The sequence below is a fragment of the Ochotona curzoniae genome, unplaced genomic scaffold (genome assembly GCF_017591425.1).
Source record: "Ochotona curzoniae isolate NIBS_2020 unplaced genomic scaffold, NIBS_Ocur_1.0 scaffold_3223, whole genome shotgun sequence".
In the NCBI taxonomy this organism is placed as follows: domain Eukaryota; kingdom Metazoa; phylum Chordata; class Mammalia; order Lagomorpha; family Ochotonidae; genus Ochotona; species Ochotona curzoniae.
In genome coordinates, this window is record NW_024467108.1 from 1,251,557 (window position 1) to 1,312,504 (window position 60,948).

The following is a 60,948-nucleotide window of genomic DNA, read 5'->3' on the forward strand; positions in this document are numbered from 1 at the left end:
AGGAATTGATGGCACAGCAGATACTATGCCACTTGTTGTGCCTATCGGAATGATTTGGTCTCTGTCCCAGCTCTGTGCTCAGCTCCAGCTATCTGTTTATGCACATGCTGGGAAGCAGTAGTGATTGTCCAATTACTTGGGCCCTTGCCATTCATGTGAAATACCTGGATTGAATTTTAGGCTCCTGGCTTCAGCCAAGCTCAGCCCAGGCTGTTGTGAACATGTGGAGATTATTCATCGAATAGAATAGAACTCTCTCTCGCCCTCTCGCTCTCTCTCTCTTTATGTGCCTTTCAAATAAATACATATTTTATTGTTGTTTATAACTCTTTTCTATATTCCTGCTAAACAGTGGCCTTTTCACTTTTTACTCAATAAACTTTATTCACTGAAGAAAAACCTGTGGCTATAAAGTAAATTAAAAATATGTTGTTACAAAAACTAAAAATGAAATGAAGGAAGGAAGGACAGAAGGAGGCAAGGAAGAACAAAGCATGGAAGGGAGGGAGGGAAAGATGAAGAGAGGGAGGGGAGGCACAGAAGTATCCTATTCATATAATTGTATCAATGAACTGTTTATATGAAAGAACTAAAACAATAGAACATAAAAGAAAGTAACTAGAAAATAGTATATAAAACAACAGGAATAGTTTTGATGGTGAGATAAGCATAATGAATATAAATGTTAAACTTTCCAATCATGAGATTTGGGAGTTGGATCAAAACGATCATTCTAAAACGTAATGATTTTTACAAAAAAAGAAAAAAACCCTTAATACAAAATACATAGAAAAATGCAAGCAAAAGAAAGAAAATGTTACAAACAAAACAAAAGTAAAATCAAAGTAACTCAGGATAGTCAACAACAACAATAATAAAACCATGCCGCAAGGTTAATGTGGAGCAGAACAGACCCACTCTGAACAGTTCACTTCACATCTGGGAAGGAGTGCTTGCCAAGACTCGTTACAGGCATTCCCAACTCTTCCAAAATCAAGATCATAGTCTTCCTGATTGGAATCCCAGGGCCTGATCATGTCCATGGGTGGATCTCCATCTCCTTGGGTACCTAGTGACCATCCTGGTCAATTGCATCATTCTCTGTGATCAGAACCAAACCCTCACTCATAAACCTAGGTACATTTTCTTTATGTGCTGGCTATCTCTGTCCTGGGCCCACCCTTTCCATGTTCTACTGTAATGAGAGCCTTAGTGTTCAGTGCCAAGGAATCTCCATAAATGTCTGCTTTTTTCGGGAGTTCTTCACTCCTGGATTCACAGATAAAGAATTCTCAGTGCTTTCGAACCCTCTGAGATACAACTGTATCTTCAACAGCACCAGATTTGACAAAACAGATAGAGCGTGTTGTAAGGATTAAGCCTCCACCTGCAATGACAGCATCCCATACAGGAACTGGTTAAAGACCCAGATACTGTACTTCCAATCTAGCTTTCTTGTGGTCCACCTAAGATGGCAGTAGAAAATGGCCCAAGTGTTTGGGGCTCTGAACCCACATGGGAGACCTGCATGAAAGTTGATTCACCTGGCTTTGGCCTGGACCAGTCCAAGCAGTTGTGGCAAACAGTGAGTAGAACAGTAAGTGGAAGATTCTTTCTGTTTTTTTCCTGCTACACACATTAGAAAACTAGATTGGGTTTCAGGGGCTCCTGGTGTTGACTTGGCCTATTTGGGGAGTAAACCATCATATAGAAGAAGATTTGTATGTCTATCTATCTGTCTCCCTTGCACATTAAAAACTACAAAAAAATCCATCTATATCCATTTTGTAACATATAGTCAAAAGATTAGATTATACATCATACAGTTCATTAGAACTGTGAATTTTTTATTTCTGAAATAATTTTCTCTGTTCTAATTATAGCTACATGTTTTATTGTGTTTATTCTGCATGGCATTCTTAATAGAAATAATCTCCAAATATATTGCAATGCTTAAGAAACCAAAACCACAAATTAGCATCTTCTTTACATTCACTATGTGGATGAAGTGTGTTATTGAAAATATGTCTGGTGTTGAGTAGGCAGGATGCATGTTAATCCAGGTTATGAAAGTACACTTGTAGTAGTAAAAGATGGGCATATATATGGCACACTGCTTTAAGCACTGTCAAAAAAATGAGAAAGAAAATAGATGTCACACTTCCACACATTTTCAGAGCCACTAATCAAAACCCCTTGAAGTTCTTTTTTTTTATTTTAAAAAGATGATACATTCGTTGATGCATATCCTATGTTCAAATAGAGTGAATTTCTTAGGAAGGTTTGTAAACATTTACATTATGTGGAATTAAATAATGACTACAAAAGTAATAATGACCACAAATATATTTACAGGTTCATATTAGATCTTTTTATAATGAAGATTTATTTAGTTTTATATGAAAGGCAGATTTTTACACAGGAAAGGAGAGACAAAGACATAGATCTTCCATTGCTAGTTCACTCTGAAATGTCCACATTGGCCAGAGCCAAGCCAATCCAAAGCTAGGAGACAGGAGCTTCTCCTAGATCTTTCACAAGGGTGCAAGGGCCCAAAGACTTGGGCTATCCTCCACCGGTTTTCCAGACCATAAGCAGGGAGCTGAATGGCAAGTGGAACAGCCAGGACATGAACTGACCTCCAACAAGATGGCGCTTTCGCAGATGGAGGATTAGCGTCTACACTACCAGTGTGGCCCCATGTTATGTTTTTGCCCAATTAATAGTAACATCAAATATATAAAAGCTAAAATAAATGTTTTTCACTTCTGAAATCTTGGATATGGAATGGTGGATCTGCAAAAGAAAACTAGAAAAGACTTTGAAGAGGCAATTAAATGACATGGACACTTGTCAGAACTGAAGAGGACCCAGAGAGATGATTGTTCTAGGATGTGACCTGGGATGCCCACCCAGCACAGGTGAATTTTAGCATCACTATCAACCATGCTGTAATTCTTCCTAGTGACAATAATCTCCTCTGTTCAGTTTCATATCATGTTATTGCCACTGTGCCTTGTAAGCTGTGTTGTTAACCCTCTTCCAATTCCAAGAACATAAATATTTGGACAAAAAACATCAGAATGGGAAAATATTCTATAGTATTTTATATCATTCTCTCAAGTCCTCAATTAGTGCCCAATGACCTTATCACATGCCCTGTGACACTGTGACATGAATACTGTGACAGTTATCTATGTCCCATCAATTACTCAAACACTTTTCTTTTTAATTATATTTGTTCGAAAGGCAGAAAGACAAAGACATAGACAGAGAGATAGCTCTCATCTGCTGGCTAAGTCCCCAAATGCACACAATGGCCAAAATTAGGAGCTCTTTTCTGGTCTCCCATGGATGTGGCATACTTGAACCTACATACTTGAACTGTCATCTGTTGCTTTCCCAGGGTGTACATACGCAGGAGGCTGGATCGAAAGTGGAGGTGGGACTATAACTCAGACACTTAACCATTATCAAACACTACCACTCCCACCCCATCCCAACCCAATCTCATCGAAATTCAGTCTCATACAGATAGCACTTAATGATGTGATTTTATTCTAACAATCTACTATCCACAGAGAGAGCTTCAATCTTCAGTTTATTCTGGAAGATATCTGGAGACTAAATGTATTATAGTACTCTGAAACTATTGCATCTAACAGTTGTTTGAGTATTATGCATGTTTCTTTGTAAAGGGATAAAAACCTAAAGAAAAAAATAAAACTTAGGGAACATTCATTTGGCAGCAAAATAACAACAGAAATTTGAAACATGAAACAAAATTGTGGTATAATGCAATGATAAGCATCCCCAAAAGTTCACAGGTTGAGAATTTTCAGCTGCGATATTTTACTGGGAGTCTAAATTGAATTTTGTTATCAATCATACCGCTTTCTAGAATGATCATAACACAATTTTTCCCCACTTAAAACACTAGCTTCTGTCACACAATTTTTGTACATATTTTATTTTTGATGATGTTTACATAGTTGACCAGAGTGGAAAGGTTCAAGAACTAGGGAAAAGTGGGTGAAACTATTATGTCTAAATTTTCCCTTTCTTCTTCCTGTGTCCGGGGGAAGAGGGAAGATGGGAAAAAAAGCCGCACCAAACTTCCCAGCTGCCTCAGTACCCAGGGATGGGGAACAGTCACCTGGTGTCATCCCAGAGTCCCCAGTGTGGAGTATGCTCTGAAGGTTCTGCTCAAGTGGTTTTGATAATTCTGAAATGTTGTTAGATTTCACCACTCCAAGGATGAGGAAATTCTTCCAAGGGCCATTGACTGACATGGTCCACCTAGAGTCTCCATTGCCCAAATATTTGCTGTCATTATTTGGTTGAGATAGCTGACTGATTTGTTCCCTCTTCCTTCCTCTGCTATGACACCACGTGTTTTCTGCAAGCCCCAATGTATTGTTATATTCTCCATGTGCATCTGAATATGCTGTCCACAGCTCCATCCAAGCCACTGGGGAGACCTAGTTGTGACAGATGCATTGCACAATCAGACCACAGATCCTGTGATTCTCCCCTTGGTTAGAGTTCTGAATCCAGCAGTTCAATTGGGAAGATCCCCAAAAACACTTCATCTGAAGTGATTCCAGACCTGACTCTTGTGTGTTCTGATCAGTACAGGGTCCAGCTCAATACATCATCCAAATCAGCCTACATATACACTGGTAGTTGCTATTACTGGATCAGTTCTGTCTCAAGCCCGATCTCCTACACAAACCTATGGGTTTTGCAGCCCAGCCCGATCCTGCCTACCACATATTTGGCTCCCATGTACACCAGAGAGCTGCAGCCTAGTCAGAACAAGCCCTAATAATCCCCACTAGGCCCTCCTTCAGGCCTGGTTCTTGTGCTTACCAGTATGTTCAGCAGAATGGCCCAGTCTGTCCCACATTCCATTGAGATCTTATACATGTCAATGGTGTTGAAGCCTAGCTCAACCCAACCAACCCCACTATCCAGCCTACACTCATACCAGCAGGTACCACCACCTGTGTAGCCAGGCCCACTCCCATCCCTGATTCTCATGTTCGCCAGTGAGAGTTGCAGCCCATCATGGAGATGCCCACAGTTACCCTACTGGGTCCACTTCCAGATCTTACACTCTCCAGGTGTAACACATTTTTGTGTAATGTTTAAAATAATACTAAAAAACATAGAGCAACTGAACAAAGAAAACTAAAACAGATCAACCAGACTTGGGAACTGCCATTTCCCTCATCCTAGCAATATAAAGCTGTCATATGGGAAGAGAAGGGCAGCTTGATTCATAATATTTGTTTTGTGCACTCAGCTCTGGGATGAAGCATCCTAGGTGGAAATGAATTTCCATAATTCAATGAGGGGCAAAAGTTCTGAGAATTCTTTTTAACCTGTTAACCCTCATGCCTTCACAAACCCTTTGCTTTTCACAAAATAAATGCTCTTAATAAAGGTAATCTGACCATTTCCAAACAGCAACGAAGCTACTGACTAAATAGCATCAGTTAGTGTGTGACTTTAAAGTGACAAATACATTAGAAGATGCATTTGCAGCTAACAACAGTTTGAAAATTAACAACTCAAATAGCATTTAGTGAATTTTGAAAATTGCAGTTAGAGAAAAGGAGCAGTTTGAGATCATGTCAGCTCTGAGGGGGGAGCTGCGGAATCAGAATTAAAGCTACATTAGAATACAGGTAGAGCTAGCATTTTGGTGTAGAGGATAAAGCTTCTGCCTTATCCCATATAATGCTGGTCTAGGTCCCGGCTGCTCCATTCTGATCTATTTCCCTGGTAATGACCTAGGAATACACAGGTGCATGGGCCAAGTGCTTGGGCTCCTTCTTACCAGGTGGGAGATCCAGTTTCACCCTGGCCATTTGGGGAATGAACCAGCAGATGAAAACTCTCTCTGTGGCTCTCCTATCTCTCTGTAACTCAGACTTTGAACTAGATAAATATTTTAAACAACCTTACCATAGAGAAAATGATAAAAGGTGATACATCATTTTATATATTGTATTCAAAGTACCCTTAGAATTGTTAAAGTGTTCTTTAAATGCTAATTGTTAAGAGTCCCTTTTTTCCAAGGGAAAAAGGAGTATGGTTTTAAAAAAAAAAAAAAAAAAAAAGAGAGGTACAGGGAGTGCATCTGTAAGGAGGCAGCGCTCTCTAGCAGCACCTCTGGGAACTGCAACCAACATGCAAAAACCTCCAGTTTTACTTACAAAAGCCTTGGTGAATATCATTTAGACTTTTGGTCTAAGATTTACTGCTTTAAAGCTGTTAAATTGTCCCACTGAGCTTATGTACTTTTATTGCACTCTTAACACGCACGCATAGACAGGAGTCATGTCATTGCTTTAAATGTTCGAGGGACATATACACAATTAAGGTCGTTTTGAATTAACCGTGTACTTTAAAGTTTTGACAAAATCAAGAGGAAGGGGGTAAATTCCCTTTTTCTCACTCCTGTGATTCAATTGAAATTGCCTCCAAAGCCCAGTAATCAAAATGCCTGTGAATGATGCTTTTCCAAAGTCTCCTTTTATGGGAGTCTACTTCATATATATGCCATCAGTTTTCTTGATTCAGTCTCACCTTCTAAGACCTCTCCCACCGAGAACCTGTGAACCCCTGGACCAGAGCCGCTGTAACATTGCCTGGCGGATCGTCTTTGTCTTCAAACTGTAAATGATAGGATTCAGGACAGGTGGTAAGAGCAGATAGGTATTAGCTAGAACACTGCAGATCACCTTTGGGGTGGAACTGAAAAGGCGGTGTGCCAGAGAGAGGCTGATCATTGGCACATAGAAAACAGTAACAGCACAGATGTGACAGACACATGTGCTGAGAGCTTTCTGCTGCTTCTTGGGGGCCACAATACTCAGAACGGTGCGGAGGATAAGGACATAGGAGAAAATAATGAACAGTAAATCCGTGCCGTTCAGATAGAGCAGAATAAACATGCCCCAGAAACTGCTGATCCAGTTGTTGGAAAGCGTGTATTTGATCATATCTGGGTGGTAGCAAAATGGGTGGGAAAGTTCTTGTCCTCCATGGAAAGACATATTCTTCAAGGCTAGAATACAGGGAACCATGAAAATGACTTCTCGTATGCAGATGACCAGTCCGATGACCAGACTCATCATGTCTGTGAGGACAGTAGCATACTTCAGTGGGTTGCAGATAGCCATGAAACGGTCGAAGGCCATGGCTACCAACACGGAGGACTCCAGGAAGGAGAAGATATGCAGAAAGAACATTTGAATGAGGCAAGCTTTAAAGCTGATCTCCCTGGCATGGAACCAGAGAACCCCAAGCACAGTGGGAAGGGTTGTGATGGTCAGACATAGATCAACAGCTGACAGCATGGAAAGGAAATAGTACATGGGCTTGTGCAGTCTCCGCTCATTGATGATGACAAGCAGGATCATGCTGTTTCCCAAGAGGGCAATGGTGTACAGACAGCAGACAGGAATGGAGATCCAGACGTGATTAAGTCCCAGCTCGGGGAAGGCAGTGAGGAGGAAGTTTGAGGAGGATGATGTGGTGTTATTGAACATGGACATGGTGAGTTGAGGACACACCCTGAAAAGGAAGACAATAATGATGGTATCTCTGAGTTGACCCTTTTAGGAATAGCCCTACCGCTCTCATAAATCCTTTGTAAACTACACATGTTTACTGCTGAACTCCCAAACTAATCACTGTAGCTATTGCATAATTCTGCAGTGCCTTGTAGGATAATTACATCATTGCACACGTTTCTACTCTATCCTTTCCTGATTATGATTAGCAGTCTTCCTAGGCTCACGTCCAACCTACTGCCCAGGAGACCCTGACTTGTAGGTCACACATATGCAAATAAAAGAGCAATCCTCACCTTACAGCTTGATGGGATTTGTAAGGATTCCAAGCCTTACAAATTGTTTCAGAATAAGAAAGAAGTTCGTAATACCACCCTGGGCACCGTTGAGGGCACCCATGATGTCTTTTTTTTTTTAAATAATTTTCTTATTTTAACAATCTTTACATAGTTAATTAGGGTAAGAAGGTTCAAGGGCTACAGGAAAGTGGATAATACTAGTATGTTTTCCATATTGTTACCTTCATGTTTAAAAGGGGGGTATTAAGGGAGAAGGCCCACCCAATTTCCCACCCTCCCCAAGTCCCGGGTGTAGGGCATGCTCTGAGGTTCTTGCTCAAGTGGTTTTGATATTGCCACAGTTATGAATCGCTGCCAATCTTGCCACTCCAAGCACTACACCCATGATGTCTTATTCCCAGGATACTGTCGTTGGCAGCTGGGCTAGGGGATTGTGCTAAGGGTTGACTTAAGGATCACATGCTCCTCATAGTCTCTCATTTAGACTTCTTCTTCTAGTATGTAAGTTTCTCTATTTCATTTCCTTTATTGAAATAGTTTCTACACTGAACCCTTCTCCCGTCAAAATATCTATGGAACTTTGCCTCATCTTGACCTGCACTTTTTATTTTCTGTATCATTTTCCAGGTCTGCCAAGATAACTGGTTACTGTTATTATTCCTGCCTTATAATTTGCATTATTTGTTTCTTCCCATGGATAACTGCCATGTGACACTCAACCCATTTGCTGTGAGTAGACTACTGTACTGAATCCTATTGATATTTGTAATCATTTTTTTGGAATGTATTTCAAGCACACTAATCCAGGGTTTTAGGTAACTTGTCTCAGTTCTGATATTTCATTATAATCATAATTAAAATTCAGGAAGTTATGCCTTGCTTCATTGTCTCTGTTTTAATGGAGCTGTGAATATGTGCACCATTTTACATTATTGGGAGAATCCAAGAACAAATTTTGCATTTATCTTCCCTTTTTTTTCCTCTCATCTTGTTGAGTAAACCAATTGTGCCAGTATAGATATCAATCCCAAATAAGTTAGTGACATTCTCTCTTCTAAGGTCTGGTTGGATCCCTGGCTATATCCACATGGGTGTGAGTTTCAGACTACTAACAGATCAGCGAAATGTATGGGAAATGTGCAACAGCATAGAAATCATGAAAAAATTTTGAGTTGGATGGAATCAGGGATTAATAAAAAGAAAATCAGGGACAAGCAGTCTGAAGTGAAATTCCATAGTGGAATGCTAAGTAGTTTAACAGGTGAGGAAATCCCAAAATGACAGCTGCACAGAAAACATAAATGGAGTCGGTGAGAGGCAGAAGGCAGAAGCACAGGGCCTGTGCATAAGATGATGCCTGCAGGAGCAGCTAGGACATAGCTACTGAATGCTGGTCAAAACTCATGTTGGCTAATTTTTAAATTTTATTAACAAGAAGCTGCCTAAAAGGCTTTGCCATGTGAGCCTGGTCAGCCCGAAGCATCTGCACCTCTTAGTCGACCGGGCTTGCTGACACATTGACAGAGAAAATACAAAAAATATTCTGACATCAGCACTTGCCATTCCTTATGGAAGGATTAATATATGGAAACACTAATTATTTTCTCTCTGTCCTCCAGTCTGCTGAGAATGGTGATAAAAATAATCACTTATTATCCCAATATAGGATAAAAGACTATTGCTTTCTGCTATAATATGTAGTAGCACATTATACATCTCCAGGATTAGACGTACTCTTAGTGATAATGTTAATACCAATCACTGCCCAAAGGACCAGCAAGATTAATGAGGAAAGAACAATCTCAGTATGCAAAATTCTATGGATGTGGCAGAATTGAATGAGGTGAGAAACCAAAGTAACACAATGATGAGCTGTGTGAGAGTCTGCTATCATATGGTAACAAGAGAAGGCCAAAGAGCTACGTAAAAGTAGAAGGCTACTAAGATTCCTAATCAGTTTTTTCTCAGTCCAATTAATGTACACACTAGCAGAATGTGTTTTTCCATAACATTGTGTCTAGCAATCTCTGAAGCACAATATCTATTGAAACTTTTTCAGGAATGTAATATAGGATCAAATACAAATAGTTGCACACAGATTCAAAATTAAAATCATTCTATTTACTCCAAAGCCCATTATTTATTATAAAATACACACCATCACAAAGAACAGGCTTATGACATAGCTTGTATAGTTGGGCATTGTGTTTTTCTTCTTTAAAACACAAATTGTCTATATTTCTTTTATCTCTATGAGCTGTGTGATTCAGAGGAGGAAACGACATTCAAAAATCAATCAGGAAAAGAAAAACCCACGTGCTGGTAGCTCTCTAAAGACAAGTGCCTGTGAAGTCCAGTGACGGACTGCTGTGGCCTTGTGATGTGTATCTGTATATGCTAATGTATACAGAGAGAGATGTAGGAATGAAAGAGCATAAGAGAGAAGATGTTCATAGAGTAGACAGCAATTATTTCTGTTCTATGGCATCCCATATAGAACCAAAAAATAAAACAAAAATCCCTGAAAAGTGGGAGGACGTAGGAAGGAAGACAATAGTGGTCCACTCTGCTGCTGAGCGGAAACTGGAGATTTGCAGACAGAAGGCACAGACGGTGGATTCAGTGAGCCCACACACTCTGGAGCCTGGTCCCTCCCCCCCATTCATCAAGGTTTTCTCTACATTTCTCGTTAGCCAAAAGAATACATTTATGCCTCCTGTTTTCAAGTACAGCTCTGTATCAGACTAGCAAGACAGAAAGTGATACCTGTCCTTTCACAAAAAGACTGGAAGATGAAATGGCTTGGTTAAGACACATCAAACTCCACTTAGTCAAACAAAGGATGAGTAAAGTCCCCATGTTTTCAGGTCTCAATAGTGACACGTATACCTCCTCTTCCTTTAGAGGAAGATCTTACATTTTCCTCAATACTGTAGTGTTTTCCTTCACAATCCAAGCCCTGCCTGAGAGTTCCAGGACATTCTAAACTGACACTTCCCTTCTACTTCTGAATCACTGTGCTACTGAATGCTTGGATGTCTGACCCTAAGTAATGATCCACAGCTGATACTAATCATTTAGATCTGCAAATACCACTCTCCTGCCCATAGTGTGAATTCCTTGAAAGTTAGGAAATGCTTTTCACCTTTCAATATCAACTTCGAAAGCATGTTCTGGTGCAATAGAAAGCTTCAACTATGTTGATTGTTAAACAATCATAGCTACAAGAAAAGAGTTCTGGATCCTAATTCCTTCTCTCTCTTATTCCCTTGGTTTCCTTCCTGTTGTTCGCTTTGCCTTCTCACTTTCTTCCAGGATCCATTATACAGTTCCATTCTTTAACATCCAACTTACTTGTAACTTCTATCAGTTCACCAGTTTTCCTTTCCCCCTTCTCGTCCCCTCCCCCGCCACTTATACTATTCCTCATTCTCTGATTCTTTCCCATATACGCACACTCCTTACCTGGTCACATCAACAGGAAACACCATCAAATTCTTTCAACCTCATCGCTGAACAGGGACTAAATCAGCTTCCAAGGGTGGGGGCTTTTTAAGGCAGCCTGGTGGAGTCACCAAGCAATGGGAATAATTTTTATTACTAAGCGGATTAGTTGGAAGAAGAGTGATGGGGCCTATTTAAATATGATCCTCCACAGCTACTCAGACACAGCTTCAGACTCTGCTCCCAGGCCCCAGCAAGCTCCATCCATCAGAGGCTAGGAGAACAGTCCTGGCCCTGGGGGCTGACAGTAATCGTGTGAGCAAATATGGCCTGCCAGCATCCATAACTGTACCCATTCCTCTCTATGCAGACATTGTTTTATATTCTGTCAGGAAATCCCTAAACTGTTAGGTCAGGATTAGGAAAGGGAAGAAAAAAATCACTCCTCTATATTCTGGTTTCAATATATATTCTTCCTAATAGGTGTCATTATCTAGCCATTTTCAGGGTCCTTAAATTATGCAATGACCCCTCCTAAGAAAGTCAAGTCATATATTCTATTCAAGTCACATATGAAGCCCACCCACCTGCCAAGCATGTTACTCAACATTTAAAGAACCTATCATATAAATGGAATCTGTGCTTTATCCTTTGAAGACATTGTTGTAGCAATTAATACTCAATTTAAATTGTATTCTCTGTTATTTCACAGGAGAAAAAAAAAGAACTTTAAAGGCTTTGATCATTTAAAAGTTTTCAGTTTACAAAGTCAATATTCAAGCCCACACCTGTATTTCTCCAAAGCTTTAAAAAGGTTTATTTATTTTTATTTGGACGGCAAACATACAGAGAGAAGGAGAGACAGAAAGATCTTCTGTCCGATGATTCATTCCCCAAGTGGCCACAAAGGCTGGAGCAGAACTGATACCTGACCAGGAGCCAGGAGCATCTTCTGGATCTTCCATGCAGGTGCAGGGCCCCGAGGGTTTGGGCCCTCTTCTACTGCTTTTCCAGGCCACAGGCAGGAAGCTAGATGGGAAGTGGAGCTGCTGGGACACGAACTACTACCCATATCGGATCCCTGTACATGCAAGGTGAGGACTTCAGCCACTAGACACACTGAATCCTCTCCAAAGCTTTTTAACCAATATGCTATACCTGTTCATCAGTTCATACTTTCAGGAAATATGTTATCAAGATATATTTATCGGGCCCAGTGCAGTGGCGCAAGTGGTTAAGGTCCTCGCCTTGCATGCCCAGGATCCCATATGGGCGCCGGTTCTATCCCGGCAGCCCCGCTTCCCTTCCAGCTCCCTGCCTGTGGCCCGGGAAGGCAGTTGAGGACAGCCCAAGGCCTTGGGACCCTGCACCCGCGTAGGAGACCTGAAAGAGGCTCCTGGCTTTGGATCGGCATAGCACCGGCCGTTGCGCTCACTTGGGGAGTGAATCATCGGATGGAAGATCTTCCTCTCTGTCTCTCCTCTCTGTATATCCGCCTTTCCAATAAAAAATAATAAAAATAAATCTTTAAAAAAAAGATATATTTATCGATTAGTCTGTCTCATACGTAGCTTGATTTTTAACTATATGTTCACATCTGGTTTAACACTCACTGTTAGCAAAATCCAATTCATGACCATTGACGGTGAATAAAGGATTCTGCTCATAATTAACATTTGCCATCTTTCCTTCTTGAATCATTTTCCCACCCATGTTCTGACTGTATCTCAACATGGCACAGTAAGCAAGTAATCTTCATATTCCAAGTTCAGTAGATCAAACCGTTCAGATCAGACCCTTCTATGAACTATCCATATTCCTTTCCATGTGTGACAACATTCTCAAAGAAGATTCAACACCCAGGTTTGCTTCACACCCTGCTTGGTTGGAGAGATGGGGCTGTTTTCTGACACTACAGCCACAGTTGATCAAAGGGTTAAACCAGCAGCAGTCTAGCTTGGCGTTCTGTGGAGTGGGATCCTCTGGAGTCATGATCATTGATCTTCTTGGAGATACGCTCCTAGGGCATACAGCTAGATAGACCCAGGCCTCCTTTGTGATCCCATGTCCCAGAGGACTTCATTTTTCCTAAAGCAAGTCTGTGATGTCAACCAGTCTCAAAACCAATCCCAGTGTTAAGTGAATGATGCATCACCAGCCAGATCAAGACATGACTCTGCCCTGGTGCTTAGTTTTACAGTTCTGAAAAGCTCACCCTTGCTTCATTTCCTTCTACTCACTATCCCATTCTTTCTACACGCTATCAGTACTGTGCTCTTCCAGATCCACGTCAGTGAGAGGCACTTCTCACCCACAGAAGCCCTCTTGGCAGGTGTCTACACGTGCCTGCTTATTGCTTGGTTGGTCCAGAGAACATTCCTTATCTTACTCTCAGATTAGATACAGTGAGAAATTGCCATTGTTAAATTATATTTTTCCTTGGTTTCTGTGGAATTATATTTGCTTAACTTTTCTCCTTATTACATTTCCAGTCTTCAATATCCGTTGATGGTTTCTCTTCTTCCTGGATTACCTAATGTGTCTTTTATTTGGACTTTTTCCATATTCTTTAATCGAATACCACAGCCTCACACCCAAACTCTCCTTGACCACAAGATCTGCTTTCTCCTAAATAACTCCACCTGACTGTCATCTAGGAAATTCAAAGCTATCAAGACAGTTACCATATGAGGGATGTTCAGAAAGTTTATGAAAATGAGTATTATGAAAATATTATGCACAAACTTCAAATTTATTGTCACCCAAATGAATTGAACTTTTATAATTTTTCAGTTAGTTTATTTGTTTGAAAAGCAGAAAGAGATAGAGGGATCCTTTTTCTCCTCCATCTCAAGGTATGTCTGCCCCCCTAATAATACTGATTTGTCAATTGACCTAAACAAAACAAAATTACTTCTTATGTTTTTTACAGTGTCAGAATAATGACATTCTTGCTTCAAGCTGCAAGAATGAATGTTTCTGAATATTTATCTTTAGAAAGACAGAATTACAGAGGTTGGGGTGAGGGGGAGAGATCTTTCTATTAAAAAAAGTTTCCTTAATTTCTTCAAAAGGCAGAGACAGATTTGGGGTAGGGATGTGGCTGTTAAAACTGAGAAAGAAAAATATTCCATCTGTTGTTTTCACTCTCCAAATGGTCATAATAGCCAGGGATAAGCCAGGCTGAAATCAAGAACCAGGAGCTTCTTCTAGGTCTACCACATAGGTGCAGGGCCCCAAGCACCTGGACATCTCCCACTGTCTTCCCAGAGGCATTAGCAGCAAGCTAGATTGGAAGTGGAGAAGTCGGGATTCAAACCAGCACCGATGTGGGATATCAGCACTGCGAACAGCAGCTTCATTTGGTATACCACAAACCTTGTCCCTAAAAGTAAGAAAAATTCCATTCACTGGTCCTCTTCCCAAATGACTCACTTGAGTCATCCGTCATTGCTTGCCCATGCTATTTGCAGAGATATGAATCAGATGTTGAGCATCCAAGAATCACACTGGCACCCATATGGAGTGATAATCATATACAATGTTGACATCTAAGGTATCAGCTTTGCCTGCTACACCACAATGCTGGCCATGAAAAGCCTACTCCTTCTACTGGACATTTTCATTCTGGAATTGGAGAACTTTGATGGAACGGTCTGGGATTATAGAGGAAGAGCCACTGTTTTAGCGGATGTATCCATCAGTTTCTGTGCCTGTGGATGGGACAAGTCTTCACATTCTCAGAGGCGTTCAAGTCGATGGTTACGCATTCAGAAAGCATGTGATGTACTTTCTGTATGGGTATCTAATTCTGCTCCCAATGCTACTGCAAAGAGATTGGGAAGCATTTTCATAACACTAGAGAAGTTCTGGGGGCCAAGATTTGTTTTTTAACTCCTTGCCGTAATAACTAGGGGTACCTAAAGATGCTTTACAAAATTAAAATCAAATTTATAGATACGTACACATGTATAACATGAGTGATATTTCACAACATTTGAAGTAAAGTTAAATTAAACATAAATCAATTTTAGTGAAAAATATTTTGAGATCCTTGTATAATTCTTTTCATAATTACCCACTGATGAAAAGAAGTAACAGAGAAACACATTAAAATCACTAGCAGAAGTTATATGTATTAGGTTGAAATGACAACCCAGGGAACAAAAGCAAATTCAAAGAACTTCATCTCTATGTTCTTGATGGACAGGAGACCAGGCAGTAGTTCCCTCCATCCTGGATCCAGACCGCATTTCAGGGCATAGGGTGTAAAATGTGCTCTTTGAGATTTGTACTGACTTATGAGTCAGGAGACCTGAACCAAAATTAAAATCATTTATCTTCTGGTTTAACATGAAATACATCTGTGACTGGGGGTGTGGGGGTCAGGTGGTGCAATGGCGTGAGGGGTCGGTTTATGTTCTTCGAACTTGGCTGAGACAAATATTTGCTAAACAAAAAGGCCATCTGACTCATACAGGACCTGATTTGAAGTTTGTAGAGAAATCAGGATGGAATTGCCCAGAAGCACTTCTCAAGGGATTTTTCCCAGAAGCATTGTAAATTCTCTGTAGTGGCCTAAGCTGTCCTCATATGTACTCCACATGACTGTCTCAAGGAAGGAAACGAACAAAACACTGAACTATAGCACTGAAGTTGATACAGATAATACATTATTCAGTTTCATGTTCACTACGTGGCTGGGATTGTACATATATGTTATTAAATTCTCACAGATGAGAAATCTTTATAGAATACCATGTAATGATCAAAAGTGACTATGAGGGGAAAAAAAGTAAATTTCAGGTTTTGTCATTACCAATATAACAGTGCATTTGCGATAATGGAATACACTGTACATGGAAAAGTATGGAAGAAGAGGGAATTAAAGGAATTCCACTTAACAGCTAAGCAATATGGAAAGCAGAAGTCAAGTCAGAAAATAGAAGAATGAGAAAAACAAGGCTGGAAGGTTATACATTTATGTTATAAAACAAAACAGCAACCAGAGTGTAAACCTAAAAACAATGAAGATGCAAGAGGAAAAAAGAATCAACTATTTGCATAGAAGAGTGTCTCTGCGGGTACCAGGGGACTAAAGGTAATAATGGTAAAGATTTTTCAAGATTCCTCCCAACTGAAAGGCATCAGAATTGCTGGGGTGGGTGGTCTCAATGAATATGTAAAGTTTAATAAAATCAGTTCCTCAAAACTGCAGCTGGAGGGTTAGATTGGCACCACAGGATGCTTCTTTTACATCAGACTACTGTCTTATTGCATCCAAGTTTGAAATATGTTCGCAAAACAGAACACACTTCTGTTAAGTGGATTACACTAATTTTCAAAGATCCTTTCATAGCTAAAAAATAAAATCTCAAAGGAACTTTGGTAGTCACATCTTACAAACAGCAAATTCTTCCAGAGCAGAGGCAAGAGTAGCAAAACCCACCTGGACAATGATCTCAGAGTTACCAAACCAGGTCTGGAGAACTTTTTGCTTTTTTGTTACAGGTACCAGGGTGTATAAAAGGCACTATGGTGCCTTTTAATGAATCTCAACGTTTTGTGTGTGGTTAACGATGTTTTCTATGTACTTGTAGACAATTGGAGAGATTTGAATCAGTTCAGTATTTCTGGAAAGAATATTGAAAACCACTCATTCGTGTCCTTCATCCAACACATACGAAAATGTTAATGTGTTTAGTACAAGCTGTATGAACTGATTCAACAGAAAGTATTTTTCCTCTGATAGAATTTAACTTCTACTGAGAAAGTGTGCAACAAATGCTTAAGCAAATTTAATTAGATAAAATGGCTTGTAAAAAAGAAAATTCTATAATGTGTAAACATCATAGCATGAAGTCTTAAAATACAGATGTAAGATACAGATGCATAAGAGATAATAGAAAGTAACAAATATTGTTGGAAATTTAAATGAAAGATTCACCTTGTGTTAGTGGAATAAAGAAGCAAATTAATACTAAGCCTGAAAATTTTATTTTATTTTTAGTGGAATTCCTCAAAAATTGGTTGGGGTTGTAAAGAATATAAACATGCATATGTGGAGATTAAAAGAGTAGCTTTATATCTGCATTTAAACAGATGGCACAGGGGCAGGCTTGGGCACCATGAGTAAGTTGTCCATTGAATGCCTTTAGATGATGACTCCTGGTCTTAAATCCTTGGCATCATGTGGAAATCCAGGTTGACTTCCAGACTCCTGGTTTAGTCCTCACCCAGTCCTGGCTGCTGCAGTCATTTAGAGAATGAAATGGAAGTTCTCTCTCCATCTTTCTCTTTGTCTCTGCATCTCTTCCTTTCAAATACACATGAAAATAAATAGATAAGTAGACACATATGTCCCACAATGACTCTATTATAACCAATTGACCTACAAAGAGAATATAATAGAACTTAAATTTGTATTTATACCTTCCTTCAGAAATTATATTTGCCCTTATGTGTCATATACACAATATCTTGTTACACTATTCCTATATATAGTTTTTCAATAAAAATAAAATTATAAATATATTCAAGTATGTCCTCATTCTTATTTGTGTTTGCTTATACAGATTCATAACAATTGAAAGCTACCATTCTACTGCATGTATAAAAACCAGACTTTATGGAACTATGTTTATAATGCTCACATACTATAACAACAGAAGCTGAAGTTGCTCTGTCAATTCTTGTATTCCTAAAGGGATTATGAAAGGCACCATCAAAAATTTAAATTCTTCCCACACCAATCTGTATATGTAGTCCACAATGTTATTGTTCAGGTTTTGTACATGAAATGATATATTTCTTCACAACTTGGAAGTCAAATTACTACCAAAACTTCCAAACCAATACTTGCTTTCTGAATTAGCCTCTGCACAGATAGGTAAAGAGTTTCAAGACCACAGTGGCACTTAGAGCTCACTTTCCACAAGACTGCACTGAATCACTCTCTCCTTTACCTTCTATCCTTGATATATGAGTTGAAGTTGAAACCATTCTTCTTGAAGGACTAAGTTACACGCCCTCATTTTTAGAGTATTATACAGATTTTTGTCCTCAGAGAAAAAAATGCCCTGTAAAAGGGAGAGGGGATAGAATTGAGACATTTTGGGACTCACCATGAATTTCAGAGTGTATGTGATGCTGTTCAGATTGCTGCTAAGCTCACTTATTTATTTTTGGAGCTTGGTTATGTTATATAAACTTCATGTCCATCAGCATTTTTGTAAGTGTGAGTTATAATCATAACAGTTGATATTTATTCTTCTCAGCTCCTGAGTTAAGCCTTAGGCATAACATCCCTATATCTCCACATCTATATGTAATAAATAATATCCCTAACCAGATTTTATGGATTAAAAGTTATCACTGAAGTAGTTACTAATCATCCTAGTCTGGGCAGATAGTTGGAGGCATATGACACCTAAGCCCTCAGTTTAAATAAATACACTCCAAAATTAATTCTGGCAGCATTAACCAGATTTCCATTATTTTAATTAAAATAGCTAAGAGGAGCTTTTCAGGAAAGACCCATTTTGGATCACAGTTTTGGAGTTTCAAAATCTAAAGCTGGGTGGTGCCATTAGTGAAGTGGAGCAATATGTGCAGAGAGTATGCCTCAGTGATCCAGGAGGCAGTGAGTGGGAGTGAGGCCAAACTTGGCTAACCTGTCTTCAGAGGGTGTGCCCTTGTTGACCTAAGGATACTCCCTATGCCCACTCTCCAGACACCATAATCAGATCATTGCCTAATTCAGTAACCCTGATTATGAGACTCTGGAGACAAGGCTCCAACAGATAAGCTTCTAGAATACACCCAAACTATCACCCAAACCAAAAAGCTGGAAAACACTAAGTCGTATCTGATGTACCAGTTGTTGTGGATAGTAGATGACATTGTGGCCACTACTGATAGTGCCTACACAGCTGTCCTCTGAGTGAAGAAGTTAGGAAAATAATATAGGAAAACACACACACTCCTTTACAATTACTTATATGTCCGAGGCCAGTGTTTACGCAACTAAGACCTCACAAACACATGATAGGATAACACATGCTATCCCTCTAGAACATGAAAGTTGACTTAGAATTCTTTACTATTGCCAGCATTTCAAGTGCTCTGTGTGGGTGAAGACACTTAAGACCTAAACGTTCCAACAGACACTTGCTCATCCTTTGAGAGTATTGATCTTCATGATGGCTTCTAGATTTGCCAGATCAATTTGGAGAAAAATATTTCTGGGCATATCCTGCTCACCAGGGAGCTGCAAAGAGTTCATAGAAAATGGAACTAGAAGATTTGTCCATTTTGATGAAAAGTTAGTGAAATTCATTTAAATTTATAACATGTATGTATCATAATATTTTGAAGACTCCTTCATAACTCTATTCTTATGCAGATTTTGTTGAATTAATCTCACACTTCTAAAATAATCTCTAATTTGAGTAATAGCTAATGAGCTACAATTTTAAAGAGCCTATATGTTAGATTACAACAAAACCTTTTTTTTTTTATTGGAAAGGTACATTTACAAAGTTAAGGAGATACAGAGAGAAAGATCTTCCATCCACTGATTTTTCTCCTCAAATAGCCACAACAGCCAGGGCTGAGCCAATACAAAGCCAGGAGCCAGGAACTTCTTCTGGGTGTCCTAGGCAGATGCAGTCTCCCAAGGCTTTGGGTCATCCTTGACTGCTTTCCCAGGTCACAAGCAGGGAGTTGGATGGAAAGTGGAGCAGCCATTCATCCAGCACAGGCTGGAATGGGGAAGATCAGGCCAAGCTGGGCTACACCACCTGCTGGCAAATGCTGAGGTGAGACATACCATACCAGACTGGGCCAGAGCACCCACCATCACATGCGAGACTGGGACAGAGATTGAGCCAGATAGGGACAAGCCATGTCAGGCTAGACCACAGAATTACCTGGAGAGTGCAAGATTCAGGCTGGAGAGTGGGTCCAGTGGGGAGGTTGTGGGCTCCTCTCTGATGGGCTGAAACTCACACTGGTGAGTATGAGAACAAGGACTAAGGTGGGCCTAACTGAACAGGTGGTGGCATGCACTGGCATGAGTATATGCTGGAGGGTGCAGTCAGTTGGGTTGAGTTAGGCTTTAATGCCCAATCATATATATGAAATCTCAATGGGATGTAGGGCAAACTGGACCAGTCCACTGCACATGCTGGCAGGTACAGGAACCAGAGTTGGGGGCAGGGGAAGGAGGTAGTCCAGTGGGAATCATTTGGGCTCGCTCTGACTGAGCTGCAGCTCTTCCTGTGGTACATGAGAGCTGAGCTTGAGTTAGGCAGGGCTGGACTTGGCTGTAGCACCCATTGGTTTGCTGAAGATGGAGGTCAGAACAAATTGATCAGCAACTACAAGGCAATTTAATAGCTAACTTCTGGGCCAATAGAAGTAGACTATGATAGCCAATCGACCTTAGAAAGATTTCCTCATCCTTGGAACAGCACTATCAGCAGCATCTCAGAGCTATAAAAAACACATGAACAGAACCCTCAGAAAATGTTCCTTAATGGGGAACTTGGGATGACATTGGGTGGCAGTTCCCCATCCTGTGGGTAACACGGCAGTTGGAAGGCTGGCAATAGTTTTTCTTCTTGTATTCTCCTCTCCTCCATTCATGGGAAGAAGAAAAATAAAATGTGTAAACAATGATCTCATGTCTATGCCCTGATCCTTGACCCTTCCCACTTTGATCAACTATGTAAACATCATCAATAATAAAATTGAGAAAAAAAAAGAAAGAAAAAAAAGAAAGTGAACCAGCTAGGACCTGAACCAGCACCCACATGGGATCACAGTGGATACAAGGTGAGGATTTTGCAGCTAGGCTATTGGCTGGGCCCAAAACCTTTCTTTAAAAAGCTATCTGACCATGTAGACAGATAGAGGTAGCTGAGTGTATATGTGGAGATTGTTCTTTCCATTTTCTTATTTAAGCTGTCTTCTAATGAAAGGCATAATGATTCTTCAAATCCTTCTATGAGTATCTCCCTGGCTAACCCAATTCATCTATTTACCATGACTCAGATGGTACTCAACACTTGCTGGAAATCTTCTAAGCTGGGCCTTGGCTAACACATCAACTGTTTTGCTCACTGATACATTCATCTGTAAAAAGTGGGTAGCACTCTTTCATAGGGATGCTGCAACTTTCAAATGTGATAACATATAAAGTTGTGCTATTATGTCTTGTTTAGTACATTGGATATATATATCAAGTTCTTATTACATTCGAAGTTCTAGAAAGCTATTTTGGTTGCATTTTTATAGTTGTAAACTTACTTCTGCTTACTGATTAAATAGACAATAAAGATATTTCATAGCAATGCTAAATGCCAGATAATATAATTTCACTAGAAATTAAGAGAGTGTCAAGCGCCACACAGCTCTTATATAGAAGAACTAAATTTCACACTCAATATTTTGATACCAAGTTACACAACACAGTTAGCCTTATTCATTTAGGTGTGTTTATGTTCTGGATTGATCACTTTTATTTCATACTTTATTATAATAATGTTTTCTCTGGGTGTTATAATGTTTAGTATTTTTTCCATTACTAAATTCATGGAAACTATTTCTAATTCTTGAGTTCGAGAGTTAAATCTATTGGGTAGTAGGCTAAGCGTCTGCCTGTGGCATTGGTAACCTATATGGGCACCAGTTTGAGTCCCAGTTGCACTACTTCCAGTCCGGTACCCTGTTAACATGCCTGAAAAAGCAGTGGAAGATAGCACTAGTGCTGGGTTCCTACACAAAAATGGGGGACCCAGATTTAGCGCCTGGCTCTTGGCTTTAGATTGGCCCAGTTCTGGTCATTGTGGCCATTTGGAGAGTGAATTAGTTGATGAAGAGTCCATATCTCTTCTTCTCTCTCTGTAACTCTACCTTTTAAATAATGTTTTAGCAATAATTTAACTGATTTTAACTCACAATATACAAGATGATGGTGTAACAAACTCCTAACTTTTAATGGAATTAGTAGTATTCCCTATCTTCAATGTTTTGAATGTAGTGCTACAAAGCAACTCTCACAGTAGATAAAAGATGATTTGGCACAGCAAAAAAGAATATTTCCCATAGGTGTGAGGGATACTTCTCTCTTTGCTTAACTTAAATCACACGGAACATGTAAAAAATAAATACATATTTATTTCTCATCATTATAATTTTTTACAGAATAGATTCTTTTTCAAATTGGCAAAATTTACCCCTCTGATGTAACCTTGGTTTGAACAAATATCTGGATGATCTTCCTCCGAATTTCCTTGGTCTTGATGGTGTAGACTATGGGATTCAACACAGGAGGTACCAGAAGGTAGGCATTGGCCATGAGGGCATGAGTCAGTGGTGACAGGTGTTTTCCAAAACGATGAATGACAGACACTCCAATGAGTGGCACATAGAAGATGAGTACAGCACAAATGTGTGAAACACAAGTGTTCAGTGCCTTCAACCTGCCTTCCCCAGAGGCAATAGCCATCACCGTCCGGAGAATGAACACATAAGAGAGAAGGATGGAGAGGGAATCAGAGCCCTTGGTGAAAATTACAGCAATGAGGCCATAGAGACTGTTGACCCGAGTGCTGGCACAGGCAAGGCGCATGACATCTTGGTGGAGGCAGAAAGAATGGGAAAGGATGTTGGAGAGGTAGAAAGGGAGCCGCTTGATGAGGAAAGGCACAGGAAAGACCACACAAACTGCCCTTGACAAGATGACTATCCCTGTTTTGCAGACCACACTGTTAGTTAGGATGGTGCCATACCTGAGGGGGTTCCAGATTGCCACAACCCTATCAATGGCCATAGCCACCAGCACACCAGACTCAATGGCTGAAAAGGTATGAATGAAGTACATTTGAACAAGGCAGGCATCAAAAGGGATGAACTTGTAGTTAAACCAGAATATGCCCAGCATAGAGGGCAAAGTGCACAAGGCTAGTCCCATGTCTGCAAACGCCAGCATACACAGGAAGTAGTACATGGGGATATGCAGAGATGATTCCGACTTGATGGTTGAGATAATAATGCCATTGCCAAAGAGGGCAACCACATATATCACACCCAGTGGGAATGCCATCCAATAATACTTTTGTTCAAGACCCGGAATCCCAGTTAAGACAAAATAAAGGTGCTGGAAGTGAGAATGGTTATCTGCCATGGAGCCATATGCTGTAGGCATGAGGAGGGGATACAGGTTCCCAATGAAAGTCTTCCTAAAAATGAAGTGACAGAAAATAATGATATATTAGTGTCTGGCTTGCCTGAGAAGGCCACAGTTTTATTTCTGCATGAATGTTTTATGTAAGGGGAGGTGGAAGGGACTGAATCCCTGAAATTATGAATCCAAGATGTATCCAGAAGTGAATGTTTCTTACTGGCCCACAGGTACAAAACTTATCCATATACAAATAAACCATATTCAGTTTAAGGCATATGCTGTAGAGACAAACTGTTAGATAAACAAAACTGCTGCCACTTCTGTCCTTTCGTTGTTACAATCATTAGCTTACAAGCTACTAAGCAGGATGCTGAGAACACATCTCAGTCAAGATAAATATAAAGACAATGTAAAATATGAATTATTTTATTCCCAACAAAAGATTCCATCCCCACCCATCACACTTCTATGCCCAGGTTTATGGAAAATAGAATTCAGAGATGCTTATTTTGTCATTCTCAAAAATACTTGCATGGCTCTTTAATAATATACATTTTCTTTTTAAAATAACTGTACTTACTTGTTTACATGAAGCAAACAAATTTCATGTATTTCCCATACGCAGTTTGAACAATTTTATAATGATACATCCAAACATTACTCCCTCCTGCCCACCTATTTGAAAACCGGCCATATGGCATTAGTGTGAGTATTAAAATGTAAAAGGCAGAACAAGTATGGTTCCTGAAATGAAAACTTCTGCTTTTCACATATTCTCAGCATGTTGACACTAGATTTTTTGTTTCTCATTGTTTGATTACAGCACTTTGAAATTGCCAGATGTGAAAGTGATAGATTTATTCCTAGCACAAAGACTCATACTTAATTCTGTAACCTGTATTGTTATTAATAATCGATCCTTTGCTTTGCAACTGCACATCTTCCCCTAACAGATAAATGCTTATAAATCTCTAGTTGGCTGCTCTCATGTCAAGTTTTAAAAATTGAAACTATTAAGACTGTATCTATGAAATAGGTATCTGTTTCCTTTATTTAAATAATACATGGATGTGGTAACACTCTCCCAAGAAATTTTTTTGAAAATTTTCTAAATATGATTTCCTAATCTTAGCCAGGATACTTTATTTCTGTATAATATCCATTCCTTTTATAACTCAATCAAATAATTCAAACATGTGGCTTAATAGATGACCAGCATATGTTTTCTGTCCTTACAATAAAGTATTGTTTTAGTCTGTGTGTTTGGGCCAAGCATGGTAATCTAGTGGCTAAAATCCTTGCCTTGCATGTGCCAGAATCCCATATGGGTACCTGGTTCATGTCCCAGCTGCTCCACTTCCTATCCAGCTCACTGCTTGTGGCCTGGGAAAGCAATAGAGGATGGCCCAAAGCCATGGGACTCTGCACCCATGTGGGATACCAAGAAGAAGCTCCAGGCTCCTTGCTTCAGAATGGTTCATCTCCAGCTGTTGTGGCCATTTGGAGAATGAACCAATGGATGGAAGATCTTTCTCTCTGTGTCTTCTTCTGTCTGTAAATCTGCCTTTCCAATAAAAACAAATAAATCTTTGAAAAAATAGTTTAGTATATGTGTATTTTATTGACTTTAGGGAAACTGAATTCCAATTAAATTCATTACATTATTGTGATAAAGAGTGAGAATGAGGGAAATTTTAGAAAATGGACAAATGAGAGAAGCAAACTGGAAAGTGAAGATACGTTGCAGTATGTATCTCTACTCCTTAATGAAAGGAGGACACCCAATGAAACTGTTAAATATACTTTGACAACCTGATACTAGATTTTCCACCATCACCTTACCTGCCATACTACACTTAAATAGCAGAATGTTGGGTCTATAACTATTGCTGAAGGACAAAATATTGTCATAATATGGGAAGGGGGTGGATATTGTGGAGGCAAGAAGTGGAGTGGAAGGGGGATTCCATATACCTTCAAAACTGTATCCTGGAAAATAACGATAACAACAAAAAAGAAAGTGATAAAATTAAGATAGATGAAGAAAAGAAAGAAAAGGAAAAGGGATAAACATGAAAATAGAAATGCAAAGAATGGTAGAGGTAACGTTGATGCATTTTGCTTTTTCATAACTCAAAAACCTGAAACAAATTTAAAAAAAAAAAGACCTTGCCCTGGACCGGACCTAATCAAATAACTTGTTAGTAGCAAAACAGATCAAAGGGATGCAAGGAAAATCACAGTGTAAAGCACTGGGAGCTCAGGGGCTCAACTGGAGAAGATTCAATCAAAATTGCAAGCCGTGGTCAAAAACCATACTTGGTGATGAAGGCCATTGTTGCCACATTTCAAGACATTCTAACTGAAGTTTCTAACTGGCTCACAGCCATTCTTTCCTGTGTACCCTTTTCTTTCCCTATCCTTCAGTCCTCAGCCTAAGACCACTAGAACTTTATAAAACAAATCCAAACAAGAAAATAAAGCACACAGCATAAGGGACTTGATTTGAGGCTGAAGGTCAAGGAAAAGCAATGGGAAACAGAAAGGAATGGATGGGAGCTGATTATCTGGAAATATTCTATTGACGGCTAGCCTTAGCCTGTGGTTTTGTTCTCAGACTTACCTGCTTGCTAACAGAGACCTCCGCAGGAAAGCGACTGTTACACAGCCTGAGATTCACCAGGCAAAGCCATCCCTACTACCTCACATGAAATTTTATATCCTGAGCTGTTCCACCATGGCCCTCACTATACCAGGGAGAGTTCCACAGATCAACAAAAAACGGTTGTTCCCCAGGGCTGCAAAGACTGGGGATGGCTGATCATAGTTGTAAATCTCCCCAGATTTCCTTATCTGGGGACTAGCATCAAATTGAGAAAGTTACTAGGAAAAAGTGTGTGTGTGTGTCATAGGTTGAGAAATTCTATAAGTCGATTACTGCTCAACCTGTCTCTTGGGACTACCTTAGCCATCTCTTGATTTCCATGCCCTGAATGAATGATATTTGCCTTTATTTTCCCAAGACATGGCAAATTTAACCAACAGATCTCAAAGTTATTCTATGATATTCCTCATTCAAATTCAGTTCTGAAGTTGAAGCAGCTTCCTAATGAAGGATTCCTACCAGATACTTCAGTCTTTTCTAAGTTTCCAATATTTTCAGTGTTTTTCTGTCTTTAATATTGACCTATTAAGGCACACTCAGAGAAAAAGGCAAATAAGAGGCTCCTTAGGGAGTCAACAAATCAAGAGGCAATGAAAATTTCAGAATATCTCATTATGATCTTCAGAAAATGTGCTTGTCTCTATCTGCCCTACCTAATAATAAGACCTCATCAGCAATAATATTAGTAACAATGATAACCCATATTAATTCTGAGTGTTATCAGTTATATAATTCATCACACTCATTTTAACAATCAATCATCATTAACATAATCTAGCTGTGATGTGGCTATGATGGGTATTATCATTTTTATAGATTAGAAAAGAGAATCACATTGGAAATAGGTCCAGACTCTTTGTATAATTATAATAACCAAATTGCATCAAGACTTATTGTCCTTGGTGTGTTCTGGACTTATTGGATCTTAAATAACACCATGGAAAAGGAAGAAAGAAAGGCGAACATAAAATGTGCTTCATATACCAACTGCTTATATTTACTTATTAGTCATCTACAGGAAAATATCAGTTATTCAATAGTATTGCAGGTTACTTTTCCAATACCATAGTCTTTTTTTTAAGATTCATTTATATTGAAAGGCAGATACACAGAGAGGAGGAGGGACGAGAGAAAGATCTTCCATCTGATGGCCCACTCCCCTAAGTGGCCACAACAGCCAGAACTGAGCTGATCTGAATTCAGGAGCTTCCTCCTAGTCTGCCACACACATGCATGGTCCCAAGGCCTTAGGCCATCCTCAACTGCCTTCCCAGGCTGCAAGTAGGGAGCTGGATGGAAAGCAAGACTACCAGGATTAGAAACAGCACCTCTATGAGATCCATGCAAGGAGAATACTTTAGCCACTAGTCTACCATGCCAGGTCCAATACCATAGTCTTCTAAAGCATTGTTTCATTCTTCAATAAACCCATATCTCCAACACATTTGTTTAATTCTATTCAATCTAATTAACCCATGGAGCTGCTTTACTTGAAATATCTTGATCTCTGTATTCCACAGTTTACATAAGTGTGTCACCTTGCAACTCAATCATGCTCTTACTCATATTTTTCTTTTCTGTGGGAAAGTAGGGTACATGAGTAATCAATGAAATTTTTATTCCACTTTGATCACCCAACACTACCAATCATTTGTATCAGAAATAGATTTTGATTTCTCTTGTGGGAGTTTTCTATCTTACACTGTCAATCCAAGGGTAAAACTGAACAGGTGTGACCATACATTTCCTCCTACTATTTTTATGCCTGAAGAACAAAAAATCATTGGAGAATTCTTATTCTGCATTAAGCCAGATGTTATAGCCCTGAAATTCTCTGATTATTTTAGTTTTCCTTGGTGGGAATTTTCCCTTCGAAATAAAAAGCAATTTCTCAGATTCACATGTTTAATTTCCCTAACTCAGTCTTACTCCAATCACTTTCTAAAGGAAGACATTTTATATACTGTTTTTAAAACATTGTGACGACAGGGCCAGAGATGGTAGCCTAGTGGCTAAGTTTGAGCCTTGCGTACGTCAGGATCCCATAGAGCACCAGTTCGTGTCACAACTGCTTCCCATCCAGCTCCCTGCTTGTGGCGTGACCCTAACCCACACAGGAGACCCATTGCAGGCTCATGACTCATGGCTCCTGGCTTCGGATTGGTTCAGCTCCAGCCATTGTGGCCTCTTGGGGAGTGAATCAGCAGACAGAGATCTTTCTGTCACTCCTCCTCTCTGTAAATCTGCCTTTCCAATAAAAATAAAATACATTTTTAAAAAGTGATGATTGAATCTTTCAGCTCTCATACTATCATAGCTCTTTATTAAAATACATTCACATGCATCGTTTCCTTTTTTGAATCTAGCTAAATTCCTTCTTTTTAGGTTCAATAATAAACCAGTTCTGTTTCCAGTATCTTTCACACCATTCCTAATTTATCACATGATCTTTTCCATTCTATACTGTCTGCTGGTGGTTCACTGTACACATATGCATTTTAAAATTACACACATGTATATATTTATTAAATCTATAATATCCATTATGTATGTAATAAAAGTATACATATGTTTAATTCATAAATTATAGTATTTATTTGTGTATATTAAAATTACACACATATAATATATAACTAAGCTTTCATATTAAACCATGTTCCTCCAAAATTCATAGCTCTAATTCTGATCCTTGCCTAGAATTTCAGTTATGTGTTTCTGATCCTGGTTGTTTTAGTCACTTTCATGAAGATTTACATAGACAATTTGTTCATAGTTTTTTGTTTTTTGTTTACTAAAGGTTTACTTATTGATTTATTTGAAAGGCAGACAGACAATCAGAGAGGGAGAGAGAAAGAGATAGAGAGAGGAAGAAAGAGAAGGAGAGATAGATCCATCTTCCATTTGCTGGTTCACTTCCTCATTGATCAAAACATCCAGAACTGGGGCAGGCCAAAGTCCGGAGTCAGGATCCCCTTACTGGTCACCCACATGGGTGAGCGAGGGCTTAACTATGTAAACTGGACTCCCATACATAATTGTATTATGAAATCTCACATCATGACGTTAATCACTTACAGGAAATAAAGATCTGCTCTTGATATGAAACACATAACTAAAACACAGTTCTAGTTCTTCCCTTCTTTAGCTTCAGCCCAGATTTTTTTTTTAAAGATTTATTTATTCTTATTGGAAAGTCAGATATACAGAGAGGAGGAGAGACAGAGAGAAAGATCTTCTGTCTGCTGAATCATTCCCCAAGTGGCCATAGTGGCCAGAGCTGAGCCAATCCAAAGCCAGGAGCCATGAATCATGAGCCTCCGATGGGTCTTCTGTGTGGGTTGGGGTTAAGCTATAAGCAGGGAGCTGGATGGGAAGCAGTGCCGCCTTGCCAGGCTCTTAGCAGGGAGGTGGATTGGAAGCCGAGTGGCCAAGGCTCAAACTCTTACTGTGATATTGTATGCCAGAATCACAAGAGGCTGCTGAACCCAGGATGTCACACACCAACCCCAACATATTCACAACTTTTAAAAGTAAGTTTATGCTTTCCCCTCAGTGTCTTATTTATTCAACTTTGTAATATAGTAAGTAGATAATCCAATTAATTGTACTTTTGTAAAACTAAAAAATTCATCCTATAAATACTACTTCCTCAAGCATTTTCAATACTCCTTTCTTTGTATCTTTTATTACATTATACGATTCTGGAAACTTATTTCCTATAAATGGGCATCTAGGACAACAATCTACCTCTTTTTACAGAAAAATAAATTGCTTTGCTTAGTCTTGTTTTTTAAAGTAGCAAAACTAACATTTTCCTTTGAACGTGACTTATAAATTATATTTTTTGTAAAGATTACGTATTTTTATTTGAAGAGATTCACAGAGAGAGGAGAGACAAAGAGAAAGAGAGAGACAGAATTCTTCCACCTTCTGGTTCACTCCACAAATGGCCACAATGGCAGGAGCTGGGCCAATCTGAACCCAGCGGCCAGGGGCTTCCTTCAGTTCTTTCTCATGGGTGCATGAGCCCAACAACTTAAGCCATCTCTGCTGTTTTCCTAGGCCAAGTCAGGTAGCTGGATTGGAAGTGAACAGCCAGTACTAGAACCAGCACCAATACTGGATGGTGCTACAGCAGGCACAGAATTAGTATGTTATGCCATCATGTTGGCCCTGTTTTACTTATTCTTATTTTCTCTCTTCTTTATTTCCCTTAGCTATGAGTGAGATATAAAGTTTCTCTTGCTTTCTGTAAGTTTTTTTTTTTTTTGAAAAATCTTACTCTAATAGTACTTGGTACTAACCAGTTAGATACAGGTGTTTTATTACATGTACTTAAATTATCTCATTGCTTTACAATTAATTTTTTATGAAGACTCAATAGAACAATCACAAGAAGTTGAGAATGCATTTAATAATTTGTAGCCCCATATAATCGATCTTATCTATCCCTAAGCAGTTTCCATAACACAATAATTTTCAACCTTCATGAAAGTGCATTTTCTGAAAATCAGATTATTTCTTATTGACTCATTCTTAACTTTTCTGAGGCAATTAAAATGTCAATTAGTTGAATGTGTCAAACACAAATAGCCCAGGGCTAGTTCATAATCAGGGTCACTAAAAATATCTGTTGTATGAAACAAGAGCAAAATGCAAGGACAGAAGAAAGGAGTAAACATCGCCAGTCTTATTTTATTTTCCTCTTGCTTCTACTCGAAGAACACTGCACTTCACACTTCAAAAATGCCAATATTATTTTTGCCTCATTCCCCTAATAATGCCCTCAACCCCCTTTCTTCCTTCTCTCCATAGAAAGGATTCAGTCTCAATAGTTAGAATGCTGCCTTTTTCTCAAAATCAGCCACATTCCATTTATTACCAAATATCTTTCTTTTGTTTCATAAATATCGTAGAAAACATTCTAGGGTGGTCAAGTTTTGTTTTTATCACTTCCGCTGGAATGTAGGATACAATTTTGAAAATCCTCATTTCCATTGTTTTATTGTTGCCTATAATATATCAGCTGCTCAAAAATGGTCTGCTTTTAAGCTGTGATTCTCAGCAAAGGAAGATTAAGGAATTGAAATTGACATGTAAAAAAGTCCAACATTGTACTTGCACCTTATTAAAGCTATCTTTGAATTCCTTTTTTCCACTGTCTAGGAAACTGAAGCTCAGAGATGTGAGGTAGTTTAACAATGGTAAGAAAAGTAGCAGGTCGCCGATTTCCACCCAGATTCATCTAAATCTGAACCCCTAGAGTGCCACAAAGTGAGCTCTTGAAACACTGTAAAACAAAAAACACCCCTGGTGATCTGAGAAATGGAGGATCTGGGGACAATTTCATATGTGGGTTTAAATTCCAGTTGCTAAATTTGAGAATAAACTCTAGTTCCAGGGGAACACCCCAGCTGGTATTGATTTGGAAGACATAGGAGGAGGGAGGGATGGTAACCTGAGTCCAGGAGCGGTTAGAGTAGACCCTGGAGATGAAAAGATGAACACACCATCAAATCATACAGAAGTGACAGGGATGAACCAGAATAAATCTGCAGTATGAGATCTGGGTACCCAGGTCAGGTGTGGGGGCTGCAGGAATAAAGGCCCACCTTTGAAAAATCTGGGGAGAGGGGAGGAGTAGTGGATGTTACAGAACACGATGTGAGTCCAAATTGTTTACAGAAATTTGGGCTGATGATGTTCAGAGTATGAAGGGAAAAGCACAAGCTCGGATGAGATGTCAGGGTGTCTGGTGATATCTGCTCCATCAAAAACCAGGGCATCCATTAAGAGTAAGAAATGTGAGGGGAATGTGAGCAATCACAAAGCACATGAAAAAAGCAAAGAAAAAGGAGTCAAAATGTCTGAGCTGGAGGAATGAGGGGTCCAGTCAACACATGTGGCTAGAGACGAGAGTCCATTCCTCAGGCCTGTGATATTTGAGTTGACTCTGACCTGAGAGTTCCAAGACTACAAAGCCAAGTGACGAAGTGATCCCTGCAGACCTGAAACCTGGGGCCTTAATGCAATTTGCACCATGTGGCACCACACTGAGGTAATAGCAATTAGTCAAAACCTGAAGCGACAAAGCCAGAACGTGTCTCTGAGGACTGAGCTCAGGCACTCTCTGGGGCTCATTATCTACTTTCTGAGAAAAGGGCCAGGAAGGGGTTGTGGTAATGACCCAAGGACAGACAGATGGGGAAAAGATGGGGTTTTAGGGACTGTCAGGTCAGTGAGCACTGGACCGGTAGAGGGAGGGCAGGACTGTTCATGAGCTTTGAGAGCATGCCTGCACGCTAGGAACAGAAGGATTTTTCCATTCCTTCTGCAACACGGAGACCACTGGAGATCACAACAGACGCTTAACTAACCACAGGGTCTGCCTGAAGCTCCCCATGGGGCTCTGGCAAAGGCAGTTCTGGACACCTGTGCTCACCTTTCCTGTACCCTGCACTCCACCCACTCTCACATTAACATAAAAGGTACAACCGCGGCAGTCCTTTCATCACCAGTGAGGGTCGCTGGGAGATCCCAGGTATGGTGAGTGAACAGCACGAAGGGAGAAGCAGGTGTGGGAAAGGATAGTAAGACTGAAGGTGGGGGTCTGAAAATCAGTGGGAGGAGGTAGGAAATGGGAAACAAAGCACAAAGGAGAGGAAAGGAGGGGAAAAAAACGGTCTGGGAGCTCTCATTTTTGAACCTGGAAAGGTAGAAAGGAGACAGTGCCGAGAAGGTGGCACTTCTCAGAAAGTTGCAAAATTTTTAAGAGTGGTAAAGTAGACTGGATGAGGGTGGGGCTGGAGAGAGAAAGAAAAGCTAGGTGACATGTAAGTATCTGTGAAACTCAGTCTGGGAAATGAGAAAATTCTTGCTTAAGCAGGATCTTCAAGCAACTCATGGATTCCAACTAATTTATTTTAGGTGTAAAGCATAAATGATATTACAGTTGAAATAAAGCAGATAAAATCTGTCTTCTCCCTCAAGCAGGTCAGAATGCAGCAGGACGGCTTTGAAAGAGTCAGGATCGTATGTTTTAGGCACACTGAGACATTAGAATAAAGGATGTATTCATTTGAAAGGGAATAGCACATCAGAATGTCTGTGGGAGTTGATAGCATGTGAATTCCAGTAAACAACAAATTGACTCCTGGTATGGAAAATGGAGTGCAGGTCAGGTTCCCCTCTGGTGCAAGGCCTATGAAGAATCACACGGTGCTTGGATGCTTGGAAATGACTGAAACTGTTATACAACTAAAAACAAAGGACCCCCCCAAATTAATGTGACTTAAGCAATAGAATGGCACTTGGCAGACATAGTTGAGCAAAGTTTTCACTAAGGGATATCTTAAAGTTGTACATTTTAATTCTAAATGTACCAAAGGCAAGGAATTCTAGCTGGTAGAATTTGTGGAATCTGGAAAAATTCAATGATAGTGGTAATCTCTGCTCTGTGGGCTGGCTTTCTGCCTTCTGTGTCCTCATAGAACTATGCTGGAGTCCTCATCACAAGGTCTTCAGGGCACAGCCGAATCTCCTGGGCATCCCCAGGGGAGACACAGCATGAGAAGTATTCTGCATATACATGGCAGAAGAACTGACAATGACCTTATCTTCTAGACGCAGAGCTTGGAGAGTATGACCTAACTTTGCACCTATAACCATCAAGTCATTTGCTAAATTGTTTGATTTTTTTTCAATTTCAGAAGCTGGCAACTGTCTTTAGTTGCTGTTTGTGCTCCATCCACATGCGGGTGTCTTCTAATCATACCCACATATATACCTGACTTGACTTCTTGCTTTCTTAGTTAATGCCCTAGATTGATGCCGGCTTTCCAGCAGATTGCCTGGGGCTTGTCACTGATGATATCTCTCATGAGACAGGGTCAATATGCAGATAAATTGGGAGCTCCCAGGGCATGGAGGGAAAATCACAGCCTGGAGATAAGTCTATTCTTTTTTTTTTAATTTTATTATTATTATTTTTTTATTCTCTTGGCTGATCCTTCCTGATCTCATCTATCGGCTATGACCTGATTCCTGGACAGTTCATGTCATAAATTTCCTCACATTGCCCACTTCCTGAGTCATCCTAATATCAAAAGACCCTACCTGACTTACACTCTTCCTGCTGGTCTGGTAAATATCAGGAAGACTGTGGATGGGGACTGCAAAAGCAAGGATCAGATCTGGACACAAACATGAAGTGAGCAGCTGATGTCCTCTAGGTACCTGCTCAGACCTCCTCTTTACACCTGCGTTAACACACCCTTCCAACCAGAGCTCACATGTTCCACCCACCCCTCCCCCGGGATGCTGAGTTACTTCTCTCTCATATGTTCCATAGCCAGTTTGCTAATTAATAAAAATCTATCCAGAAATGTTCAGCATCTAAAAAAATTTTCGGTAACAATGTCCTTGTCTTTGATTTTGATCCATAAAACCAAGAATATACAAAGCAAAATTTCAGTTGGAAATTCATTTGTCTTTGTAGTAGCGTATCCGTTATCAGCTAATTGTTTGCTATTGCCAATCCTGATGATTTGTGTGATGTGTTCAAGAGATATGTTTATGATTTTGATATGTCCCAATGAATGTATGTGAGCTGCATGTTAGTGAATGTGGTTGCTGATTAACATGTATATTCATGAAGGGATTGCAGTTAATTATTTTCTGAATGAGCATGTTTGTGGAAAAATAATTGATTCTATGTATTTACCTAATTATGTGAAGCTCTCAGAAACTGAGGACATTACCTTTAGGGTATGCATACATGAATTCATAATATATGATGACAAGACATGCATGAACACCATTCCGATTTCTATGTGCCTTTTCATGTGAATCCTTGTACATTCATAGAAGCATATATTCCAAACTTCTAAACTGGAGAATCAGGGTTTTTTTGTCCGCATCCTTGAATATATGTGAGTTGTAATATACATGTTCACTTGCTTGTGTATGGATTTAATATGTATCTACCTCAAAATACTTCTGTCTGAGGATATACACCATTAGTACATGTATGGAGGGGGTCAGTTGGAATAAGCATGTATGTATGCTTCTGTGTTGTGTGATGTTTGAGTGATTATGCATATGTCTATCGTGTGTGGACATGCACACCAGTTTCTACATGAGCGGAGTCATTTGCTTATAAACCCGCTTCCTGTGTATTGGTCTGGGTATAGGAATATTCATTTACTTCCAGCATATTTTCTAAGCTTTTACATATACATGTAATTATTAGGAAGACACAGAGTACTTTTGGAGGTTTTAAAATTATGCATAATACAATAATGCATAAATCTCATGCAACTTCTTAAACTTTAACAGCTTGCTCATTCTTAATCAGGATATTAGACATCAAGAACATCCGCCTATAAAGAATTCTTTCTTGAAAGCCATTATCTCTTTTTGTATATTTTACATGTGATAATCCTTTCCTCTGATATATATAGCAAAAGCTAAAATTATCAAACCAAATGAATTTCTTATTTTAAAATGTGCTCCAAAATTGTTCCAGGCAATTCACACAATTTCAGAAAAAAACCATTTGTCATTTTAGGCGTTTTACTTTTAATATTATCACATTTGTTGATGTCTTTACTTACAGTACTTTCTGTCTAATTTTAGAGATATTTTTTGTTTAGAAACATTTTAAACTGTTACAAAGTTTATGATGATTCAGTTAAAATCTGAGGATAAATTTATTGATTCCCACTGAAAGTCCTGCTGGCTCTTTGAGGGAATTTTGTTTCATTATGGCAACTGTTTTACTAGTTACTCTTTTAACTATATTGAGTGGTTCAATCTATAAATGAGCAATACATTTCCATTTACTTAAGCTTCTTTAATTCTTGAATAGCCCATAATAAGCTTCAGTATACCAGCTTTCTGTTTTACTGATTTTTCTCTGCATTTTTCTTTCTGATATTTTCTTAAATATAATTGCCTTCTTAATTTATATTCAAATCCTTCATTGCTCTTATGTAGGCATACAATTGATGTCTGTATCTTAACTTTTTCTGTCTGCTGTCTTACTAAACCCAGTGATTAACTTCAGTGCTTTTTTAGGATGGATTCCTTATGATTTTCTCATCAGTGGATACAGATCATCTTACTTATTCTTTACAAACTGGAAACTTAATTCTCTTTTTCTTTAGTGCGGTCTCTACATTCTGAAACATCCAGAGAAGGGGCAAGAACGAGTCTCTTCACACTAAGTCTCAGGAGAACACAGAACTGTGTTTTAAGTTGATGCAGGCTGTTCATAGATGCCCTTTGTTGGATGGAGCAAATTCCTGTCTATTCCTAGTTACTGGAAACTTTTCACAATGAGTGCATGTGACATTTTGACAGTAATGTTTTTCTTTTGTCTGTGTCCATAAAGATGGCCATGCACAGTTTCTCTCCTCTGTTCCCTTAATATGTGCAATTACATGCATTGATCTGAAAATGCAAAGCGAAGCTGTACTTCTGAGATAAAAATTGCTTAATGAAGTGTATAACTGACTGGGCATATTACTGGAGTTGATCTGATAATATCAGAATTCTATGGAAAAATGGAGGGATATTCTTTTTTATATGTCAAATTTATATCAGATTTTAAAATCAACTTCACATCACATGTGTAGGTTGACTTGAATTTTACAAAACACTCCTTTATTTTAAATACAGCTTGAAAATAATTTAGTGTATATCTTCTTTTGAACATGTCATCTAGTTTCTCAAAGAAGCTAGTGGGTTTTATTTATGGACATTTTTACTCAGTAGCTGATTTTCTATGTTTACTATCATCTGCTCTGTTTTCCTATTCAACTTTGAGTCAGTTTTACATTTCATGGCATTCTAGAATTTCTTATATGGTTTCATTTAACCAAAGACATTAAATCTGTAGGCAAGTGATCTTATTTGTAACATTCTCCTATAATTACTCTGATTTCTGTGAGATCTAGTTCAATTCTGATTTTGGCATTTTCTGTCTTTTCTTTTAATTTCTTTTAAAGCCTTGATAGAAGTTTCCAATTTTAATTATGTTCAATCATTTGTCTGCATTTAGCATACTGTTTAAACTAGAAGTTCCTTTACCAGCTTTATTGAGGTATAATTGAAAAATAAGAGTTATATATGAGCAGAGTCTTAAAAAAGAGTTCATTGAAAAATGCATATTAAAAAAGCTATGCAAAAAAATTCAAATTATTTGTGGCAAGATAAATACCTGTTCATTTCATTTATTCCAGCAAATTTATGAAGTGTAACAAGAATACTTAATCTATTCTCTAAGCAATGTCAAAGTATAATCTATAAGGCATAAAATATTCAAAATAGTTGTTCTAGTATAATGAAGCCTCCAGAATTTAGTCATCTTATAATTATAATTTTTTAAAGTTGAAGCTCTTTAAGAGTTAACATTGTTCTTGGGAGTCACATTTGAAGATATATTTTTATTGGAAAGACAGCTCCACAGAGAGAAAGAGAAACAGAGAGAAAGATCCATCTGCTGGTTTACTCTCCAAGTAGCCACAATGGCCAGAGCTGAGCCAACCCAAAGCCAGGAGCCAGGAGTCTCTTCCAGGTCTCCAATGTAGGTACAGGGTTACAAGGCTTTGGACCATCCTTCACTGTCCTCCAAGGCCACAAGCAGGTTACTGAATAAGAAGCGGAGCAGCCAGGACATGAACTGACACACATCTGATATACTGACACTTGAAAGGGGAAGATTAGCTAATTGAGCTTGTACCAGACCCTGTGATTACAAATTTATATCCTTTGACCAATATTTCTCTACTTCTCCAACTCTCTCAGGCCCTGAAATCACCATTCTTTATTTCTGACACAGTGACTTTTTGATCCCACACATAAGTGACAGTATTTCTTTTGTTTTTCTCTGCCTTATTTAAATTTGTATTATATCCTCCACATTCATCCATGTGATTCCGTTTTTAAATAAAATATTTATGTATTTATTTTGAAAGTCAGAATTAGAGAGAGGGAGATTCAGACAGAGGAAGAGAGAGAGAGATCTGCTGAGTCTGCGGATGGTCACAGTTGCCTGCACAGGCTCAGGCGCAGGCGCAGGCCAATGCTAACCGCCAGGAGCTTCATACAGTTCACCTACATGGTTGGAGGGGCCCAAACACTTGAGCCATCTTATTCTGCCTACCACGTCATTAGCAAGGAGCCATATCAGAAGCAGAACAACCAGCAAATGAACCAGATCCTGTAGGTGAAGCCAGTGTCACAAGTGGTGGCTTTATCCACTATGACCAAACACCAGGCTCAGGGCTAAACATATTCCATATTCACATAATATTTTCCCAAATGCTCCTCATCTTAAAATAGGTTGATATCCCAGTGAACTCATAATTAGGTGAAAATATTTCATATCTGTAACACCCACAACCCACAGATTATCAGTTTAGCAACATTACACTCTGCTCAGTAGCAGTTCTTCATCCTTGTGATCATGTGGCTGACTGAGCTGCTCTCACTGCCATGGCCAAATGGAGCTTCATATTACATATTCCTGGTCCAGAAAAGTATTAAAAGTCAAAACTTGAAGCATGCTTTCTCTTGATTCCACATTGCTTTCACAGTATCACAAAGTCAAAATATCATTAAGTCAAAGCATCATAGATGAATGGTCGTGTGTTTCTGTGTGTGTGTGTGTGAGAGAGAGAGAGAGAGAGAGAGAGACACTTTTTGAAAATTCTTTCATCCACTAACAGACACACCATATTTTCATATTTGCATATTTCCATTTCCTGGCTATTATGAATGATGCTGGAGTGAATACGGAATTACAGATATCTCTTTGAAAACCTTTGTTTCCTTGTGATATTGTAGGACATGCATATTTAGGGCTTTCTTTAAAATATGTGGGGTTAATTTGCATTTAAGTTATGTCCCTGAGAGTATTAGTGGTGTCATTTTGTTTTTTTCATATTTAATGATTTTCATGATCCTATTACTTTGGGAATTTGACTGGAAAAGAAAGATATGATTACAGCATGAGGGTTGTCCTTGTTGAAATAAAAAAAAAACGCATTGGGATATTATTGGTGAGGTGAAGCTGATTCTGAGACATTCTTCTTTAGAGTAACAATGATGATGCTACCAACCGGCTTGGAGAAACCAGATATATTCCATCATTTCTTTAATTTCTTTTTTTTTTTTAATTTCTGCACCCCTATCTCCTGAGGAAGGTGGAAGAAATGTTTAAGATATACTTTTTAAGATTTTGGGTATTATTTGAACTTAAAAAGCAAGCAACATTCAAATAGGGATTTCCAGGATGAGGAGATTATAGAATTATCTGGGAATATACTTATGAGTCATCACTTCAGATGACTTAGTTGAATTCCCAAGAAGTGGTAAGACACTGAGGAAAAATAAGAACTCCCAGTAAAGAACCCCCCAAACTCCAGTGCCCAAGTTGCATGAATCACAGCAAAGTGAACTGGGATTTTACATTCTGGAAGGTAGAATGAGAAACAAAATGGTAAAGAGAACTTACTGCAGTCAAAATCAATTGAGAAATAGGTTTCTTGGAAAAATGAGTAACCAGTTATTTAAAAATAAAAAAAATATGGGACCAACACTGTACACAGTGGGTTAAGCCTCCACTTCAAGCTATATAGGCTCCACTCAAGTCCCAGCTGCTCCACTTCTGATTCAGCTGTTAATGCTGCTGGGAAAAACACAGAACATGCTCCAAGTTTATGGGCCCCCACCAATCACTTTGGCAACCTCATTGATGTTCCTAATTTGAACTTACCTGGCCCCAGCTTTTGCAGGTGTTAGGACAGTGAAATAGAGGAAAGAAAAATATCTCTATCTCTTTTCCCTTCATGCGACTCTGCTTTTCATATAAATAGTTTTTTAAAAAGTAAAAGAATATGTATTGATCCTAGTAAAAACATTAATGGTAACCAAACTATGAACGTGTTAAGGCAGCCTAGGAATCATTGGGATTGGTTTTGAGTGGACAAGGAGATGTGGATTAGAAGAATGGACCTTCTTATGGTTTCCCAAATAAGAATTGGACATAAATCAGGAAAATCTGCACTGAAAAACATGGCTCCAGAAGACAGGAAAGCGATTAAGTGAGAGAAACAGAGCTTTTAAGGCAGCTTTTAAAACATCTCCTAGAAATGAATATTGTCTAAACTACCTGAGCAGGTGTTCAGATAGGGAAGGAATATACCTGGGAGAGGGGAGAGCCAGAATGTTTAGAACACACCATGCAAATGAGTTGCAAAACCAAATAAACCTTTCTAATCAGTTTTCAGGTTCCAGAGTTGAAAGTGGGATCATCAGGGATGTCAGCACTTTCTAACCAGGAAGTTCCCAATAACAGCACAGCAATGGCCCCCACCTTCCTGCTGGTGGGCATGCCAGGTCTGACAACAGCACCCTCCTGGTGGACAGCTCCTCTCATCACTGTCTACCTTCTCTCTGCCCTGGGCAATGCTACAATCCTCTACATCATCGCCCTGGAGCCCACCCTGCATCGGCCAATGTACTTCTTCCTTTTCCTGCTTAGTGTGTCTGATGTTGGCTTAGCCACATCCCTAATGCCCACACTGCTGGGGCTTGCCCTTGCTGATGCTCATGCTGTACCTGCCTCAGCCTGTCTCCTACAGATGTTCTTTGTCCATTTCTTTTCAGTTATGGAATCCTCTGTCTTGCTTGTCATGGCCATTGATCGGGCATTGGCCATCTGCCACCCGCTCCGCTACCCAGCGCTTCTCACCCGTGGTGTCATTAGCAAGATCGGCCTGGCCATTGCTTTCCGATGTCTGAGCCTCCACCTACCCCTGCCATTCCTCCTAGCCAACATGCCTTATTGTCACCCACAGGTCCTCACCCATTCTTATTGTTTGCACCCAGATGTGGCCCGTCTGGCCTGCCCAGGATCTTGGTGTTCCATATATAGTCTGTGTGTGGTTCTCTCAGCCATGGGATTAGACCCTCTGCTCATATTTGTCTCTTATGGCCTAATTGTCAGGATTTTGCAAGGCATGGGGTCCAGTGAGGATCGTTGGAAGGCAGGTCAAACCTGTGCTGCCCACCTCTCTGCTGTGTTCCTCTTTTACGTGCCCATGATCCTCCTGGCACTCATCAACCGCCTGAAGTTGCCAATCCCTCAGCCTGTCCACACCCTTCTCTCCTATGTCCATTTCCTACTTCCTCCACTAATAAACCCTATCATCTATAGTGTCAAGATGAAAGAAATTAGAGAAAAAATATTAAAAAGGTTGCAGCCTAGAAAAGTGGATTGTGCTCAGAGAGGATGAGTTCCCTGCATGTTTGGTGATACAGAGCTCCTGATACAAAGGATTCTTTGATGGAGAATTCAGTTCAGCCCATGTGAAATGCTCATTCAGATGTACAAATGCACACACCTGTGTGCATCAACCTGTCCCTGGAAGATTCATGGATACAAGCTCTAGAGGACATCTGTGGCCTGCACACTGTTATGCTAATTTCCAATGGCATAGAAAGGGTAAAAGTTCAGACCTTACAATAACTATCAAAGTGTATGGTTGCTACATCTATTCCTTAATAAAGGGAAGAAACTGAAGAAGATAAACTCCTATTCAGCAAAGGAAGGAGAAAACAGAAACACATTCCTCAAATGGAGGGATGGTTTTTCCACTGCCTTGATTTCCACATAAATTTGTAATTCTGACTGATATTTAGGAATTAAATAAACATGCAGAATCCAAGAAAAGGTATTTGACTGATCATGTCAGGAAGGTGATAATGGTTTTATATGCTTTGTATTCATTTTTCAAGATGTGGGTGTCATTGTTGAATGTCCATACACATTTATTGTTTAACATTCATGTAATTTAGAAAAGTGGAATAAATAAAAATTAACCTGAATTGTATAGTCCAAATTTCAGCATAGTTACCTTTTTGGTAAATACCAATCCACGTAACATTATATATAAACATTATCCTACATGTATTATATGGATTATTGGACTCCATTTTTATTATCCTCTACTCACGTCATGAACCTCAGCACACTGTCCTTCCTTTTACTTTCACATTGGGTGTGGAAACATGACTGGTTCTGGTCAGTGTGGTCCTCATTACCTCTGTTGGTCATTAGGGTGCTGATGGACTTCTTGTGCTATGAGTGGTGCTTCACTAATAAGTTCTGCCTCCTCAACCTGGTCTCCATAGCAAGACACATAATCTGGGCCTGCCAATCAAGCATATAGCCTGGAACCATTGCTTGCCTAGATATCTGACAGACTTGCCAATGCAGAGCTGCTTACATGAGGATGATCTTTGTCAACCTACTGACCACTAAACATTTCAAGAAATGCTGCAGTTGCAACAACTGAGATTTCATGGTTAGTGTGCTGTACAAGTAGACTTATTTTCTTTTGTAAGTTCCTAATTTTTCTTTATGTCAATGCAATTAATAATGCTATGGGAAACGTTCTGCTTGTAGTTCAATAGTTGAATAAGACTCTATAGGCCATTTTATGTATTTTAACACTTGTAATATAAATCTCAATCAGGCAGTGTAGATTTAATTCATTTAAATGAATATATACTATTTAAGATATGGCTACACTTCCTCTTACTCAACTACTTTCTATTAATGGGTGTTAAAGTTACCTTCAGTTTTATGCTACTTCCAACATGTGAAATATACATTCTTACATAGCTCCCCATATGTACTTTTGCTGTTAGTTTTGTAAGACTGAGCTACAGGTCAGTTATCAACTTTAATGGATTACATAGATACACATGCTTTGCTTCAGAAATGTAAAAGCTACTTAGTATGTCCACATCCCATTATAGATTGCGTGGGTTTTGAGTTCCAGATTCAAATCCTGATTCTGCTTCCAATTTCAGCCTTCTACTCATGTGTCATATAGATTCACAGTGTGAGTTAGGGTGAAAATAAATCCCTACTAAACAAAATAAAATTTATTTGTCCATAGGGAGCAGCCCAGGCCAGGTCAGGTAATGGTACCCACTGGCATACATTCGACTCAGTTCAGGGGTGAACCAGACTGGGGCAGTTCATATCACCTGCTGGCGAAGCTGAGCACCAAAATGGAGTGTGGGTCAGGGCAGATGGGGTCGCAACACAAGCCATTTCACATCAAGGTCAGGACTAGGGGCTGGGAGGGCTGCATTAGGCTCTAGCCTCCACCAGCATGAGCTGGAATTGGGTATGGGTCAGGCCCAGCCAGGTTACAGCACCCACTGGCAAATATCAGGGTAAGACAGGCCATGCCAGCACACATGAGACCTAGAGGGGAGTGGGAAAGCCCGACAGTGGGGCTGCGTGGGGCTTTCCTGATAAACCACCACTCCCACTGGTGAGCGTGAGAGTTGGGATGGGGGCAGACCAGACTAAGCAGGACTATAGCACCTGTTGGCCTCATTTGAGTTAGACCACGGGAAAGTCAGGCTGGGCTGACTGTTCCTACTGGTGCATGCATAAGCCAGAGCGGGTGTGGACAGGTTGGGCTTTGCCTCAGCATCAGCTGGCAGATGCTAGCACAGAGGACAAATCATGTCAGGTTAAACTGCAGAACCATCTGGAAAGTACAAGATCTGGGAGTGGGAGTAGGCCTAATAGGGAAACAGTGGGCACCTCCCTCTTGGGTTGCCACTCCCACTGGTGAGTATGAGAAGCAGGACTGGGGCAGGCATGGCTAAACAGAGAGGGGCATCCACTTGCACGGGTGTGAGCTGGATAGTGTGGCTGGTTGAGTTGAACTAGACTTCAATGCCCATTGACGTGTATGAAAACTGAATAGGATGTGAGACAGACTGTACTAGTCTGTTGTACATACTGGCAAGCACAGGAACCAGTGAGGAGGGGCAGGCCTGGTGGGGGATTATAGCAGGTCTCTCTGACTAGGATGCACCTCTCTCTGGTTTCCATGATAGCTGAGTGTGTAGCGGGCAGAAATCAGGTTCAGCTCCAATACCCATTTGTTTGTGTAAAAGACAGGGCTGGAGGCAGAACTAACGCAGCAATCACATCATGTTCATCAGCCTGATCAAGGCGACAGGCTGTGCCAGACCCTGTATTTGCAAACACACAGAGGAATCAGATCTGGGATCATTTCAGATGAGGTTTCTTTGGGGATCCAAAGAATCCAACTGAATCACTGGACTCAGAACCTCAACCAAGGAGAGAATTGCAGGCTCCATGGTCTGGCTGTGCAGTGCATATGTCAAAGCTGTGCCTCTGCAGTGGCTTAGACAGAGCAGTGGACAGCATATCCAGGTGCACATGGAGAATATGGCAGTACATTGGAGCTTGAAGAGGATATCTGGTACTACAGCAGAAGACAAAATAAGTTGATCAACTACTCAAGCAAAGTGTTGGCGGCAAATACCTGGGCAAACAGAGCCTCTAAAGTGCATTATGTCAACCATTGGATTCTGGAGAGATTTCATCGTGCTTGGAGTGGCAAGATAGACAGTAATTCAGAACTCTTGAACTATCAAAACCTCTTGAGCAGGACCCTCAGAGCATGCCCCATAGCGGGGACCCTGGGGTGGTGTTGGGTGGCTGCCTATTCCAGTGGAGGCATTTGGAAGGCTGGGTGTGGCTGCTCTCCTTGTCTCCCCTCTTCCCCCAAAAACAGAAAGGAAAAAAGAGAGAGATGGAAATCATAGTCTCACCCACCCTCCTATAGCCCTTTGTACCCTAATCAACTATGTAAAAATCATCAAAAATAAAAATAATTATCAAAAAGACTTATCTGTACAGCAAATGTAAGATAATAATTATTAACAAGTATTCACATTAAAGAATATGTGACAGGTGTTTCATCTACTAATATTTTTGAAAGTATTTTCCAATAAAATAACTTTCTGTTAAATCTATTTTACATTTTATTAATATATGTTTATATTTAGGTTATATTACTCCAAAGAGTTTTCTCTTTCATAAATGTAACTTCCCAATTTATCACATATGTTACAGTATTTTTTAATTTTAGATATTTTTATATTTTTATACACATAGTTAAAAATATAGACTATTGGTATATTTTCCTCATTAGTCATACAAGTTATATCATTTTCCTTTTTATTTATTTTGCTGAAACCTCCAAATAATTTTAAATAATAATAAAAGTGTACATACAAAGCTAGTTTCTTATTTTATAGATAACTAATGACTGGTTGTGAGATTTTGGGATGAATCTTATAATAATTAAGTAGTCAGGTTATTGTCCAAGTTTATTTAGCTTTAATAATTTTATGTGATGAATTCTATCAAACGCTTTTTCAACACACACTCACTGTTAAAATCACAAATATCTACTTCAACACATTGATAAAGTGTATCATATTGAAACAACCTTGTTCTCTTATAACAGTGAAATAACACATTTGAAGCGAGAGGTATCAACCAGAATTCACCCAGCGCTGAATAGGAAACATATACTGCTATATTGGGATACATTCAGGAACACAGAAATAGTTGTACCTCTCATACTGAGTCCTGCAAGCCAGGTGTAGTTTCTGATTAAACAAATTAACTTCTGTTAGAGGATGGAGGATGAACATTTTTAAATCGTCAAGTATATCATATTGTCACGGAGATAGCATTTATTTCTGAATCCAGTACCTCTTCTCTTTTAGACATGTTGGTTTCAAAGCATCAATGATGCAGCCTCTGAAAGGTCTTACTCTCCCAGTCGGCAGCTTCCCTCCCGTTCCTATTCCCAGCTCTAGAGGACGCTGCGATCCTGCTTCTAGAATAAGGAGAGCTAGGAGTTCAGTCATAAGGGCTGAGTTTGAATCCTCACGCAACAGTTTTTCACACAAAAGAGAAATAAGATGCGAGTGGTAAACATTATTTAGTGAAGTAAGTCAGAACCAAAATGATAAATATCATATATTTTCTCTGAGAATATAGGAAAATGCAATCTATATTAATGCAACTGATTTTAAAAATAAATTTATTGATTTTATTTAAAAAGTAGATTTACAGAGAGAAGGCAATACAAAGAGAAAGATCTTTGTTCCACTGGTTCACTCCCTAAGTGGCCACAACAGTCAGAGATAGCTGATCCATAGCCAGGAGCCAGGAGCCAGGAGCTTCTTCTGGGTATCCCACAAGGGTGAAGGTTCCCAAGGCTTTGGGTCAGCCTCCACTGCTTTCCCAGGCCACAAGCAGATTTTTGGATGGGAAGTTGAGCAGTTAGGACTTGAACTAGCACCCATATTGGATCCCAATACATGCAAGGCGAGGATTTAGCTATTGAGTCATCACATCAGACCCTACCACAACTTCTTTATCCAATCAACTGTGGATAAACATCTGGGTTAAAACATGTCATAGATATTATCAATTGACATGCAATAAACATGAATGCGCAAATAATTTTCTCATGTGCTGATTTCATTTTATTTTGGTAGATTTCCACATGTGTGATGGCTGGGATACATGGTAGATCTATTTTCATATCTTTGCGGAATCTCCATACTGTGTTCCATAAGAGTTGCACTCTCTAATATAGGTGTGCCACCTCCCTGCTTTGCACTTGTGTATGTGTTAGAAACAGGAAGTTAGGGGTTAAGATTCCCAGCTTTAATCTCCAGTCCCAGAGGCATCCAATGTGAACATGAGACAGTGGAGCTTAGGGAGAAAGAGAGAAGTAATACTTGAAGGAAGGAAAAACCCCTTACAAAAGGCCTTGATCTGAGGTCTTTTTCAAAGGCTGAGTCTCAGGAGCAAGTCTGAGCCACTATGATCATTCTTGGCTTGACCGAAGAGAGAAGGAGCTCAGAGTGAGTGATTCCTTTTGCCTCAGGCACCTCTGTTCTTTTTAGAGAGCAGTGGGACTCACAGAACCTTTGAAGACCCTGAAGGCAAGGGCAGCACTAACTGATTCTCTAGAAACTCAGGGTATACAGACTCCTGGCTGCTGACCTTCACTCTGGCATGGGGAGAAAACTGAGGAGTCGCTCCATGTCCTCCAGGCCGATCCTTGAAAGGTAGGAAGACCCGTGCACACACAAAACTTCCCTGAAGACTGTGGGATCTGAGTCGATACTCGCTAGCACCATGGCACTTCACCTGATTTTACACACCCAAAGTGATAAAACGCAGTCTACATTTCCGTAAGCTGTTTCTTGGAAGGACTGCTACCTGCCACTTTGTCCTTCACTCCTTTGCTAGATTTAACAGTGCAGCTGAGTGACCACCTCTAGGTCCTCTGATTTGGTTGGAGTGGACAGTAAGAAGGCACAGTCTGGGTTTTTTGAACATCATACAACGGACAAGGCTCAGATATCAAATAAAACAGCAAAATTTATTATAAGGAAAAAGTACACTCCTTAAGAGAGTAGATGCACCCCAATAGTCTGACACACAAGACCCCAAAGATAACGGGGCTGTGATTTTTGTGGGAATTTGGTCTTGGGTGAGGGGTAGTTCAAATCACCTAGAATTTAGGCCATTAGTGTGTGCACACGTACACACACACACACACACACACACACACACACACACACACACAGAGTTTCTGCTTCAAGGTTTGTCAAGCTTGCAACTTTTTTAAAAAAATTTTTATTGGAAAGGCAGATATACACAGAGGAGGAGAGACAGAGAGGAAGATCTTCCATCCGATGGTTCACTCCCCAAGTGGCCGCAACAGCCGGTGCTACGCCGATCCAAAGCTAGGAACCAGGAACCTCTTTCAGGTCTCCCACATGAGTGCAGGGTCCCAATGCTCTGGGCCGTCCTCAACTGCTTTTCCAGGCCACAAGCAGGGAGCTGGATGGGAAGTGGAGCTGCCAGGATTAGAACTGGCATCCATATAGGATCCCGAGCATTCAAGGCGAGGACTTTAGTCACTAGACCACAGCACGGGGCCCTGCAACCTTTTTGGACCTGCAATGTTTTTTTCCACTTCCAATTGCCTTTCTTTGTCTCCTGCGTCAGGCTCAAAGCTAATGGAGGCAGAGACAGACCAGAGAAAGCTTTACAAATATGGGTTTTTCAGTTCCTCAGGCCCTTCTCTTTCTTCTATATCTTGGCTGATAATAAAGCAGTCAGAAATAGAGAAAAGAAGAAACAGATTGAGACTGCTGGAATTTGCTTTGCTCAATTTCCCCAGTTAGCCCTTAGCTATCTCCTGCCTCCCAATGTTCAAAATTTAAACCCATACTCATCAATGAAAGCAAAGTTCTACTCAGTGTAAGAACCCAGTTCTTGGAATCACATCCCCTGAAGCAAAAGCTATATGGAGTTTACACAATGTAGTTGAATTCTAAGCAGCAGAAAAATCAAATTTAAAAACTCCTTGTCATGAACTGATCTGGACATAGTGCTTCCAAATGCGAGGATGTCAATGTTAGCATTCAGTATGCACTAACAAGAATTCTATACGGAAGGAAGGAAGGAAGGAAGGAAGGAAGGAAGGAAGGAAGGAAGGAAGGAAGGAAGGAAGGAAGGAAGGAGAGAAGGAAGGATGGAAGGAAGGAAGATAGAGAGAAAGAAAGAAAGAAAGAAAGAAAGAAAGAAAGAAAGAAAGAAAGAAAGAAAGAAAGAAAGAAAGAAAGAAAGAAAGAAAGAAAGAAAGAAAGAAAGAAAGAGAAAGAAAGAAAGAAAGAAAAAGAAAGAAAAGGGAAAGAGAGAGAGAAAGAGGAAGGAAGAAAGGAAGGAAAGTAAGAAGGAAGGATGGATGGATCACATTGTACTCCTTTTGCCTGCATTTTAAGAAATACATGTTTAAATCCCTCTATTTAAAACAAACTGATAGTCTGTGCTTCCCACATTAGGCATCTTTCACATTCTACAAAATTGGCCATGTCTTTGACATTCCCCTATACATGGCACATGCCCTGTATCCTTCACACTGCCTGTATTCAGTCCCTAAATTTGTAAGAGGAAAAAAATACAAGAGGACTTCTGACAGTGAACACAGAGCAGGAAGGAGAAAGAAATCAGTCAAGAATTCTATTCCTTCAAACTTGTGTCCCAGGATGACTCTGATCCCCCTATTCAAGACAGAAAATATGAGAGCATAAAATCAGAGACTGCAGAATACAATAAGGGAGGCAGAGAGGCATCTGCTTGTAGTGAACTCTGACCTGTGGAAAAATTGTTGGAGAGTTGGAGGTACAAGTGGAGAGGAAAAAGAAAGGTGTGTCTGAAACAGTAATGAAGTGTGGACATGGAGAATGTTGTAATGCCCCGAAAAGCATGCAGAACAGGTGAGTTCTGTGTTAAGATTCCTGGGCAGAAGCCAGTAAAGATGCTGTCCTAGAAAAGGTGGCCCACCCCTCCTGAAACCAGGCCATTCTGCAGCTACTCCAGATTCTAGCTGAGGGAAGCAGCAGAGGTCCTGAGTCATCTGTGTCTCATTCAGAATGTGGTTGTACAAGACCCTTCACATCTGCCTTTGTCATAAGAAGGCAGCCCTCCTCTCTTAACCCAACTGGACTTGGCCAGGGGTCTCAATCAACCATTATCTAGCCCAAGTAGCTGGGTCCCACCAAAATCACACACTGTGATGTGCACTAGAGCATTGTTTATTTTGTTGTCTTGGAAAACCATTTCACTCCTCTGAACTTAATTTCATTAATAATTATATAGAATGAGAAGGCAGAGATTTGGGGTGAGTTAAAAGCAATTGTTAAAAGTGTCTAGTAATGCTTTTCAAAAGTAGCACACCCTTTCAAGGGTAACTACAAATTATCAAACACTTTGAGAACTGCACCTTCACCAACAGGAAGGAGGGTGGTCCAAGTGTGTTTCCTGGTACCCCAATCTTCAGGGTGCACCACAGGAATGCAGAATGACACCGAAGGGTAAAAGTCGGACAGGGAAGAAGACACTGACTCTAACAGAATTCCTAAGACTGTTTGGGAAACCCAGGCAGAAAAGAAGGGAATCAGAGATACTCGCCTTCACATGCATGTGTCTATTAGTCCCTCTACCTTCTAGAAAGAATATTTACTTTGAAAAATCTTATACCTACTTTCAAAGTAAAATGGTAATATTTCCAGTTTAGAAAAGTATTATGCTGTCTGAGCCAAGGTCCTAAGCTACTAGGATAAACTATGGCAGATTAGAAAGAGATTAAGTCCATCTCTCAATGCAATGAAATCCTTCCTAGGATTGACTCAACCCTGTTAGCTGCAAGAAATGATAGGGCACAGTGATTTGAAGGGATATGCTGCTTGCCTTATGTTTCTCTTACAAAGGACATACAAACTAAGATTTTTCAAACCAAATTCTAAGCCTAAGAAACAGTTCATCTTGCATCTGTTTTTGTAAGCAAAATTTAATAGAAACATAGATATACAATTATGCATTAACTATGGCTATCTTGGCACAGCAATATGTAAACTGACTACTGCAACAGAAAATGCATGGCCAACCAAGTCCAAAATATGCATGATCTAATATTTTTTCAGAAGATGCTTGCTTACCCTTATCTAGGAAGAGCAAGCATTAAAGGTAGCTCATCTAGGAGAGATGCACAGCTAGTCAACCAGTTTTATTTCATGGTTCCCATCCTAGAGCCAAAGCTAACCCAACAATGCTGCATAAACTGTTAATTTTTTAAAAAACAGGTTGACATTAAGCCTGAAATAGCCAAATAGGCTTCATAAAGACATAAAATAAACCAATGGGAAAACTTGAAAAGATTAGTTGTTAGCTTTAAAGCAAAAAAAGCCTAGAATTACTATGAAATGATTTGTCAAGATACACTTCAGTTTGCATATTGCAAGGTTAATAAAAATATCAATATTCTACAAATAACTACCACATGATGAGTATATTCTCGTTTCACTTTGAATGAATAAACTATAACATTGTGGTGGTCCCATTATGCAATGATTAAAACTCTGGACCCTGAGTACCAGCATGTGTCACATTATGTTGCAATGTTTGATTTACTAAAATAGCTTAAATTAAACCTAATTGCCAGGTCTAGCATTGTGATGCAGTGTCTGTAGCTGCACCTATGACGCCATCACAGTATCCCATAGCAGAGCACCTGCCAGGTCCTGGTTGCTCCGACTGTGATCCAGTTCCCTGTTAACATGCATAGGAAATCAGTACAAGAGGAACACGTCCTTAGGCATCTGAATCCATCTCGGAGAACTGGATGGATTCACAGGCTCTGATATCAGGCCTGCCATTGTGAATCTAAAAATGGAAGACATTCTCAATATCTCTCTCATTCTCACTTTTCTCATTCACATTTTTCTCTCTCTCATTTTCTTTGTCTCAATTTAAATAAAAATAGATAAATTTTCTCATCACCCAGATATTTCATGTGAAATACTTGTGAGTAATTATAGTTATATGATTATCGTTATTTGCAGATAAACGATCACCTGCACAATGGAGAGCATATTAATCACCCGATGTTGGCTTCAGGGAACACCTCCTCTCATCCTGCATCCTTCATCCTGCTTGGAATCCCAGGACTGGAGAATTCCCAATTTTGGATTGCCTTTCCTTTCTGTGCCATGTATCTGGTGGCTGTAGTTGGCAACATCATTATCCTTCATGTAATCAGAACTGACCACACCTTGCATGAGCCCATGTACCTTTTTCTGGCCATGCTGGCTATCACTGATTTAGTGCTTTCTTCTTCCGCTCAACCAAAGATGTTGGCCATTCTCTGGTTTCATGCTCACGAGATTGAATATCACGCCTGCCTCATCCAGGTGTTCTTCATCCACACCTTCTCTTCTGTGGAGTCTGGGATTCTCATGGCTATGGCCTTGGACCGCTATGTGGCCATCTGCTTTCCCCTGAGGCACTCTAGCATCCTGACCACACCTGTAGTGGTCAAACTGGGGGCAGCTGTGATGGTGAGAGGGCTGCTGTGGGTGAGCCCCTTCTGCTTCATGGTCTCCAGGATGCCCTTCTGTCCCAACAAAGTCATCCCCCAGTCATATTGTGAGCACATGGCCGTCTTGAAGTTAGTGTGTGCTGATACAAGAGTCAATCGCATGTATGGGCTGTTTGTGGCTTTCTCCGTGGTTGGCTTTGATATTATTGTCATTGGTATCTCCTATGTGATGATTCTGAGAGCTGTGCTGCGGTTACCCTCAGGTGAAGCCCGCCTGAAGGCTTTTGGCACTTGTGCTTCTCATATCTGTGTTATTTTGGCTTTTTATATCCCTGCTCTTTTCACATTCCTCACCCACCGCTTTGGCCATCATGTGCCTCGAGTGGTACACATCATGTTTGCGAATGTCTATCTACTGGTACCTCCCATGCTCAACCCCATCATCTATGGAGTAAGAACCAAGCAGATCAGGGACAGGGTTGTCCCAACATGTTGTGGAAAAGAGCCTTGATCCAAAGGTTGGAGCATCACTACCACTGCAATTGCCCTGTTGGTCCTAGAACATAGTTAAGAAATCATTTCAGATGTTACATATGATTCCTTAGTCTACTCTGTGAACAGCTGGCCCAGATGTTACCATTCTTCCAGAAATAAGAGGAATGATTTTCCAATTATCTAGAACAAGAGGTTCTGAAATATGTGATGGATAAAAATGATAATTGACTTCCATATGTTTTCACATCACATGAAAATAATAATATAAGCCAGTGGATATTTTAGTATAATGTCACCTTCCACAGGGTACTAAGATCAAAGCACTATTCATATCTTGTCAAAAACATACATTGATGATACCATTTAAAAATAATTCAAGGGTAGTATTTGTCATAGTGCTTAAGAGGAGGTCCCCAGCGCAGTGGCCTAGCAGCTAAAGCCCTTGTCTCGAACATGCTGAGATCCCATATGGACGGCTGTTCTAGTCCCGGGAGCCCCGCTTCCAATCCATCTCCTGACTTGTGATCTGGAAAAGCAGTCAAGGACGACCCAAAGCCTTGGGTTTCTGCAGCTGCATGGGAGACGTCGAAGAATTTTAGGTTCCTGGCTTCAGATCGGCACAGCATCGGCCACTGCAGTCACTTGGTGAGTGAGTCATTGGATGGAAGATCTCTATCTCTCCTTCTCTCTGTATATCTGACTTTGCAACAAAAATAAATAAATCCATTAAAAAAACTTTACTGGGAACATTTGAATATCATACTTCTTTTTTGTTTCATGGATATGCTCGGGTTGGGCCTGGTATTGACAAACATTTGGGAACAGTTTGAGGTGAATCAGTAATAGATCATTCTCTTTCTTTCTTCTTCCCTCCCTCTTCTCTGCTTCCATTTCTAATGTAAATAAACAAGTACTTATTTTGAAAATAGAAACTAGAAGCAAGCATTACATTTTCTTAAGTAATTTATTTTCTATGAGTCTTTGAAGATGTTTAGAATGATCAACATACAATATGTAAGTTAAAAGAAAAGGAAATAATGAATTGTCAGATTCCAATACTGCAAAACAATATATGTGTTTTGATAACAGTTGGAGAAATGGACCCAAGATGCTAATAAGAGTGACTAGGAATACCGGGATTTGTGGCATACTCATTTTATTTTTGTACATTCATGTCTTTTAAAATTCAAAACTTTCAATCTTTGTGTGGGAAAACAAAGAATCAAATGATAACAAAAGTAGGCAGAGGAAGTCGATTCAGTGGCAAAGATAAGGGAAGTGAACTGAAAATTCTGACAGGATAAGGATCTAAGAGATAGATTACAGCCATGAACGTTTGAACTTTGAAATATGAAATTGCTGTCAGATCACAACTTCTTGAGAACGCTGATGGTAAGGTTTAAGGGAACTGAAGTACTGGCTGATCTACAACTGTGAATTCCATTTGGACAAAGAATTTCAAAACAAGATTTTTGGAGGGGAAGGGAGTGAAAGGAATGTACACTTTAAAGAGGTGAAAAAAACCATTCGAATTTTTAACATCCTACTGAAATATTAACTGTACTTAGGATTAACTTTTAAGTTGTTTATTAACAGCATGTTTCTTTTAAAATCTTTACACTAAAATCATTGAACACTTCAACACTCTTTCCTTTAAATCCAAAGGGAATAATGCTCACATATCAGAATGTCTATAGGACCTGGTACCATGTATGTTCTCATAAGGATAACCAGTTCCTGAAATGAAAAATCTCTGGAAAGTATATTTGTTAAGAGTTAAAACTCAATATGCAGGCCCAGTGCAGGAGCCTAGTGGGTAAAGTCCTTGCCTTACACAAGCCAGAATCCCATATGGGTTCTGATTCTAATTCCAGCAGCCACACTTCCCATCCAGCTCTCTGCTTGTGGCCTGGGAAACCAGTAGAGGATGGGCCAAAGCCTTGGGACCCTGCACCCACGTGGGAGATGCGGAATAGGCTGAAGTCTCCTGGCTTCGGATCGGCTGAGCTCTGGCCATTGCGGCCACTTGGGAAGTGAATCATCAGATCGAAGATATTCCTCTCTCTCCTCCTCTTTGTGTACTCTTTCCAATGAAAATAAAATAAATCTTAAAAATAAAAACTCAGTATGCAACATTTGGAATTTAGTACAAATATTAGATAGACAACTAGAGAACATGGAATATGTAATTGAATACCATACTTTAGAATTAGATTGTTAAAAAAAAGAGCAGGCTTTGCCTGCAAAACATAGACTCAAGGATTTCTCAAACTTGTACAATATAATTCTGAATTCTGAAGAATCACTTCTGCAAGGCAAAGCTGGATTCCATGGGCATCTCCAAGGAAGACACAGTAATATAAATTATCTGAATATAAAAAAACACAAAAAGTTTTGCCTTATGTTCAAACTACCTGTAATGACTGGAGACTAAGGTGATTGGAAACTAGGAATATGAATGGTTATAATCTAATTGAAGGATTTACAGCTTACCTACTCATTTTTTAATTCCTAGTTTTTTCTCAAACTCATATGCTTTGTCTATTTTCTCCAAAGTGAAATGCTTTGACTCTACACATGAAAAAAAAAATGTGTGGCACTTGTCATTCCGTGTCTGCAACATTTCACTTCACATGATGATCTATTGTGTTCCACAAAACAGATGGGATAACTATTGTCTCTGACAAAGGAAAAAGAAGGGCTGATTGCTGGATAATTGGTCTAATCTGCGTTTGTTGAAGTGCCACTCACTGTCCTACGTAAGAGTACACAGGCATTTCATGCGAAAATGAAATTTTAAAATGTAATTAATAAAATACATTAAAAACTATCATGGAAAAGCAAATATAGAAAATTTAATACATTTAGCTTAAAATGCAATAAGTTATATTATCTTCATCTGTTTTTTTCAAATTGCTGCAAAAGCCTCAACTCCTCAACATCTTCTTTCTCTGATTTATCTTCTACTTTTCCTGGGAACCCTATAGGGTTATCTATTAGCTTAGCAGTGGCATATATTCCCTGCAAAAGGGGTTGTTGTCACCAGCCCTTTCTGAGACCTCATTTGTGTATTTTAAGGCACACAGCACTTTCTGCATTACCCTGGGTCTATGCCAACTGTTTAAAAAGACTCAATAGTAAACACTTTCTCCTGGATCATTTTTATTCTCCATGTTTAGGTTTAAACAGACAGAGAGGAAGAGCAGAAGGCAATAAGCAGAAATGCATACCGCTTTAATGATCTATGCAGATTAAATGGGCAACCAAGATCTGCCCTGAAATCAAAAAGAAGAAGGATACAACAGAATGGTTCAAATCTCATTCTGAGGTGACCACATCCTGAATCCACAACTCTGCAGGCTAGAACATTAGGGTTTGAGCTTAATGGATAAGCCAAAAACTTCTGGCACATCACTTGAAATTTTGCTGTCTCATTTTCCAGTCCCTTTTTGACAAAACCAGACCCATCAGTCATTGGCTTATTAGACGCAAATAGAAACTGAAAGCACCCCACCTTAGGCCTGCACTATGTACTTACTGCCCTTCCTCCCAGATCTGGCACTGTGACATGAGATATCCACAAGTGATTATTTGTTATTTACACATGTGAAACCCACAAAACGAGTGAACAGGAACTCACGGAGTAAAATCCTAAGTGCAATGAGATCAAATGGTCACCTTGTTTCCTCCCATGTTTCCCTGAGTGGAATATCCCCAGATATACTTGATATTGCTTCAGAGGGTCCTGCAGGATTTGGCTACAGTTATCCATGATAGTGGTTTGCATCTTACTGACTTATCGTCTTTCAACTCTAAATTCTTTATAGCTATTTTGTCATGATGATATTGGGCCAGTGAGATAGTTGTCTTCGGGGACAGGTATTATGATACAGTGGGTAAAAGTATTTCTTGGAGTAACTGACCCACATTATGGTGCCTGCTTGAGTCCAAGAGCTTCCATTCTGATCAGCCTCCTGCTAACGCAGGAGTAGATGATGACCGAAATACTGGGATTTCTGCCTCCCACTTGGGAAATTCAGGTAGAGTTCCACTTGGCCCACTCCTGGATGTTTTAGACATTCGCTGAGTGAATCGGCAGTTGGAAGATTCTCTCTCTTGCATTCTTGCAGCCCCCCAACCCTCTCCACTCTGCCTTTAAAATAAATACATGAATCTGGAAATAAAATGTGTATTTCTCTTTTATCAGCTAACACAATGTTATGGTTGGTCAGTAGGTGGTGGTAAAGGAACACTGTGTTGAGGGAAAGACAATATTTTCCAGTTTTCTGTGTGGTTTCCTGTGCTGACACCCACTGGGGAGACTTCCGCTCGGTTGTTTGGACTGTGCAGTTTCTCCAGGGCTCAGTCCCAGCAGTGCTCAGCATTCTTCAGCATTTAGCCACTATTCTCATTCACCAGCTCTCTGCTGGTTCAACAAGGCCACAACCATAAGTTCAAGTAGAATACGCCAGCACTCAAACTGAGGAAGCATTTCCTACTTTTGCTCTCATTATGTGTGTGCACATCAAAACTTTACCAAATCAACCTTTTGGTGAGCCATCCCCCAATCCCAAACCAAGAAAGCAGTTTGACCCACCCACATACAAAAGTGCTTTAGACCTTTGTAAGGAGTAGCCTGTCAGCTCCCGGGCACAACAGTACCCAACACACAGCAGTCTCTCTAGCACCCACAGAGGGGCAGTTTGGCATGCTCCTGCGGATGACTCTCCCTGGCCCGACCAGAGGTCATATTTTTACAAAACTTTACAGAAAAGGCCCCCTACCAATATCAAGGGAATAGGTGAAGACAAGCGGGTTCCTACTTGAGTATACTACATTAGCCTTAGAGGTCATTGTTTCTTATATCTGCTTCTTCTACATTCTTTGTAATTCTCTTAACTCCTACTAGCCAATTCCCTCCACTTTCTTCCCTTTTAATAATTCCATATATTAAGCTTTTTCTGTTGAAATCATCCTTAAGATTTGGTCTCCTAATAGGGCTCAGCACATGACTAAATAAAGCTTTGGGTTTTTTGGGGTTTTGTTTTGTTTTGTTTTTTTAAACCAAACTATTCTTCTTCTCTCTTAAGGTTTAATGCTCTCTTGTTTGGACTCCCTGGAATCACATTATTATTAACATAACCAATTGATAACTAAGACCACATTGGGTCTCAGATAGTATACAATGATCCTTTAAATGCAGTGGAATTTCAATTATTAAGTCATTCACTGGTAGTTGACTCGGGAGATCTAGGTGGAAGGTAAGGCATCAAGTTATTTAGTGATTTGGGGTCTGAAAACTCATCTTCCATTTGTATCTAATAACATTTCTAAAAATTATGGAGTTGTCTGCATCAGCAATTTCGAGAAAACCTAGAACCTATAATGCAAGTCATTGTCTCTATGGATCTTGTAACTGAAAATAAGGTAGAAAATTTAACTGAAAGTGTTGCAGAAATGTTAGACAGATTGCATATTCAGGTTTCAAACAAAATCAAAACACTGAAAAGGGCAGGGAATCACATAAGGAGAAAATAATGTGATTTTTATTCCCAGAATGCTGAGATTGATTGAAGAAGCCTACAAAACTTTAAAACTTTTAATACCGGATGCCAAGAAAAATAACTCCCTTCTAATTTTCAGAACTTTCTGTGTGGGAACTTTGCATGAATTTCATGAATGCAATGCTTCACAAATGATAACTTTCAGAAGAACTGATGTCAGATCTTGCTTTGCATCAAAGCAAATCAGGTCTTACCAAAGCTTGAAAAGAAAAATCTTACCCACATTTTAGCAGGAAATGCACTGAACAACATACCTAATTCCACTGACCAGAGATATATAAACTCTTGGAATGGACCTTGAGGGTATTAGATCCAGGCAGCCAAAGATGTGGATGCCATGAGGAATACTAGCTCACAGAGGGTTAGGGTAGGTCTCCCCTACTCAGTCCCAGAGCCAGGGATCAAACGCAGACACTCCAACATAGGTTGTGAGCTCCTAACAGACACTTTCCCTGCCAGGCTAAACACCCACTCATGAAATCAATAATTTATACAAAATTCACATGACTTGAAATTAGGACTAGTTGTTTATACATAGAATTTCATACTATATTAAATGCAAAATTATAATTTGAGTGTTATTGATAAGGATTTATTGACAAAGAAATGAAGCAATTATTATGCTACCTCTAAGTTACATATTTTGAATTCTGGAGGCACGTCTAGGCATTTTGAAGACATGTGCATTATCATATCATCATAGTATTTCCTATCAAAGCACTTATTTGTACATAATTAACTTGAGCTAAGTGGTGATTAAATTTGGCATTTCCTCTGAATTAAGATCTTGATAATAGCCTTTTGAATTGGTTTAGTCTTCACACTGTAGATAACAGGGTTGAGCACTGGAGGTATGAGCAGGAAAACATTTGCCATGACGGTGTGGACAAATGGAGGTGCTGAATGGCCATAACGATGGACCAGAGACAAGCTAATGAGAGGAATATAGAAGATGGCTACAGCAGTGATGTGTGATATGCAGGTATTGAAGGCTTTCTGCTGTCCTTCTGAGGAAGCAATGCTGAGGACAGATCGGATGATCAGGATATAGGAGAGCAAGATACAAGGGCAGTCAAATCCTGTGGTAGAGAAGAGCGCAAACAGACCAAGGATGCTGTTGATTCTGTTGTCTGTGCATGAGAGTTGAATGAGATCAACATGGTAGCAGTAAGAGTGTGAAAGGACTAGAGAACTGCAGAAGGACAGCCTCTTGACAAAAAGAACCACAGGTAACATCACAGCAACATTCCTTATCAACACGCTTACCCCAATCTGGGCAATTCTGGCATTTGTGAGGATGCTGCTATACCTCAGGGGGTCACAGATGGCCACAAAACGATCAAAGGCCATGGCCAACAGAACCCCAGACTCCATGAATGTAAACCCATGAAGAAAGAACATCTGGGCAATGCAGGCATTCAAATTGATCTCTCGAGCTTCAAACCAGAAGACACCAAGCGTAGTGGAAAGTGTGCAGAGAGACAAGCTGAGGTCTGTGGCTGAAAGCATGGAGAGAAAATAATACATAGGCTCATGGAGGCTCCGTTCTTGAAGTACTACCAACAGGATCAGGCAGTTTCCAGAGACAGCAACAACATACAGGATACAGAAAGGAATGGAGATCCATATCTGGGCTGACCTCAGGCCTGGGATTCCCGTCAGCAGGAAGGTCAGAGGTTGAGCATTGGTGCAATTGAAGACCAACATGGTGAGGGCTGAGAAAGTAGGGATATTTGGATAATCAAATACTTCATGATTGGAAATAATACTTTTTAAATACAAAAAAGGCCCCTAAACATACTGTATACAAATCCAAAATTTGATGGTAAAACTAAAACTGATAATAATATAATAAAAAACAAAATAAATTTATTGTATTTTAATAATTAAATGACCACCATCAAATAATATATTGACATAGAACACTCTGAAACTCAAATGCCAACAATTGCAAAAAAACACATGTGCAAAATTAGAACAACATTGAATTAAAATGTTCACAAACAAATGTTGGACCACAAACAATGCAAATGTATCCAATTTAAAATGACACCAGGATACTACAGAAAAAGATACAGAAATAGACGCTTTGGAAAATTCAATGAAAAAGACAAAGAAAAACTAGGTACAAGGGAATCAAAACAACAGAAGCAAGCTGATACATAATACTGAAGGGAATAGTGAAGGAAAGGAAATGTGAACAGAATATAAGAAAATCCCCAAAACTCAACACAATTTGGTTTGGTTTGCATGAACTTGACCATTTCATTCAATCTCATGGTCTGTTTTGAGAATTTACCAATAAAATGAGACTACTGTATTGGTGCGTGTAGCCATACCAGCACATTAGAATCCTTTGGAAAACCCCCTAAAATGTGTGAAGTCAAAATCACAACCCAGATCAAACCAAACTGAACATCTAAGGATGGCATGCATGTATCATCTATAAATTACATTCATATTTACACTTTAATAAAGCCTTAATTCATTCTTGATTGTGAAATGATTTTCTGGCATAAAATTCTTCATAACAATGTTGAAATGTAAATATAGATTATAAAAACAGTGGATATTGTACAGTATGTGAGTGCAAGTTTGCTTATATTTTCCTTTAGGTTTGTGTTTGAAAGTCTGTTGTTTCCTAGTGATGTTTTGTGATAGGACTGTTGATGAAGGACTTAAAAAAAAGGAACCATGACACTAAGCTTAGATCTCTGTGTCCAGAACTTTGGTCATGAAGAAAATGCTGAATATTGAGATTTATGGTTACTGAAATGTATATTTCTTTTGACCAGGAAAAATAATAAAGATGAAGATAGCAATCCTTACTCCCCCCAGTGACTAACCAAGAACGTTATGAAGTTGATAAGTCATGGACA

At 39.6% G+C, this 60,948-nt stretch overlaps 5 protein-coding genes across 5 annotated transcripts; 2 read left to right on the plus strand and 3 right to left on the minus strand.

Annotated features, from left to right (window-relative positions):
- Positions 1-6,593: 6,593 nt before the first annotated feature.
- LOC121145292 (olfactory receptor 51T1) lies at positions 6,594-7,586 on the minus strand. The gene has a single exon (XM_040964022.1). The coding sequence runs from the start codon at positions 7,566-7,568 to the stop codon at positions 6,594-6,596; it is 975 nt and encodes a 324-aa protein (XP_040819956.1). The 5' UTR covers positions 7,569-7,586.
- A 14,979-nt stretch (positions 7,587-22,565) lies between these two features.
- LOC121145496 (olfactory receptor 51H1-like) lies at positions 22,566-23,519 on the minus strand. The gene has a single exon (XM_040964388.1). The coding sequence runs from the start codon at positions 23,517-23,519 to the stop codon at positions 22,566-22,568; it is 954 nt and encodes a 317-aa protein (XP_040820322.1).
- A 16,989-nt stretch (positions 23,520-40,508) lies between these two features.
- Positions 40,509-41,486, plus strand: LOC121145293 (olfactory receptor 51S1). Its single transcript, XM_040964023.1, has one exon. The coding sequence runs from the start codon at positions 40,509-40,511 to the stop codon at positions 41,484-41,486; it is 978 nt and encodes a 325-aa protein (XP_040819957.1).
- Positions 41,487-51,576: 10,090 nt separating this feature from the next.
- LOC121145416 (olfactory receptor 52R1-like) lies at positions 51,577-52,521 on the plus strand. Its single transcript, XM_040964244.1, has one exon. The coding sequence runs from the start codon at positions 51,577-51,579 to the stop codon at positions 52,519-52,521; it is 945 nt and encodes a 314-aa protein (XP_040820178.1).
- A 6,304-nt stretch (positions 52,522-58,825) lies between these two features.
- Positions 58,826-59,776, minus strand: LOC121145469 (olfactory receptor 51F2). The gene has a single exon (XM_040964327.1). It carries the CDS (start codon positions 59,774-59,776, stop codon positions 58,826-58,828), a length of 951 nt encoding a protein of 316 aa, XP_040820261.1.
- Positions 59,777-60,948: the final 1,172 nt, after the last annotated feature.

Coding starts and splice junctions, on each gene's coding strand:
- LOC121145496 (XM_040964388.1), bottom strand. CDS start 23,519: ATGGCAGATAACCATTCTCACTTCCAGCACCTTTATTTTGTCTTAACT.
- LOC121145469 (XM_040964327.1), bottom strand. CDS start 59,776: ATGTTGGTCTTCAATTGCACCAATGCTCAACCTCTGACCTTCCTGCTG.
- LOC121145293 (XM_040964023.1), top strand. CDS start 40,509: ATGTCAGCACTTTCTAACCAGGAAGTTCCCAATAACAGCACAGCAATG.
- LOC121145292 (XM_040964022.1), bottom strand. CDS start 7,568: ATGTCCATGTTCAATAACACCACATCATCCTCCTCAAACTTCCTCCTC.
- LOC121145416 (XM_040964244.1), top strand. CDS start 51,577: ATGTTGGCTTCAGGGAACACCTCCTCTCATCCTGCATCCTTCATCCTG.